Below are 52572 nucleotides of genomic sequence, written 5' to 3'. Positions count from 1 at the left end.
AACGCGAAGCGCAGCTGCGTTGAATTGCCCGTCACCCGCTCTCGCTCTCGCTCTCGTCCGCGCGAAAGAAGATCGCGTATGAATACAAAACAAATGCGTGCACTAAGCCACACGGAGAAACTATTTGACCTGACGTCCTTGCCAGAGCCATATATAGAGGACAGTTTGGCTAGTGTGTGATCTCGCCGCTTAGCACCGCCAATCACGTGATGACAATGTACGTTCTGATTCGACACGTCGTTGCCTAGCAACATGATGCAAGTGTCACTTCCGGTAACATCCGGGACGCTCCATGCGCGCCAAAACAAGCCGCCATTTTCAATCATTCCACCCAGCCCATACGTACCGCGCTGCAGCCGCGTTCAAGTTTTTCGGCGACGGCGGCGTTTGCTTGGTCTTTTTGCCATGAACGGAAATGCAATGGCCGGCTGCTGTGCTGTCGAGTACAGCAACAGCACTAAAAAAGGGTTCCGACTTTTCAAACTGCCAAGAGACAAAGCACGGCGGAAAATATGGCTGGCAAAAATGAAGAGGAACAAGTGGAAACCCTCTGAACGAACGGCACTGTGTGAGGTAAGTCGATTTTGTTATATTAAATATGTTCCCTATACTGACAGCGCGGAGTACGCCAGAACAGTGGTATATTTGAACTCGACTTAATTTGTAACTTGTTCCCGAGGTAGTAATAGCATGTAAACGAATCGCTGCTCCTTCGCGTACGTCTCACTCGTGCAAGTTAGTGTTTTAGTGTCAAAAGAAAAGTTGTCGAGCGAATTAAAGTCACGCTGCTCTTGGTCGCCATTTGTGGAAAGCCCATTCGAGAGAACCAGGTTACATACACCCTTGATCGATTAAAACCAATCGCAGTACAATACCCCCATTCTAGTCAAGAATCACGCGAGTGTCTAAACCGAATGTCGACAGCTTCGTCACTCAGCTGGCTTTGTTTTTCTTGTTTCCCCTTTGCCGCGCGCTCCTGCGACCTTGTGTCAATTGATGAAGGGTGGTCAAATACATATCCTGTTTGTCCAGTTTGCGTCGAAGTGCCAACTGCTAAGGCCTTCAGGAGTGTTTCTGATCAGTGAAGACAACCGAGCATGCCTAGATTAACTACTAGTTTTAATTTATGGGGACACTTTTAATAGGATCCCGTGGCTTTATCCAAAGTGTAAGAATGGGTGTGGCAAAAATCATTGTGATCAATGTCTGCCTTTGCAGTTGAGCAAAACTAGCTTGATAAACCTCAATGAATGTGTGAGACTACTTGAGAAATGAGAACTCAATTAGTTTTATGGAGGGAAAATGCAGTGTTACTAGACTACACTTTCAATCTCTGAAAATTCTCTGTAGCATGCCTCGCCCAGACCATCAAGCGATTTCGATGGAGCTCGGACCTTGCTGTTGCTCCAGGACTTTGACATTGCAGCTGACTCTGTGGTGAGATCATGAAACCTTATTCTTGCTTATTCAAGCTGACCAAATTTCCTCTTCCAACTTTGCCGTACTGATGCCAATTCCTCAAAATCAATCGCTGTAGCTAGAGCCCACACTGGTGTCAACTGCTTCAGGTTGCTCACCACTGCCCAACACAGTGCAGCAAGTTACAGGGAACACCTTTCAGTCTGTGTTTAAAGGGGCACTCAAGTGATTTTTGAGTTCGTGTTTTGATGATGACAGCTGAATTTAGACGCCCTAAGTATCCCCAAGAACCAAAAAGTATAGTCATACGGTGATTATTTCTTTAATAAAAATGTAACTGAAGGCCGTCAAACCTCGGATCCATTCGAAAACGAAACCACTCTCATTGGTCCTCGCACGCTTATCAAGAGGATCTCGGGCCAGTAGCGTTGGACGACGTTCCGTCGCGCAGTGATCCTGAGGTAGCCGCATCGGCCGAACATCTTCGTCATTCGAGCTTCGATAATGGCGGAGTTCTCTACGCTCGAGGACCTGACGCCGTTAGAAGTTGAAATTCTTCGGCGGACAGCCGACCTTGGGATGATTTCCTATAACGCCACTCCGACGTGCGATGTGGACGATAGCAGTGCTTCGGAGTCATGTTCGGGTTCCGAGGACGACGAAACGCAGACCTTTTCGGGCGTTCTTCGATTTGCGGTTGGGGCAAGTCGTAACCAAACCAACGTTTGACATCGCAGCGTTACCTCTGGTACGTAATGTCAAACGATGTCGCCACGTTGACTTTCGCCTCGGGAGGACGGGGGGGAAGGCTGGTTCAGACATGTGCAACGAGCGCGTACCTACGTCTGCGTCCGTTGCAACCGGAACGACCGCTCTGCGCCGCGCGTACACACACCTGCAACCACTACAACAAGCGCAGCGGGTCGTCAGCACGGCGACCGCTTCTATACGCCGCCGTCAGCTGTTTCAGTGGCCCCTCTAAAAAGGGGACGCACTGCTACTCAATACCGTAACAGAATATAGACAGACATTTTTTATAGCCTAAGGCTTTATTATTCTTTTTTCTTCATAGGCTTGCAGGGTACAGTGGATGAAAAAACGAAAATAAAAAGATGCAAACCGCCGTCTTGGACGATCACGACTCTAATACACGACATTGCAATAGTACAAATATGGCCACACGCCTTTTCTACGATTATAAAAGACAATATAATCTTAGCAGCGATATAGCAACGTTGAAATATGATTTCGTAATCAGCTATAGACGTTGCGGGCGTTCAGGATTGCTAACACTAATCACTTTTCTCCGGGGATGAAAACGCGTGAAAATTCGCAACCTTTATACGGTACGCGCCAGTAATACCTTGAACTTGAGCACACGCATGAAATGCGCCAAATAAGAAATCCGGGCGATGTTCGAGGACACAAATACTTAGAAAGCACCACTGTAGTCGAAGAAAACAAACACGACGGCACGGGCGTTTCTGCTGTCTTGAGAGTGCCGCCACGACATCGCCGCACGCGAAGGTGGATCTTCCCTTCTAGTGCGTGCTGGGTTATCATAGCGACACACGACGAAAATTCACAGTCAAGGATAGCGCTTTTACGCGGAACGATGAGCTTTCACCACGCCGTCCACGCCGACGATCACCACCGACGCCATCTTTGCGGATAGAAGGAGCTGGCCGGCCCGCGACCGGCCCGACCAGCCTGCAACGCGCGGAGATACGTGCGCTTCCGCGCATCCCTGGGGAACGGGAAATTCACCCCCCGCGGAGGAAGGCAAGGAGAAAACGTAGTCCCTTGTTTGTGGAACGATAATTGCAGTATCGCGTATTCTAAACTAGAAATATTTTACGTCTTGTGAAATTATCACGCACAACATATTTAAATGAACTGAAAATTGTTTCTTTAGCGAAACTTTACAAAGACCGCCAAAATTTTCAAACATACGATAATTTTATTGGTCCTCGCAAGTTCAGAAAAGAGTCCGCACGTATTTTATTCCTGCGTGATTAATAGGCGGTTCCGCCTTCTAAAACTGAAGATACTCATTCACATGCAATAATACATGCCAGGGGGTCTTGTCGACGATAAAAAAAGGTGAAGTGTGTGCAGAGAAGCGTTAGGTCACGGCAGGCTTGTGACATTGGTAGTCAACATATCATTACGTCTTGTTGAATGAGTATGTTGTGTCATCCTTCAAGGTGGATAGCAGCAAGGGAAACCCAACACTGGCGCTTGTATGTGTTAGGCTGCTCTTGCAAGAGGACAGCTGCAAACTGGGTTTGTTTTTACAGTCATTTTGCTAGTTAAAAAGTTGGCGCTTCGCTTTGCTTGCATTCGCAGGACTTCCATTGCCTTTCTTTGCAAAACTTTTGGTTGTTGTGTTCCACGTCTTGCGCTTTGGCTTGGCTTCTGTGTTGTGGCGTTTCTTTACTGTTATGCCCATGAAGAGACAGTGCTTACCAGCTCAGGTCTGTCTGGGTGAGTGGTTCTGATAGACGGAACAGGAAGTTCAGAGCAACAACTGGTATCTTAACAGTTGCGGTACACTGATCAGAGTGATGATAAAGTCTTCGGTTCCCCATCCCGGACCGGGATACCTTGTACACTGTGCGAGATATTTATGCGAGGTTCTACTCCGGAAGGATGCTGCTGTAGGAACAAGACTCGTGAAAAATTTCCCCAAGTTCCGACATAGCCTGGCATAATACAAGATATAATGAGGTATATATGCAGTGGTACAGTACAATGAAAGGCCAAATTACAAGGTGGATAACCACTAAGTGTGATGCAGTCGGTTGAAAGGAGGAATCCGTGGGAGTATGGTGCCCGTGGCATTGTTGACCTGTATATATTCATGTGGCGGTCGATATATGCTTGTGTTAACTGACTGCTCGACAAAACGAGTGTTGCTAATTGCGCAAACTGGTTTCGCTTTGCTTTCATTTATGGGACGATCCATTGCCTCGCAAAACTTTTGGCTGTCGTGTTCCACGTCTTGCACTTCGGCTTGGCTTTTGTGTCATTGCGTTTCTTTTCTGCTGTGCCCCTGAAGACGATACAGTGCCTACCAACCCGGCCCTATCCGGGCCAGCGATTTTGGTTGATATAACTAACGCGAGGTTCGCAGCACAACCTACCCACCGGGGGGGACGATGAAGCCTTCGGCTCCCCATCTCGAACCCTTGTACCTCGTACACTGCCGCAAGTCCCTCATGATATATATGCAAGGTTTGACTCTGGCTGGACATAGAGGAGCAAGACTTGTAAACTTGTCCAGAGTTGCAACTAGACGGGCCATGAATTGCGAGGTAATGAGGTACGCTTATAGCTGCATGGTATGCAAGGCCTGCCGAGAGGTGACTTAAATTTAAGAGTATCATTAATAAGCTGTTTATGGCTGCTTGTATTCAACTAGGAATATGGCATGAAAAGGCTGCTGTACCGCTTGCAGGCAAATATCAGAGTTGAGCAAAAGCTTAAAATAATGTGCACACGAAGTGATACAAGGATTGTGGTGTAAAAATTGCAAGAAAAGGCATTCGCTACTAGCGTAAGAATTAACCAGTCTATCGTGTTTTAGTCCAGCCCAACTAAAGTTTGGGAAAGAACTCTTATTCCCAAAGGAACCATTTTCTTATCACAGAACCAGCATGCATGCAGCTAACCCCCATGTCGTTGGCAGATCTCTGGAAGTATGTCCCAGAAAAATTGCAAATAGTTTGGGAGAGGCTCGACTTCTTAAGACTGCAGAAGGCCGAGCAACACAGTGAAGGGCGACTGAATCTGCAGTTCAAGATAGGAGATCAGGTGCCATGGTAAACATGTCTGCTGGGTGATATGGCTAGGGGCTTCGCATCCTTTCAATGTTGAATGGTGAGAACTTTGTAAGAAGGGTTTTCCAACCTCTTTCACATACAGGCTTTGCAGATCTGGTGAGGTGTGTAGGTCTTTTCATGTGACTGACTTAAAGCTCTTTTATGAACCTGAAGGAGTAGATGCACCACAGATTCCAGATGAAGACGACTTTGACCACCTCTTGGGTATTTCCACAGCATGTCCACCATGGTACAGCCTGCTATTTCAAAGAAGACAAACGCAAGGGGGTGTGCGAGCTCTTATCGAGCAGCATTCATGACTTCTTTTGTTCTTTGGGCAGGAAGGAGGGAGGAATTGTGCTTCCATTCATTTGCCTTTGTGGGCGACTCGCTGCCACTGCAGTTGAGTTGGCACCATTTTAAAGCGCAGCCACAAATTGACCAGAAGGGCAGCAACAGTCTCTTTCTAGAACCCACCGCAGCCGCATAAATCCTGGCCGGGAATGCAGTCATTGGTCCAAAGAGTGGACACGACGATCCAGTCTCCCCTGGGCATCAACATGGGCAAAAACCTGGCCGTTGAAGACACCGAGGAAAGAATAACCCCAAGGCATCTTGAGCTGTCCCCTATTCATTTTGCTTGGAGAGGGAAGAAATCGGGGCACCCTGGAAGCACAGAACTGTAGCCCAGGTTGCCTGTATGTTAATCATTCTTAATGATATCCCCCGTAAGGTGGCAAGGTGCAGTCGTCTAACACCAGTGGTGCTGTGCCGCACACAAGAACGGAAGCTGTCTTAATGTATGCACAGGGTTGGGGGAGGGCGTTGCAGCTTGCGGCGGTAAGTGAATAAATTACTTTTGTTGAATTATTGCCTTGTGCCATTCTTCAAGGCTAGCAGCAGCAGGAAAAACCCAACAGTATCTGGTGAATTTTGTTCACTATAGTCAGATACAAGCAAGACTGAGCCAGAGGCTATGCCGCCAGTACGAGATTTCTACCTTCAATAGAACATTGACGTCTTGCGAGTCAAAACGTGACTAAACTCACCGAGCGCACAATGGAGGCGAAGCATTGGTGCATTTTTGGCTTGTATTGGGCTATAACAATCATATACCTAATATGGTATGATCAACGGGGAGACCTATGCAGTGGACATGTTAATTAAGCATCAAATTTTTAAAACTATCAGGAAACACAAACTGAAGACACAGGCACTTATACCAAAAGCTTTTCAGTGTTTACTTGTTTCATTCGGGGACCAGAGGCATCGACTCAAGTGACGCACTGCGAGACCAGCGACTGTGGCGTGCAGCATAAGCCAGACGTTGCCAGCAGGCATAGTGGTCCTGACCATAGGACAAACTTCTTTGCAGGCTATGACACCATTGCAAAGTCTGCCACTGCTCTTGAAGATCTATGCAGTGTGAGCCAAGTGGTCTTTGCTTTGCTTTTAAGCCTACTTCCTATTTCTTCCGAACGCAAGTGTGATGTTTCTATGGAGAACAGGCTACTTCTCTTCCTGATGAAACTGAAACTTGGAATTAGCTATTCATCTCTCGCCATTCTTTTCTCTATAAATGAAACTTCCGCATCGCGGCACTTCAAATGTGTGCTGAAGACCCTTGCCGTGGCAACGAAAAAATGGATTTTTCGTCCCCCAGCTAGAGTTATTCGGGCTACGATGCCAGACAGCTTTAAGCTGCACTATCCAGGCTGCACCATGATTATTGACTGTACAGAGATTCGCACTGAGCAGCCACCAACTGTGCAGCAACAACGAACGCTTTACTCCAACTACAAAGGGGGATATACATTGAAATGTTTAGTTGCTATAACACCAGGCGGCATAATTTGTTTTCACTCCGAGGCTTTTGGAGGTAGGCTATCTGATGCGCATGTCACTGTCAATTCTGTTTTTTTAAATCTGGTTCAGCCTGGAGATGTGATTCTTGCAGATAAAGGATTCCCTGGAATCCGAACAGTTTTAGAAAATGGAAACGCTGTGCTTGTTATGCCACCATTTCTTCATGGACCCCAATTTTACGGAGAAGAGGTTAGAGACACGTACAATGTTGCCCAAGTGCGAATACACGTGGAAAGAATGATTCAGAGAATCAAAGTGTATATCTTAAACAACCGCATTCCGATTGAGCTGATTCAAGGCATGACAAATGGCTTCCACATGTGCTGTATTCTTGCAAATCTTCAGCCACCAATTATTAGGCGTTAGTAACTTCTGCATTCATGTGTCAAACAGTTCACCAAGATATGAATCTGGCAGTGAGGATAGAATGTCGGCTTGAGAACATGGCGTGAATCGGGATGAAAAGGTAAAAGAAAAACAATTCTTTGATTCACTTGAGCACAATGTTTGCGCAATGAAAACTGCCATGTAGAGATTTATTATGGCATAAAAGCTTGTAAGGAAGACAGTTGTGTCTTTCTTCCTAATGAATTTCATTAATTGCAATAAAACCCAGAGGTGCCCACAATGCCATAAACGTCGGCTCATAGAATTTTTTTTTTTCATTTCGATTCAGGTAAGGTCACGTTCTCAACACTGGACCTTTTGTAGAAACATCGGTTCGAGAGTATATGGTTCCAGTACCCTCTCCCTCTTCCTTCTCGCTGAACAGAGACCGAAGATAGTTTCTTTGTGTTGACGGGGCAGAAGATAACGCAGGATGGGGACGATTGCGGATGCACTCCGTTTTTTGAACGATGCACGGTCATCAGTAAACAAAAAGATAAACTGACACGTGAGATTATAGAAGCCCGCGCCATTGGACAATGGGGCTCTGAGTGTGTTAGTGCCCCGTCACTTGCCTTGACGGAAAAGGAGTGTATTTTTCTACTCAGATCGGAGAGCAACGGCGCCTGCAGATGACTCTAGGAACACGTGTAGTCCTCCTCTTGTGTTTCTTTTCTTGGCTTTTGGGCCGGGCAAATTGTGTATTTATACAGGTCGTCAGTGCCAATAAAGCTCAGTTGTAAGTCAGCGCTGTGTGTGTCTACCGCCTTCTACTCTGTCCTTGTCCTTGCGCTGTTTGTTTTCCGCTAATATGAATGACCAACTAGCCCAATCGTCAACACTACTGACAAAGACGAGTTTGGGGGAGCCGTATCTAGGTCGCAGCGCCTCAATGGTGAACCGGATGTGGCCGACGCTTTAGGGGTCGAACGGGTGGGAGAGGCCGTGCACATGCATTGTTTTCTAGTCACTTAAGTCTCGAACCCAGTCGCGTGTCTAGGTGGCAGCACATATTCGCCAAAAGGTCCATTTAGCATCGTGTCCTCTCTGCTAGCGTCCTATCTTGGTGAATTTTTTGCTATGCATAGCTTATTTATTCAGGCCCAAAAACTGGGTGTTATTTTCATTTCTTCCGAGTGCAGATCATGTGCTGCCTTGTATTTTAGGGCACTAGACTAAGAATGTGTGCATTTGCTTGAGAGTGGAGAACCAGCAATACATAATCACGTTTCTCAAGTTTTTTCTTTTTTTTCTTTTTATTGTACTACGAAGATACCTTAACAGTTTTTGAGAAAATGTACATGCTTTTAAGAAGGAATAAAGACTAAAAATACAGTCACTGCCACTGTTAGAGAATACACATTTCACTTGCAGAAAAACAATTCACCCGTTCCCAAACTCACTGCTTAGCAAGGGCAGGTAGAAACCACTTAAAGTAGAAATCTTCCAAAGCAGGAACTGCTTGCTGAAGAAAGGCATATCATCTTTGGCCACTCGAACTGTGATGTCCTGCTTGCTAGAGTAAACGAGAAAAAAAAACACTCTCTCGCATTTAGCAGGTACAGCAGGATCTGAACCTGTGTGTAGTATCTGTGGGACTCTTTTAGCATTATCTTGTTATCAGCACACTGCAGATAGCGTACAATGCTTTGCCCTGAGGCATCAAGTATTTTTTTGTCCTTGCATTTATACGGGCATTTCACCTCGAGCAAGCATGTTTCATCGATGAACTTAAAAATGCCGTCGGGACTTCCGCAAAGCCATGGCTGATCCGGATGCAGGAGCAGGCCGACTTGAAAAGCTCACTGAATAACTAGTTAGAAGCAAACCACTTCATTTATGCCTCCTGCAGCAAAAAGCTTCAACACCGTGTGAACTGCAGGACATCTACAAAAGAGATACAGTGGACCACAGTGCTGCATCATGACCAAAGAGCGAAGATGAGGTACACAATGCATTATTAGAACCCGAGTAAGAAACTGTAGCCGTTGAAACATTGACTGTTATTCCTTCCTACTGCACTGCCATGGTTTAGTGCACATGTCTTTAAGAAAAACTGAAAATTTAAATGTGAGGGTTCACGTGCCAAACTAACTAGGGCCATCCCGCACACCCCAGTGAACAACTGAAGATTCGTTCTGTCCCCCTAGGGATTGTTTGATGTGCAGTCAAAATCTTGGTTACACGGCACCTTTCCCGCAAGAAGTCTCCGTCACATTGCGGGCACCTCGGCTGGGATTTGAACCTGTCAACAGGGCATCCGCTCTCTGATGCCTTGCCTCAGAGACACAGAGGTAGTTTAATAAAAAGACTATGCCACTTATTTATTTTTAATTAAAGCCCCCGTGCTATAATTATAAATATAAATTTATATTTTTATATAAGTTATATAAATATATATAATTTTATCAAAAATAACTATAAATTTGTCAATGCACCAATCATTAAAAAAAATTTTTTTTGCTCCTTTCTAATTTTAGGCGCAAACCATTTTTTGCTGACCTTAGTCACACAAGGATTAGAATTAAGAGTGTCATCTTACCTCTACGACTGCAACACCAAATTGCTGCTCGAAGTCCCTCCTGGCCAGAGGTTCTGTCCGCAGTCCGAAGAGTTATGAATGTTGGAACAAAGAATACTCTGGATATTACAAATACTGGACCCCATATTTTCACATTATTTTATATTGAAAATCTGTGTTTCCTGGGTTTTACTTGTAAGCTTCAAACCTTTTGACTTGCAGCATTCATTGAGGCTTAATGCTTTAATATTTCTCATTCACAATTATAAATAAAAAGCTTTACTGCTTGTTTAGTCATTCTACCAAATGCGTTTAAATGTGGTAGCTTTATAGGGCCATGGTTGGCAGAAAGGGTTTCTAAACAAAATAAAATTTTACGAAAATACTTTGAATGTTTTAGAAGTCTTTCAATATTACGTTGAAAAGTTGAAAGGCATTGAGCGTCAATGCTCAACGTTCCTTCGCATCGATGCACTTCGACGCGAAATACATTGCGTTGATGCTTAACGATCAACACAAAGAATGATTGAATCGTAAAGCGTCAAGCTCGGGCAACCTCCGCCCCTTGACCTCGACGCAGTTCTTCTGATTGCCGGGCCTGCTTGCGACGGTAAGTTGCCACATCCTGGGCTCGATGGCCTCCTGATGGCAGCTGGGCACGCTGCTGTTTCGCAGCCACTGCAGCGACACAACCTGCTGAGCCCATATACCAGCTCGCCATTCACGGGCTGCTTCTGTGCACCATAGTTCTGCTCCTTTCTTTCTTGCCCTTTCCACCCCTCTTCACTTCACGCGCTTTCTCACAACGCATGCTTCTGCTTGTCCTGTTCCTGCGTGCTGGGTCTATAGCTCAGTCAGCAGCACACTCAACTTCCATGCTAATGACTGAGGATCAACCCTCAGTCACTGGAAAAATGACTCTCTTCAAAATCATTTAGCGGTTACGGACTGACCTACAAATTTCGTGCTTATGTGACTTCCGAGGTTGGTTGGTCGTATAAAGCTAGCGTAGACACTACCCAAAGAAAACCATGTGGGAGGAAACGGACAGCCATTTTATCTGAGCAAGATTTACTTGAAATCCACAGGACCAAAAAGCATTGCCTCCTCCTTCCTGCAAGAAGCCCATATGATATAGTCTAAACTGAAAATGAAACAGCGGCAGCACAATCGCATGCATAAACTGGCTTTTGTCGGGACCCAGAAAATCGGTTGTCATGAATGGACCCAGACTATATGCCCCTTTTGTTAATTGTGCAAGGTTTAAAGAGAAACTATAGTGGCTTCTCCTCAGTGCAATCATTAACCTTGTGCAAGACATCTGTAAAATATCGCACAATATCCTTCTTTTTTTTTTCTATCACTACAGTTTTGGGAAGTGGAGTTTCACAGATAAACCGAAGATGAGGAAAGGTTTGCCGACAAGCCTTTTACCGCTTTACCCGAAAACATGGAACTCTAGACATACCATAGGACGTAGCCTTTGAGGAAAATTTCCTCGGTCTCAGGAGTGCTTCGGCAACCTCCCTTGGGCCTCTTCGGGCACTTAGGACTGTGTGGGCAGTTGTGCTGCTAATGCGTGTCTTGCGCTCTTTGTGCCATCTAGATGAAAGAACATAAACGTATGTAAGCAAAGGTACACAGTAGAACATAGGCTTTCAAAATGAGTCACTAGGAGTTTCTTTTAGCTCATCAATTCACTCAACCACACCTGCCTCCAAGTGAAGCATTTTTCCAGTTTCAGCATTATTTAGCAGATCTGAGCTACCCATTGATGCAGAACCCTGAGCCAAGCACTCCCTATTGTGTGCATTATTATTTGCAAGCCCTGCAGCCTTGTGCACTGCATCGATCAATAAACTGGGAGGGGTTCTTCGGCAATCAAGCGAGATGTGCGTGCCCCGAGATCAAAATGTATGAGAATCCCTCCCTGCAGTAGAATACCCTTTTCAATGCTATGCAACTCGGCCTAAGTAATCGCCATACCTTAAGCAGCTCGACTGCCCAATCGTCTCCACGCAGAGCTCGAGCAAGGACTCGCAGATGACATGATTGGCGTAAAATGCACTTTGCTTTGTTGTCAGCTGATGTTTTTTTGGTGTTACAAAGAGCATGGGGAAGTCCCCAGAAATCTCCAGTGCATGTAGTGGCTTCGCTCGTGGCCGAAGGAGCTCGCTGAGTTTGAGCAGCTGAGATGCTCTGATGACCTCTTCTTGTGCTTGGCGGGAAATTTCGGAGCAGATTATCTCTGCCTCATTTTTCGCCATTTCTTGTAGCACTTCGGTGAAAGGCGACACAATGCCCGTGAAATGGTCGAGCACATAAAATGGTGACAACTCGGCTGGCCTTTTGTTGCCTACAAATGCACTGTTGTTACCTGGAGGCAGGAGGACGATGATGACAATACAATATTAAACAATTATAAATAATAGAAGGAAATATTCAACTCGCATCTATTTGTTGGGTGGTATGTATAAAATGGCGACAACTCTACTGACTTTTTGTTGGCTACATGCGGATTGTTGTTGCCTGGGAGCAGAAGGGTGATGAGGACAATACAATATTAGAGAATTATAAATAAAAGAAAAAAATAACCAATTTACATCTATTTGTTTATTGGTGCATAACTTCAAAAACATTTACCATTAATAGAGCAATTATAGTTGAAAACGATTAGCATTTACGAAGTTGCTTGCAGTGTATCACTGAGTGCAGCAAATGTTTGCTATAAATTTTGAGTCTAGCATGAAGCCTGACACTAGGATATCATTGAGACGGTATTGGGAGGCCTGGAGTTAAAATCCCAGCTCCGCCACAGTTTACGGAGCTGCCAAAAGGGCGGCTCGGTAAACTTTTATTTATTTGGTCAAGTATGGTTCATTCATCTGCATATTTTTTTAATATTTCCTCTTTTGGGGACCGCATACGATGATGAAAGTACCCCTGAGATATACATATATATGGTTTAAGTACTGAAAATTAGAAACACAGTGAATGAACAAACCACAAGATAGCATTATGATTACAGTGAAAACACAGATGTGAGTGCTTAACATCAGTGGGTAACACATTGCATGCAGAGGGTGCATAGCAACTAAAAGCATCCTGAATGTGTGCGGCACAATGAGCGTAAACATGACAATCACTTTTTTTTCGTACACCAATGCATATTAGTACAAACACGAAATTTCGCCACCTTTGACGAGAGTTTCGGGCAGTCAAAGCAAAATGGGAAAATCCGGCGATCGCTTGTTCCAGCAGTGTCTCGCAAATGCAAAATCGCTAGTCGAAAAGCAAAAGCATAGTACCTCCAAAAAGCTCTTCAATTGAGGCTTTATCATTAAGCGCCGGTTTGCCCGCTGGCTTTCCCCATGCTTGCGCAACACTGGTACACGACGGGTGCTCATGCTCATTCACGAAGATAGCCACAGCCGCGCAGTGCTTGCAGTTGCCGAGACACCCGTAGCGACAACTGCACTTGCCGCTTTCTATTTCGCGAGGCTCAGCCATTAGCTGAAAATGAAAATAGGGGGTGCAACGGAAATTTTAGGCATGCATGATGGAACCAGGCGTGGAATCGCGAGGGCACTTTAAACCCTACGATTGACTAAAAATCAAAGCCACGGGCGCGGCCGTGCGGCCACGCGGCCCGTGGCTCCGGCCTTTAGTCCATCGTAGAATGTCGATTGAAAAGAGCCACCGACATCAAACATGCAAGCAAACAAGCATAAATACACTGAATTGTTAACTTACATGAAGTTCCACATCGTACACGTGCTTGCTTTGCTGCGAGAAACATCTTTGCCGTCGAAGTCACGAACCTGATAGACGTGGCTGTTCTCGTAAAGACGCCTTCCTTTGATGAGTGTGGGAGGTCTAAAATACCTATCAATGCTCCCGATGGTCTTAAATCCGCATAAAAGAACCAGAGACATGGTGCGCACGTGCACACGGGACTTCCGAAATCAGCATCGCCGACGCTCGCCACGGCCCGATCGCCCGATGGCCGTTAAATTGGCCGCCCCAGTAACAGAGACGCCTCCGCTTGTGGCGCTGAATGCAGTACTCTCGTGGCGCCTCCTGGCCATTGCCGGCTGCCTATAAGATAGCATAAATCTAATCTCAAATTCACCTACATATCTTTATTCTCCACAGAAAGTGGGAAATAGGAAATGCTCTGCAAGGTGCCGGACTTTTTTTACTACGGTTCTTGAGGTTAAAACGGGTATAGTGATTTTCGATTTTAAAAGGTAATTTCTCTAAATTAAATAATAAACTAAGTAGGCTGAACATCATTAATTTTTTTTTCAAATGAGCCCTTTAGCAGGGACGAATACTACCTGACCGCTTTTTCTGCGAGGTGCATACTTTTCGCAGGAACAATTTGGCTCGTATTTTGAGAAACACCCTGTATGCATCCTCAGCTCAGGGGATGTTTACCATTTTCTACAATCAGAAGAGTGAGCTTGCAAATGTTATTTTAAGATGTTTTCAAAAAGTTGGCTAATATTTAACAAATGAAACTAGCCTTTATATTCTAACAAATAAAATGACCAGAAGTACCTATCACAGGCATTGACTGGACAAGAATCGAAGGCCACCTACATGAAGCATGTAAGCTCCTTCTCGAGCTTGCTGCTTATCGCTCGGCACACTTAAAGGGGCAGTGCAGTGATTTTAACGATGAAAGAATTTGCACCTCGTATTTTCCCCACTGTTTTTGTTTTTGGCACAAGTGGGACACAATGCACCACTTTTCTCCTGAATAGTGTGATTCCACTGCGTAATCGCAAACGAAAAATCACATCATTTCCTGATGTGCAGCTGAAAATATCGATCACGAGAACCAAGGTGTTGCATCAGGAAAACAGAGGCGAAAGTGAACCAAACCGTCGCCTCTCTGCTGCTAGACCCCCCTCCCCACCCCCTCCCCCTTGTCATCCCCATGGCAAACTGTCTTTTGTCTCGATCGCTTGCCGTGATCTTTGGCGATGCTAATTCTTGAAGAGTGCATTATTTATTTATTTATTTATTTATACTACTGGTCCTTGTTCAGTACCCTTGTAGGAATGGTTGCATTCATGACATTACAAATTACACTAATAGGTCGCAAAAGGAAAAACATGCAAGCAAGTACAAACAACATCTTCACTCAACATTAAAATGGTTTCGTACAGAACCAAGAAATGAAATTAGGAAACTAGAGCTCGTCATTTCAGCGGGTAAGTTATTCCAATCTTTGAAAGTGTGAGGAAAATACGAGTATTTGAAAACATTATTTTGCGGCAATGGCTTAATGATATAATACGGATGTTGGTTATAATGTATTGGAACGTGCAGAAAATGAAATGTACTTGTCCCGATTGATGCTGATCATGCCATGAATTATCTGGAAGAGCAGTTTCTATCTGTTAATAGTATTTTTTCTGCTAAGGGTTGATAATTGTGCTTTATTTTAAGTAACTGCACAAAACGGGTTTCCACCCGTTTTGTGCAGGCTGAATTAGACTTGTGATAGAGGCAAAGATGGCATCACGGCACCAATCAAGCTCTACTGCTGGGCACTCTCTCCGTCGTCCCCATACAGCTGGTCATATGGCGTAATAATTCCTTATCCTCTGGGTGAGATATGTGCATAGATCAGCAAACGGTCCTAGGATACAAGACTCACACTTGAGGGGGACATCAGGAAAAACCTGCCTTTGGTTCCAATCCTGTCATTGACTGCAGCGAAATTATTTCCTCTAATTTTCATGCATGCGAACTAACCAAAATAGTGTATATGTGCTTGACAATGTTAGTGAAAATAATAAAAATTTTGTATTGCCATTTTCAGTGCTGTCATTTTTTCCTGGGATGTACTGACTAACCATGTCGTCCACGAGCAACCATCTTACACACAGATTTCAAACATGTGCACCGTGTAGCACTTCAGACTGCACACAACTCACTCCGGTCGCAACAGAAAATATAGCTGGATGCAACATCATAGGGATTGACAGTGAGCCAACTGGTAGACGTGGGTATGAAAAACCACCGCCACCCATCGTGTGGAGAACCCTGCCTGGTATATGAGGGTTGTAATACAGTCATGTCTCGCTAATATGGATGCCTCTGTTCCCCCAAAAGTTGTTTACAATGTGAGTTGTCAATAATAACAAGACAAGGAGGGATGTATTCACGCAGTCCGTCCCCAAACACTGTCTACACCAGGGTGTAAGATAGACAGGTGGGGAAACGGCCCATAGAAACCTACCGCAGCGCCGTGACCGGATTGTGTACTCGTCTGCTTGCGGGTGGCTTGCGGGTACCCCCGATTTGCGACAGATGGCGCTGCGGCGAGAAGAAAAAAATTGGAACCGAATTTGCATGGAACTTTATGGGAGAGTGCGCAGAATAAACTGAGAGCACGGCAGTCCTCCATTGAAAATCCACGAGAAACCTTCTCCGTCAGTTTAACCGGTCGCCAGCGTTCGCCCACCTGGAGTGAGAGTTCGCGGTGCTCCACATAGATGGCGCCACAGAAAAAGAGAAAACCGAGGGGGACACAATCCGGTCGCTCATTAGGCTCTCGTTTCACCACCTGTCTATCTTACACCATGGTCTACACTGTGGCGTGTCCATATTAACGACACATGACTATATTTTAAAGTGACACCATAGAAACGGAGCAAAGGAGATCATACAGAGTAGATATTTAAAGATGACAAGCATGGAGGGGGAGAAAGGGAGTAGCAGTAGTGCTCACAAGGCTGCTAGAAGGGAATGATTCAACAACCTATGACCAGTGATAGGTGGGACGTTTGTTCCGGTTTAACATGCGAACAGCACGAACGGGGGGTAACAGAACAAAACTGAACAGGTTCTCATTTTTGTTTGTCGGATGTCCTAAACTTGCTTTCCGTTCCAATCGTTTTATTTTTAAATAAAATAAAGTTAACCTATTATTTTTATAAGTATATCACAAGCATGTTAGTATGAGCTTCATTCCAAGATTTAGCGGAAATTATGCCAAGTATGAAAGGGAACGCAAGGAGCGGCATGGAAACCCAATCAAGGAGAGGGTGATATTAATTTGCAGAGCAAACCACAACCAGAGAATCAAATACTTTTGATTGATCTACATGCTGCATCCCCGTGTTTCCATTCATACACAAGACACGCACAGAGTACCTACAAAATGTCCTTGCATATCAACGTCCAGGTGGCTCATACGTACAGTAAAAAGATGCATCTGTGGTAACGCTGGCGATTATTGAAGAATGTCACCAGATTGGCCTGACCGTCGTAGCCATCACCACAGATATGGGATCCTGCAACCGCTGGATGTGGCTGCCGTTTGGCATCACCGCTGGAAGGCACAGTTTTGTGTCAAATGGCATTTGGCATCCTTGCATACCAGATCAGAGAATTGTGTTCTCAGCAGATGTTCCACACCTTATTAAGAACCTTAGTGGTCACCTGCTCCGTAACCAGACGATTACACTCTCAGAGGACACAATTAAAAAGAATCGGCTGGCCTCCGCAAAAGTGTCATTGACACCAGTGCGCAGGCCTGCAAAGTTCCAAGAGGAACAAACTTTTAAACCAACACCAAAACTGAGAAAGGAAGTACTTGAGCCCAACCATTTCGAAAAAAATGAAAGTGAGCACAGCCATGCACGTGATCAGCCACTCTACCGCTGCTGCCCTGCGATATATGTAGGGTTCCGCGTTTTCGGTTTCTATTTTTTCAAAATTCGGCGTAATTTTTTCGGTTTTTATTTTAAAAATAATTTTCGGTTTTTTTTCGGCGTATATTTATGCCCACAAAAGTTTATTGGCTTTTTTTCGGCGAATATAAAATAAACACCAACCGACACTGGATCAGATGATCCTTCTAGCTCTGATATTTGTGATCACTCAAAGAATAACGGCACCGATACACTGAAAAATATATGGAACCTTTATTTGCAAATGGTGTGCAACTGTAAAAGAAACACGAAAAAAACCCAAAAAACTCACAAGTACAAACAAGTCATATACAAAGGATATGCCCAAAAAACATAGAGCTTCACCTTCTGTGCATCAGAATTATGTGATCTTATTATAGTACACACACGTGTACTTTAGCTTTTTCAGGTTCCCCTCGTTGTTCCGGACTCTTGTTTGCTGTTAATATGACCCTGAGCTTTGAGAATGCCCACTTAACGCTAACACTGGACACTGGCAGGCTGATGAGATGAAGCACTGTTGCCTGAGCCAAAATCGGCCAATCAGCCAATTGCGACCGCCAAAAGAGACACGTTGCGACGTTTTGAAGCGGAACACAATAAGCCGAGCTTCCACGAAGTCAGTCTTCCTTACAACGAGTTCGAAAACACGCTGGTACATGGCGAAGTCATTACGCATTTCGGACTTCATGTTCCGATGGACGATGCGCACATGAAACCAAAACGTCGTGATGGCTTCCGTGTATCCGATACATTCGAACACGTTTCGGTAGACACTGTCGTTCAACTTCTTTTGCCACGGCTCTGCGGTACGACTGGAAGGTCAAAGTGACCTTTTCCGGTTAAAACTGAATCTTAGATAATGAATTCGACGTACTTTTATTGGTTTTTATCGGTTTAAGCCGAAAATCCCGAACCTAAAAACTGACCTTTTTCGGTTAAAACCGAATTTACGAAAATGGATTCGGCGTACTTTTATCGGTTTTTATCGGTTTAAACCGAAAACTCCGAACCCTAGATCATATATGGTTGATGTCCATGGGTGGGATCGCACTATCTTGGCCATGGCCTGGTCCCTGGAGCAGGCGAACCACTGGTTGGACCTCATGTCAAGTAGACATCCTGTCCTAGCATAGAGCACAAAGAATCCAGAAAACCATTGGAAGGCATTGTCTTTTTTGGAGGACTTCAGGAAGATGATTCTCAATGCGAGAATTGGCGATGGCACCTTCAAGCCCGTCCAAACAGGCATTCTCTTGTCGACAACCTCCATCCTTGAAAAGCAACAATTGCTGCTTCATGAGCAGAATTTTGAGTTTGTTCTCACTTCGAGGTTCACTCAAGACAGCCTAGAGAATTTCTTCTCGACCGATAGACTTCGTAACTCCATGCCAACACCCATGGAGTTCAAGATGGCATTAAAAATAATAACCCTCTCACGGTATTTTAGACCCGTGAATAACACATCCTACGAAAATGATTCAGAAGCATTTTTTAGTGCTGACCTCCAAAGCCTGAACGCCAAAAGTGCTGCAATACTAAGCGAGACCGAGACAGCCGAAGTCGAAGTGACAAAGATGATGCTAAGCGAGCAACATTCTTTTGAGTACTATGCCGGATATGTCGCTTCTCGAGTAGTAAAAAACAATGCCCTCTGTAACAACTGCATAAGAGCAGTCCGCAGTGACAGCACCACAGACCTTGATCCCTTAACAAATATGAAAAGATATAACGAGGGTGCACTAACACACATCACAGAAGCAGCTCGGAAGATTCTTTTTAGATGTGAGAATATTTTTAGGGCTGGTATAGGAGAGCGGGAGAGAGGGACAAAAATTGTCACACTGCTGTGTCGGGCAATGATGAAGGGCTGTGGCAATATTGAGCTGCCAGATTGCCACCAAGTGAAGGAGAAGTTGGTGAGGCACTTATGCCGTTCAAGAATTCAACTCTATCTAAAAGAGAAAGGAGTCAAGGTAGGAGTAAACAATATGACAGCTGCACAGGCAGGCTCCAGTAAAAGCATGGCTGCTCCTCGGAGGCGTTAAATATAGTAGCCTTGTTGGGTGGTAGGTACAGTCGCCATCAATTTAAGGGTGAGCATATTATTTCGCTGTCAGCACATCCAAGCGGACCCTCCTAAATAAAGCAGGCAAAAATGCAGAGAGGAGACAGTGCTGCGAAGGACATTTACTGTTGTGCCAATTCGCACGTGTTGTGAGAAAGCACTCTCAATACCAATCTAATGACACTATGTTCACCCTTACACTGAAAGCAACTGCATAGAAATGTATTCTTGTATATAGCAACACTTAATTAAATATTTCCTTACAATGTTGCACAATATGTTACATTCCTTCATCTTCTGCCTGAAACCAATGTCTTGTATTTCTTATAGTTCGACAACTGTTTTACAGCATAACAAATTTGTGAAGAGTACAAAATGGAACTTAGGTTTTGCGACCACCAAAATAAAACAAATTAAATAAAGCAAGTGCCTTTTTTGGATTATATCCGGACCATGTCTTTTACCCTTTAATCTTTGTTTGTATTGTGAATATGTGTAAAATAGACACGCATCAATGCCGTGCACCGAATATTTCTCACAAAATCTTAAATATATTTTGCTTGCATACACAAAGTATTGTGAAGACTTTTTAAAGAAAATCACAGAGAAAATGCCCTGTCGAAAATGAAATAGAGCAGTTCTACATTTACACCTTTGGTCCGTTGCGATAGCAAGAATCTGGCGACCCCCCTACAACTGTTTCCACAGATCAAAGATAACTTTAAATTACATTTACATTGTCAACAATATACAAAGAGAAGCTTCAGCCGGACGTCAGACAAAACATGAGCGTAAGGTGATCTTTCGCGGTAATAACTTTCCTATTAGGCTCGTCTCGGTGCGCTTCGATACGTCAAAGGGATTGCGGTTATGATGATAATGCAATTAAATGAGGTGCAAGCGGTATTGCGGTATCTGCTTGAGCATGTCGCTTTGAAAGACGCCGATACTGCTACTTTTCATTAAACCAGTGCTGGACATGCCAAGAAAGCTTTTCGAGCCGCGAAAGACCGAAACCGGATAGGTTAGGCTTTACAGGTCCAGCGCCTGTACAAGATTTATCACGACATGCACGCGCTTGTATTGCACTAGCACAGCAAGTTACTCGGAGCTTCACCCTAGGTTCCTGTCACGAGCGGATATCTCGAGCATCTCCAAGATACACGAAAGGACACTCGCTCAGATTTCATTCAACGTACGAGTCGAAGCGGAAGCACTGGTTAACGAAAACAGCCTTCTAGCAATTAGTTTAGCGCACCCCGTGCCCGTTCTCGCGCTAAAGCAAAAACCGCATGAAAGCACGAGACAAGCGACGGCTAGTTGGCTACCCGCTTCGCTGTCGCTCGGTCAGTCGCGCGACAAGGCAAACCGCATAAAAGCGACGGGAGCAAGTGACCAAGACGGTGAGCAACGTGACGGGTGACAGTGAGAAATCTCCGTCGCTCGTCGCCGACTCTCGTCGTTGTCGCCGTCGCTCGCTAAATCGCTTACATGCGGTTCGGCTTTAATTCATGCAGCAGGCGTGTCTGTTGAAACGCGTACGCACACTGACGCACCAGCTGCTGCGGTATCGGCGCAGAGAACTCCCTCAGATTTCACTAAACGTACTGGAAATGAACACTGCCGAAGCGGAAGCACTGCTTAACGCAAATATTGTTTTAGCAATTCCTGTACGTTCTCAGAGAAATCCGTGCGGCAGGCGTATCTGCTGAAACACGTACTACACGCGCACCAACGCAGTGTACAGCTGCTGACATAACTGACAAGAACATCGCTGCTATGGTGTCGGCGCTTGCCGCACGGCCATCGAAAGGCCGTGCGGCAAGCGCCGAACGCGAACACATGTACGCGTTCGGCGTACATGTGTTCGCAAAGTTCCAGTTGCAGGCACTTGCAGGCACTCGGGCCACTGGGGAATTTTCACACCCAAATACTTCGAACGGTAACCTTTCAGGCTCCCGCACAAAACGCAGCGAATCCCCGTTCAATGGCCGTGACACCACAACCACCACTGAAGTTGCGTAAATATGGTGGCAATGTCAATAAACCAGTGCCGACTTCCGGTTTCCGCCGCAGCGCCCTCTGCTGGCGACAGATGGAACGTTAAAGACACGCCTGCTGGCCAAACTCTCCCCCTATATATGGCTCTGGTCGGATGGATGGATGGATGAATACGGCTAAGCCCTTTGGATCGGGCGGTAGCTTACGCCACCTTGGTCCTTGCGGACAGAGGCCGCCATCTAGCGGGAGGAGAACAAAATCCAAAACACATCAAAATAGTTGAAACTTGAGGCCGAAAACTTGCTTTCGGAAATATCGCTGTAATACCAGTCGATTCCATAATAAATTTTAGAGGCACTAGTGCGAACACAAGTGTTTTTTTTTAAATTAGTAGAATATGTAAAACGTCGTTGAACCCAAAAGTGTCAAAACAGCCGTTTTCAGTCGATTTCAAGATTTAAAAAAAATACATGTACTAAATACTCAGAGATATGACTGCACTAATGCACCAATTGAGTATTAATCTCATTATCGTAAAAGTTTCAAGCAAATATAAAGAGCGGTTCTTATGTAGGAATTTTTCGAAAACGTCAAAAATCTACATGTATTCTCTATGACGTTTGGAGGTACTATGCCCTCTTAAGCAAAGATCTGACGAGCGCTTGCTTGCGTGATACCGTGATACTGCTCAGGCGTGAAAGAAACCGCGCGTCATCTCGTTTAATTTATTTTTCTTTATTATTTTATTTTTTGTTTACGTTTACTTCGTCACACCAAAAAAAGAAAAAAAAAATACGTCGACGCGACAAGCTGAATGCAACGATGCATAAAACTATATACCGCAGCCAATGCTACGAGCCATCAAAACCAATCCAGCGCTGTCACCCTGCCACGTGACATCGTGCTTCCACGTGCAGTTGTGCCGAACAGGAAGGCCACGTGACGCACTCTTAGCGATGGACTGGCAAAGACAGAGCCGTTTATTGGGAGAGTTTGGCCATACGTTGGTTTGAATAGGCGAGCATCTCAGAGCCAACCACAGGCCGCGAAACTGCCCCTAGCGGTGGTCGTGTGCTCTAAATTTGTGACACGACTAATTTAAGCCGTTTTAGCGTCGCTAGAATGAAAAGGTGTGACTCTCAGTGACTGAAAACTTGGCGCATGTGAGGTTGTCGTCACGCCCATATTCAACAGTAGAATAAACGAACATGCGTTTCAAACCAGGGCAAAGCGAACTGCGTGGTGCGGCCAGTGCGGCGAGATCGACTGGAGCCCGAGTGACGAAGAAAAAAAAAAAAAGTTGATAGCGGGCCTTGCGGCGCTCCCGCGCTCATTTGAAAAAATGGGCGGTTGCTGTGCGCTGGGGTGCGCGAACAGAAGTTCTGCGAGAGTTCGGCTGTTCAAGCTCCCGAAATCACCCAGGAGGAGGAAGCTGTGGCTGGATAGAATAGGACGCGGCGCAGGATGGAATCCCTCTGCCTGGACGTACGTTTGTCAGGTAAGGTATTGCTAATATTGTCACGCGAGAGCAGCGAAATAATCGCTCCGACATAGACCGTAAAGTATTTGTTTTGTAATACATTGTCTGGTGCATTGGAAGCGTCTGTGGACTTTCGCGGCACCACAGAAAGACGAGCGGTCCACCTGTGGCGTCGTACTTATCGGGCGTTACGGTGGAATTCTAAAGGCGCGTTCACACCGGCGATGCGATCGAGTCACGCGATAACTCATTGCAGAAACGACCATCGCGAAAAAAGAAAAAAAAAAAAAGCGACGCAGTTTGAGCAGTCGCTAGCTGACCACTTTTTGCGGTCCGATCTAGTCGCGGAGCGGCCTAGGCAATCATCGGCGTTCGGAGCAAATGTTTTCGACAAGCGACTCGCTCATCGAACTCGCCAGTGTGACCATTTTTGAGTGCGCGAGCCTCGTCAGCTAACTATACGTCGACTGGAGCTTCCGTATGCCCATGTTTGACGTCGCCCAAAACGTTATCCGCTGCAGGACCACTTCGAACCCTCGCAGTACCAGACAAGGCGTTTTGACGGCTGGAGGAAGCTGAAGGCAACAGCTGTTCCAACCATCTTTTCAGAGTCAAGAAGCCAAGTGAGTGCTTGTGGCAAGAACCCAACTTTTATTCCAGTTAATCTGCATTAACCTTCATCAGGTGTGGTTCATTAGTGTAAATGGTGATTGGGTATTGGATAATGAGAGTAACTTAAAGCAAGTAATTATAAGAGTAACTTTGAAATTAAATAATTCATCTTCTACTGATCTGGTTTTAAAGACAGGTGACCAACTACTGGGAATGAATACTGTGGCATTGATTGACATTGCAATCTAATAGAGACCCTTTTTGAATTCTGAGTGATGGTCGTGGAGGAGTGCATGATACAACATCAATCAGTTTTGCAGCCTAATGTAACTTAAACTACGGCGTGGAGACGACCAGTGGTTCAATGCAAATGAAAAGTTTTATTCTGTTGTTTTTGTTAGTGGCACACAAAAAGTTCTCTTCACACTCGGCTGCCTTGTGATGCAGCGACAGCCACTGCCAGCAGGTGCATGTCGACACGAAACAAAAGCGTTTGAACTTTTAGTTTAACTCCTTCTCAATTGTACCCTTCTTATTTTGACCATTCTCATCTGAACTCCGGCCATCTCAAAGTGCCCTTCACATTTCAAGCTTTCTTGTTTCAACACATTCTCGAGAGACTCCCTTTGTGTTAGAATCTTTCTTATTTAAACTCAATTTTTTCGTTTTGACCCTTACCGTTTCAACTTATTCTTAAAAACATTTTTGCATTTGAACCGGTCCTGTTTTAATCTCTCCACAAATGCTTCTTAAATATCAGCTTCGTTTACAGAAAGCTTTGTATCAATCAACTGTATCCCAACAGCTTTGCAGAGCACTACAGCCTTTCAAACCCCTTGACAAGATCATGAGGCATTAAAGGGGTATGGAAACAAAAATTGAAATATTCAAATTTCGTACGGAAATGAGTTAAGCATGACGGAAAATAATTGTATATGATAATCGCACGTTTGTATTTTGAACGACTGGCTATATTTGTCGTTCCAAACGGTGCACTCGAGCAAGCGCTCGAAAAGAAGCGAACGGAGAGCGCGATGCGTCATGGGATATCCGACGCAAACAAAAACAGAAAGAAGAGATTTCCTGCGTTCGTGGAGTAGCAAGGCAGGCGTGGTTATGAGCTTTGCCCTTGGTGGCGTCAGCGTTGTGGTGGTGTCAATAGCATCAGCGCGTTACAACCAAGTCGTTCGAAGTACCCGTGGGGTGACTATACTTCGTTTCAGCTTCGGTCCGAGCGCGGCCGATGTTATGAGCCGAAGGGCCAATCAAACAGCGAGAGAGGCACAACGTCATGGCGTGCTCTCTGCAGTTGATAGGACCAGCCGGTATTCGCCTTCTCTCTGTGCGCGCTCCTCTGCCGGCTAGTCCTATCAAGCGCAGAGAGCACGCCATGACGTTGTGCCTCTTTCGCTGTTTAATTGGCCCTTCAGCTCATAACATCGGCCGCGCTCGGACCGAAGCTGAAACGAAGTATAGCATGTGGCTGGCCCAAGGAGCACGTAGCTTAATTCCACAACACTGTCAGCTTAGGGCTGAACGGGGTGGGGAAAGCAACTTTTGTTCGAGTTTTGAGTGACGGGCTAATCTTCTAGGGGGAGAGTGGCTGTGTCCGGTTGCACGAATGAGGGTCCGAGAAAGAGGGCAGTCCTTCCTTTCTGTCTTCTTAGACCGTATGGTACAATGCGCGACTTGTGAGTTGAGGAGGAAAGCTAAGAGGGAAGATGTTGAAATGCCAAAGAGCGGCGCTGCTCCGAAGGAATCTGCTACGTCACGACTACGTAGCAGATTCCACAACGTTGCTAGACTACCTCCCAAATGGGTTCTGCAGCATCCACCAGGTGCACATTGAAAGATTGTTTATTTAGCTTTAAAATTAGTTTTCTTGTCCCTTTCAACGGAAGACTAGTGTTTTTGAGGTTAGGGTGCAACATGCAACACATTCAAGCTAGAAAATGAGCGCTGGAATTTTGTTTCCCTACCCCTTTAAGGTGCTTTTGTCATCATGCTGTACTTTTGTCCAATGCTGCGGCATGCTCGGTCAGCCTTTATTTTAAAGTTTCATTTCCCCTCACAACTTTTAGATAGAATGAACACAAAGGAGGTTAGAAACGGCGTCAAAAATACAAATAAACTGGCTAATATACTCTGTTTCAGTGTAACTTGACAAAGAATGAAGGCTGCTTCCCAGACGAGCCTATTTGATCGTTAAAGGGATACTTCAACGAAATTTGAAATATTCCCGTCGTTTTCAAAAATAGGTTGAATATGTTCCACAATATCCGTAAATGACAATCGCACATTTGTATGTTGAGCCTGGTGGCTGTATTTTTCGTTATAAACGGCCCACTCTGGCAAGCGCTCGGAGAAGGCCCAGCAAAGACCACGTGACATCCAACGCAATCGTGACGTAGGTCGTCTCAAGACGAGCAAAGCTACGGCGAAGCTGACGTCGAGAGGATGGCCTAGTCGTTCCAGCCACCGAAGCGGCTGCTTTTGTACAAATTTTGAGTGACGGGTTAATCTTCTATAATCTTGTAGGGGGACATTAGCGACTTCTGCGACACAAAAAAGGCATTCTCGGGAGGAGGGGAGTTCCTCCTGCCCCTCTTCTCTCGTCGTGGCCGGAGGCGAGACAACCTCCGTCACTAGCTGCCAAGGTTCCTAGACAGGCATTACAAGCGAGGCGTTAGCGACATCCACCAGGTGCTCTTTGCTAATCGTTTACTTCGTTTTAAAATTCTTTTTTGTGACTTTTTTAACAAGATATTGGTATGTTCGATTTGATGGTGCTTCTTTGAACACATATAGACCAAAAAATGAGCGCCGAAATTTCGTTGTAGTATCCCTTTAAGGCGAGCCACTGACATTCGCCGTCACTGAGCATTACCCCTGTGTGAAACAGTGCCCATGCTTCACTCCGTCGCACTGATTGGCTCACGTGGGCCGTAACCTTTGTTGTTCGCCGACTTATGGTGAGATGGAGCAGAGAGTTTGCCCTAGTCTTGTTTAGAAAATCACGCAAAGAAATTTGCGTCGCCAAGTGGCACAGTATGTCCGAGGCATTTCTGTTCTTCTTAGCCCACTTCTGGCCTCTGCCACACCTGGAACTTCCACTTGTTATACCTGCGCATAATCAGGGTGTTCCAGCTATGTCGAACCAAGCTTTCAAAAAAGGAGCGCTTTAAAACCAACTGTCTGTTGTTAGTTGTCACCTTTTCTATAAAGCAGTATTTTTCATTGATTCTAATTAAAGAATTAATGAGAAATTGACCTAACTTTAAAATATCGATAAAAGGGCATAAATGTCAATTGGAAGTGAGGTGTTTGTATCGTAGTGCACCTTGTGTGTGCCTTTTGTCCAGCCCTTACGAAATGACCGTCAAATATGGTACCACGAGACAACGTGCTATTTTCGAACACCCAATTATGGCGCAAAGGTGGGCCGTGAATAGGCATTCTTTGAAGGTTTGAATAAACAGCAGGCAAAGCATACCATATGTTAAAACACGTCGAGCGGGTGCTCTCTACAACTTGCAAATTTACACCTTTCCTTGAATCAACATTTTAAGGTCTTCTAATTTCTTTTAATGAATTAATTAGGCTAAATAAAAATATTGTGACTCTTTGCCAAGACACCTACTAAGAACATTAGTTCTGTTTGCAGAGAGCACTTAGTCATCTTATTAAAAATCTTGGTTCGAGATAACTGGGACACTCTATATAGATCCCGGTTGGGGCCTCACTTTTTCTGGTAAAAACAATGAAGGAAATAACCTAATATTTACCCTCTCGGGCATGACACTATTGTTGTCTCGTGATTTTCCCCGTTTGTTTGTCGGAGCACCCCTTTTTCCAGGATTCCAATTTTGAAGCACTTTCCTACTCGTAACCGTGGCTTCAAGGAAGACAAGTAGAGATATAATAATGTGGACAACAAGGGAGCCCTCATTTTGGTGTAAGTATGCCCAAGCATGCTAAGCATTGCTCAGAGGCATGAATGCCAATGCTACCAGTTTTCTACAAGTTCTCTGTACAGCAGTCCACATAATAAAAGTGAAAGCTGCTTACAACTCCCTGTAACGCCGAATTAGAGCGCAGCTCTTGAGGAGGAGGAGGGAAGGGCACTGGGGGGGGGTTAAACTAACCAGGGGGGGGGGGTCACGTGACCTTGGGGGGTCACGTGACCCCCAATGCCGATGATGTCATCACTGAGGTCACTGATGACGTCATCATTGACGATGACGATGCGGGTACCGATGACGTCATTAGTGACGTCACTGATGACTTCACCAGTGATGATGACGATGACGATGCGAATGTCGGTGACGTCATCAGTGACGTCGCTGATGACGTCATCAGTGATGATGACGATGACTATGCGGATGTCGGTAACGTCATCAGTGATGATGACGATGACGATGCGGATGCCGGTGACGTCATCAGTGATGATGACGATGCGGATGCCGGTGACGTCATCAGTGACGATGACGATGTGGATGCCGGTGACAACATCATTGACGTCACTGATGACGTCATCAGTGATGATGACGATGACGATGCGGATGTCGGTAACGTCATCAGTGATGATGACGATGACGATGCGGATGCCGGTGACGTCATCAGTGATGATGACGATGACGATGTGGATGCCGGTGACGTCATCAGTGATGATGACGATGACGATGTGGATGCTGGTGACGTCATCAGTGATGACGTCACCGGCATCCACATCGTCATCATGACGTCATCAGTGATGATGACGATGACGATGTGGATGCCGGTGACGTCATCAGTGACGATGACGTCATTGGGGGTCACGCGACATCGGCGGGGGTCACGTGACCTCAGGGGAGTCACGTGACTTCGGGGGGTCACGTGACCTCGGGGGGGTCACGTGCCCCCCACGAGGTCACGTGACCCCGGTGGGGGGCTCGCGCGGTGCATTACGGGACATTTCCCATGATGCACTGGGGTCACGTGACCTCGGGGGGGTCACGTGCCCCCCCCACGAGGTCACGTGACCCCGGTGGGGGGCTCGCGCGGTGCATTATGGGACATTTCCCATGATGCACCGCGCGGTTACGCCGACGCCGACGCCGACGGCGACGCCGACGGCGACGCCGACGCCGACGCCGACGCCGACGCCGCTCAAGCCGGAAACGGGCCCCTAAGAGCTGCGCTCTAAAATGAAAGTGGCACTCTCACTAGGCTGTCAATGGGAACTCTCGGTTGATTTAAGAGCATGCTCTTTATCGGTATGTGATATGTCAGTTTGCATGTACGATATCCTCAGGCAGTCTTCCCGCCAGAACAAACTACCCTGCTGACAAATGCGTGCCGTTCCTGTTTGCCTGAATAGTGAAATCCAGGTTACTAGCAGTATCAAAAGTTCCCATTCACAAAGATAAATTAATTAGTACGCTGAAATAAAAAAGTTGCTTCGAGAGTGGATAAACAGTGAAAGGTTCTTTTGAGAAGGGTCCGATCGCAAAAGTTTTTTTGAGGGCTGTAAAAATGAGTTTCATTGAGAAGGGATAAAATGATAGTTGTTTCAAGAAGAATCAAAATAAAATAGTTTTTCTGAAATCTGTAAAACTGAGATTGAGAGGGGATAAAATTAGAAAGTTTGTTTTGAGAAGAGTCGAAATGAGAAAAGGAGTTATTTTGAGAAGGTTAAAATGTGAAGGCACATACAAGAACAAAAAATGTGAATCGGTTAAAATGAGAACCACCTTCACTACCAGGTTATGTTCCATGGTTCTTGCACAGCTTGGAGTGATCTTGTGACGCGGAGCATCATTCTTTTCCCATGCTGGAATTGCAGGAACCAGCAGCCGGGGCCTCGATGGGAACCCTGCAGGCCTGTCTTCGGACAGCGCCTTCCACCGCAACCAGTGGGATATGCTACGCAAGTGTCTTCAAGGGACCTGTGTAGCCCTGAGGTAACACCACCGCACTCTTTACAGCAGGCAGCAGGGGCCATGCAGCATCTTCAGACCAGTGCAGAAGCATTCCTCGGCGGAGCCTCCAGCAGCGGGGTATGTCCCATGGTTCCTGCACAGCTTGGATGGATCTTGTGATGTGGAGTATTATTTTGTTCCCATGCCATGATTGTAGGGAGCAGCAGCCGGGACCTCGGAAACCCTGCAGGCCTGTCTTGGGACGACGCCCTTTACGGCAACCAGCGGGTTGTGCTACGTAAGTGTCTTCCTTCTAGAGGCCTGCGTAGCCCTGAGGTAACACCACCACATTCTTTACAGCAGGCAGCAGGTGCCGTGCAGCAGCTCCAGGCTGGTGCAGAAACATTCCTCGGCGGAGCCTCCAGCAGCGGGGTATGTCCCATGGTTCCTGCACAGCTGGGATGGATCTTGTGACGCGGAGCATCATTCTGTTCCCATGCCATGATTGCAGGGAGCAGCAGCCGAGACCTCGGAAACCCTGCAGGCCTGTCTTGGGACGACGCCCTTTACGGCAACCAGCGGGTTGTGCTACGTAAATGTCTTCAAGAGACCTGCGTAGCCCTGAGGTAACACCACCACACTCTTTACAGCTGGCAGCAGGGGCCATGCAGCATCTCCAGACCGGTGCAGAGCCATCTAGCGATGGAGCCTCCACCAACAAGGTATGTACTCCCATGGTGCCTACACAGCTTGAATTGATTTCGTGACGTGGAGAATCATTTGGTTCCCAAGCCGTGATTCCAGGAAGCAGCGGCCGGGACCTCAAGGGGAACCCTGCAGGCCTGTCTTCGGACAGCACCCTTCACCACAACCAGCGGGATATGCTACGTAAGTGTCTTCAAGGGACCTGTGTAGCCCTGAAGTAGCACCACCGTGCTCTTTACAGCAGGCAGCAGGGGCGCTGCAGCAGCTCCAGACTGGTGCAGAGACATTCCACGGCAGAGCCTCCAGCAGCGGGGTATGTCCCATGGTTCCTGCACAGCTTGGATGGATCTTGTGATGCGAAGCATCATTCTGTTCCCATGCCATGATTGCAGGAAGCAGCGGCCGGGACCTCAAGGGGAACCCTGCAGGCCTGTCTTCGGGCAGCGCCCTTCACCACAACCAGCGGGATATGCTACGTAAGTGTCTTCAAGGGACCTGTGTAGCCCTGAGGCAACACCACCGCACTCCTCACAGCAGGCAGCAGGGGCCATGCAGCAGCTCCAAACTGGTGCGGAAACATTCCTCGGCGGAGCCTCCAGCAGCGGGGTATGTCCCATGGTTTCTTCACAGCTTGGATGGATCTTGTGATGCGAAGCATCATTTTTTTCCCATGCCATGATTGCAGGAAGCAGCGGCCGGGACCTCATGAACCCTGCAGGCCTGTTTTGGGACAATGTCCTTTACAGCAACCAGCGGGTTGTGCTACGTAAGTGTCTTCCAGAGACCTGTCTAGCCCTGAAGTAGCAACACCGCACTCTTTACAGCAGGCAGCAGGGGCCATGCAGCAGCTCCAGACTGGTGCAGAAACATTCCTCGGCGGAGCTTCCAGCAGTGGGGTATGTCCCATGGTTCCTGCATAGCTTAAATAGATCTTGTGATGCGAAGCATTATTCTGTTCCCATGCCATGATTGCAGGAAGCAGCAGCCGGGACCTCGGGAACCCTGCAGGCCTGTCTTGGAACGACGCCCTTTATGGCAATCAGCGGGATGTGCTACGTAAGTGTCTTCAAGGGACCTGCGTAGCCCCGAGGCAACACCACCGCACTCTTTACAGCAGGCAGCAGGGGCCATGCAGCGTCTTCAGACCGGTGTGAAGGCATTTAGCGACGGAGCCTCCACCAGCGGGGTATGTCTCATGGTTCCTACACGGCTCGGATTGATCTTGTGACGCGGAGCATCATTCTGTTCCCATGCCGTGATTGCAGAGAGCAGCAGCCGGGACCTCGGGAAACCTGCAGGCCTGTCTTGGGACGACGCCCTTTACGGCAACCAGCGGGATGTGCTACGTAAGTGTCTTCAAGGGACCTGCGTAGCCCTGAGGCAACACCACCGCACTCTTTACAGCAGGCAGCAGGGGCCATGCAGCATCTCCAGACCGGTGCGGAGCCATCTAGCGATGGAGCCTCCACCAGCAGGGTATGTCCCATTGTTCTCGCACAGCTGGCATCGATCTTGTGACACAGAGCATCATTCGGTCCCCATGCCGTGGTTGCAGGAAGCAGCGGCCGGGACCTCAAGGGGAACCCTGCAGGCCTGTCTTCGGACAGCGCCCTTCACCACAACCAGCGGGATATGCTACGTAAGTGTCTTTAGGGGACCTGACTAGCCCTGAAGTAGCAACACCGCACTCTTTACAGCAGGCAGCAGGGGCCATGCAGCAGCTCCAGACTGGTGCAGAAACATTCCTCGGCGGAGCCTCCAGCAGTGGGGTATGTCCCATGGTTCCTGCACAGCTTGAATAGATGTTGTGATGCGAAGCATTATTCTGTTCCCATGCCATGATTGCAGGAAGCAGCAGCCGGGACCTCGGGAACCCTGCAGGCCTGTCTTGGAACGACGCCCTTTATGGCAATCAGCGGGATGTGCTACGTAAGTGTCTTCAAGGGACCTGCGTAGCCCCGAGGCAACACCACCGCACTCTTTACAGCAGGCAGCAGGGGCCATGCAGCGTCTTCAGACCGGTGTGAAGGCATTTAGCGACGGAGCCTCCACCAGCGGGGTATGTCTCATGGTTCCTACACGGCTCGGATTGATCTTGTGACGCGGAGCATCATTCTGTTCCCATGCCGTGATTGCAGAGAGCAGCAGCCGGGACCTCGGGAAACCTGCAGGCCTGTCTTGGGACGACGCCCTTTACGGCAACCAGCGGGATGTGCTACGTAAGTGTCTTCAAGGGACCTGCGTAGCCCTGAGGCAACACCACCGCACTCTTTACAGCAGGCAGCAGGGGCCATGCAGCATCTCCAGACCGGTGCGGAGCCATCTAGCGATGGAGCCTCCACCAGCAGGGTATGTCCCATTGTTCTCGCACAGCTGGCATCGATCTTGTGACACAGAGCATCATTCGGTCCCCATGCCGTGGTTGCAGGAAGCAGCGGCCGGGACCTCAAGGGGAACCCTGCAGGCCTGTCTTCGGACAGCGCCCTTCACCACAACCAGCGGGATATGCTACGTAAGTGTCTTTAGGGGACCTGACTAGCCCTGAAGTAGCAACACCGCACTCTTTACAGCAGGCAGCAGGGGCCATGCAGCAGCTCCAGACTGGTGCAGAAACATTCCTCGGCGGAGCCTCCAGCAGTGGGGTATGTCCCATGGTTCCTGCACAGCTTGAATAGATCTTGTGATGCGAAGCATTATTCTGTTCCCATGCCATGATTGCAGGAAGCAGCAGCCGGGACCTCGGGAACCCTGCAGGCCTCTCTTGGGACGACGCCCTTTATGGCAATTAGCGGGATGTGCTACGTAAGTGTCTTCAAGTGACCTGCGTAGCCCCGAGGGAGGCAACACCACCGCACTCTTTACAGCAGGCAGCAGGGGCCATGCAGCGTCTTCAGACCGGTGTGAAGGCATTGAGCGACGGAGCCTCCACCAGCGGGGTATGTCTCATGGTTCCTACACGGCTCGGATTGATCTTGTGACGCGGAGCATCATTCTGTTCCTATGCCATGATTGCAGAGAGCAGCAGCCGGGACCTCGGGAAACCTGCAGGCCTGTCTTGGGACGACGCCCTTTACGGCAACCAGCGGGATGTGCTACGTAAGTGTATTCAAGGGACCTGCGTAGCCCTGAGGCAACACCACCGCACTCTTTACAGCAGGCAGCAGGGGCTATGCAGCATCTCCAGACCGGTGCGGAGCCATCTAGCGATGGAGCCTCCACCAGCAGGGTATGTCCCATTGTTCTCGCACAGCTGGCATCGATCTTGTGACACAGAGCATCATTCGGTCCCCGTGCCGTGGTTGCAGGAAGCAGCGGCCGGGACCTCAAGGGGAACCCTGCAGGCCTGTCTTCGGACAGCGCCCTACACCACAACCAGCGGGATATGCTACGTAAGTGTCTTTAGGGGACCTGTCTAGCCCTGAAGTAGCAACACCGCACTCTTTACAGCAGGCAGCAGGGGCCATGCAGCAGCTCCAGGCTGATGCGGAAACATTCCACGGTGGGGCCTCCAGCAGTGGGGTATGTCCCATGGTTCCTGCACAGCTTGAATAGATCTTGTGATGCGAAGCATCATTCTGTTCCCATGCCATGATTGCAGGAAGCAGCAGCCAGGACCTCGGGAACCCTGCAGGCCTCTTTCGGGACGACGCCCTTTACGGCAACCAGCGGGTTGTGCTACGTAAGTGTCTTCAAGACACCTGCGTAATCCTGAGGTAACACCACCGCACTCTTTACAGCAGGCAGCAGGGGCCATGCAGCATCTCCAGACCGGTGCAGAGCCATCTAGCGATGGAGCCTCCACCAGCAGGGTATGTCCCATGATTCTCGCACAGCTGGCATCGATCTTGTGACACAGAGCATCATTCAGTCCCCATGCCGTGTTTGCAGGAGGCAGCGGCCGGGACCTCAAGGGGAACCCTGCAGGCCTGTCTTGGGACGACGCCCTTCACAGCAACCAGCGGGTTGTGCTACGTAAGTGTCTTTAAAAGACCTGCGTAGCTCTGAAATGACACCACCACACTTTTTACAGCAGGCAGCAGAGGCCATGCAGCATCTCCAGACCGGTGCGAAGGCATCTAGCGACGGAGCCTCCACCAGCAAGGTATGTACTCCCATGGTTCCTACGCAGCTTGGATTGATTTTGTGACGTGGAGAATCATTTGGTTCCCATGCCATGATTCCAGGAAGCAGTGGCCGGGACGTCGACAAGGACCCTGCACCCTGTATGTCCATCGCTCATTTCACCTAGACTCATCGAAGATGTAATTCTTCAGATGAGGAGGAGAATTAAGCACCTGGAGAATGAGAACCGCCGCTTGGTGAGGCAGGCTGCTTTGCAGAAGACTAGGGAAGCAACATTCCACACACTTGCGCAAGATCTTCACTGCGGATCAACTGTTAGCTTTGTCAAGAACTAGCAACAGGGGATCTAAGTGGTCTAACGAGACTGTTAAAAAGTCTTTGCAGATGCGATTTGCCTGTGGCAGCACGGGCTACGACCTGATGCTGGAGGGGGGCTTCCCATTGCCATCGTCCAGAACGCTGAGGCGGAGACTCGAAGGCAAGTTTGTTCTTGGGTTACTCATCTGCCTCAAAGCTCCCTGTTGGTTGTTAGCAGATGTAGTATCTTTGTAGTAACTCTACTATTTTGCAGTCTCCACAAACTTTCTGGATGTAATAAAGTGGTGTCGTGGTTTCTTTTTTATTTAGTTCCGTGTGATATAAAGGGGCAGATCAAACATATTGGGTTCGAATGCTTATCTCATTGCACGCATACTAGCACTAGTTTGTCCTCAGTATACTTCCATGTAGCACGATAAACCCAGAAGTTTCTGTTGGGAAATGAATTTAAGGTTAAAAGAAAGCCATGTTTTGCATTATTATTTTTTTCTCAGCTCACTGTTGTAACTGTGAAGATGATAGGAGGCATTCACTTGATCGAAAAATGTTTTAAGAAACGAAAACAAAACCACGACATTTCATTGAATGGCACTTCAGCTAATGGTGGCATTCATGTTAGCAAATGGCTCTATGGTTTGGTAGGTTAGCTTACTGAACCCTCTGCGGTAAACCCTAGGTCCGGGGTGGCCACACTGACAATGTCCAAGAGCCACAAGCAAAGTTGTTCATGTTTCGAGAGCTGCATCGGGGTGGGAGGGGGAGGGGAGGGGGATAAGAGTTGTATTTAGAGAGAGTTCGCCGTAAGGTAGGATGTATAGGACGTAAATGATGTGGCGTCATTGATCGAAAGCAGGCTTGGTGTGTTCCAGGTCACCTTCACAAATTCGAATGAGGCCAGCCAGAAGCCGCCAATCATACCCTGGTAGTCACTAGAAACAAAATAAATATGTGCGTCGGAGTAACTTTTGGTGGCTGAAAATATGCTACACATGATTTTTCGTTCATGGTCATGCAAAATAAAAACCTAGCAGAATGAATGACATAATCCACATGCCAGGGGCCGAGAGCCGGGAATCTGCCGTCTGAGCGGTCAGACTTTGTCCGAGCAAAACAGAGTTCAAGCGGCACATTCAATTCTTACATCTTTTTCCATGATCATAATTGAAACATCACGTGGACCATATTTTCAACTTTAAAGACTTACTACATTTAACTCTTATGCGCTTATTAAAACTGTTTCTAGCTACCACCGCTAGGGGTGTTTTTCGGTTTCTGATTGGGTGAGCATGTCAAGCCTCCTTTCTGCGTCTGGCGCACGCCCTGGCTCTGCCCGTTCCTTTTATTGACCAAACTCGCTCTATATATGGTTTGGGGGAGGGCGGGGCGGGGCGGGGCGGCGGCGTAGGTACATGATGGAAATATTGTTTCTTTCATGTGCTCTTGGCATTTTTTTATAAAGCCTTCTTCATCATACTTAAGGTTTGGTTAAAATGTTGAAATTATGTTTCGTAGTGCTTTGATTTCACGCTATAACCAAACGCTTTCATCAAGAGGATATATTAGATGACTCGGCTTAGTAGCTTTTACTGATTGTGTGCATACCCGGAACAGTGACCTCGTTTCTTCATTAGGCTGCTGCATTGCATCATTTGTAAAAGAACAATTTTAATACGCAAATGTAGGTCGATAAGTCATTTATATCAACGATCTTCCCTCTTCGATTACCTCAACTATCCGCCTATTCGTAGATGATTGTGTTATTTATAGAAAAATCTTAGACCCGACAGACCATAACGTCCTCCAAAATGACCTTGATGCTATATCTTCCTGGTGCTCAGAATGGCAGATGACTGTTAACCCCGGCAAATGTAAACAAATGACCGTTACTACGAATTCAAACAAATCATACGGCCAATATACATTACTCATGCAGCAACTTGAATGTGTTTCACTTTACAAATACTTAGGAGTAAACATCCCTGAAAGTCTCTCATGGAAACAACAGATCGATAACTTAGTCACCAACTCATTTAAATCTCTAGGTTTCTTAAGGCGCACCCTACACCTGGCCCCCACATAAACAGAACTGCTAGCATATAAAACAATTATTCTTCCTAAACTAGAATATGCAAGTATCATATGGCATCCGCATCAAAATTATCTTTCTTCCAAATTAGAATCTGTCCTAAGCAAAGCAGCCCGGTTCATATCAAACGACTTTTCGCCTCAAACTAGGTCTCAGCTTTAAAAATAAATTTGGGTCTGACTCCATTGTCTACCCGGCGCAATATTTACTGCATATGTTACTTTCATGACTTATACTACAGCAACTCGTGCTTTAAAAGCACCCATTGTCATTCCGCACATTATATTTCTCCTCGAACCGATAATTCCTGTAAGGTGCAGCAATACCAGTCACACACTAATTCCTTCCTGTTTTCACCCTTAATATTATTGATTACTGAATGGAATAACTTGCCAGACGAGATGGTTACTAACACAAATCCCGTTGAATTTAAATCAATGTGCGAGCGCCTGTGGCATGAATAGTACACGTACATGCTTGTTTGTTGTTTTCATACTCGCTTTCCGTTTTTTCATATTGAAATTGTTGTTTTATATATAGTTACGTCCAGTTCAAAATTGCAGTTGTGTACGTACGATGTGACTTCCCTTTTGTAAACTGTGCTGGACTGATTCCAATGATTTTGTTATACCAATGACTGTGTTTGAAAATTGTGTGACTATGTTGTTACAAATGCATGTACCACCTACCCCCCTCATGTAATGCGTCCTCAAAGACGCTCTTGAGGTAAATAAATGAAATGAAATGAACATGTAGGTCAATAAGCAAAGGTTGTAAACAATTTTGGGCAAAACGTCTCACACAAAGCTAATGCTGCCTCATCTTACCATGCGAGGATGTTGCAAAGAAGCTAGAAAATAAAAGCAATAGATTATGTTCTAGCTGATTTGCCTTCACCTGACCATTACAACTTAATGTAAAATTTATATTGATCTTTATTGGATCAGGAGGCCAATAAAGATGCGTATTGACAACGAAATCGCAACTTCAAACCAGGCTCGTAGCCAGGATTTTGACTCCCTCCCACTCATACAGGACAAACTCCTGTTTGAGGGGGAGAGAGGAGAGGAGGCCCCAGCAAAATTGAAGATTTCGGGGGGGGGGGGGGGGGGGGGGGGGCAACTCCATGGGTCCCTTTCCTGGCTACGTGCCTGCTTCAAACCCAGTATTATTAATGTCATGTTTTTCACCTGTTCCCCACTGTAACATTTTTACAAAGTTTCGTGTTTCAGCCAAACTATTTTAATTTGAGCCCCACGAGAGCCGCACTTCGGCCCGCAAAGAGCAGTTCAGTTATTCCTGCCCTAGGTGGTTCACGCTTGAGCTTGATTATCTCATTTCCCCCAAGCGACAGTAAAGGGTGAGTGCATGCAGCATGGTCTGCTGGAAGCCTACTTTGCCGAAGGCTATGAACAGCCTATTTGCTAAAACGTCATTTGCTATATAATATCGCCCCGAAGATAACTCTGGTTACAGTCAGGGGGAGCACCATGTGGTGCCAATAGCTAAAAGAGACGCCTGAGTTTTTGAGGAGAACTGCAGGAACGATCGAGCTGGGCTCTTGACAATCGGTGCATTTGGGTAGTGGCTCTTGGCTAACCTCTGCACAAGAATAGCCAACGTTGAAGGTCGTTTGGAGCTCACCACATGCTGCATGCTACATGCTTTACCATCCCCAGCCCATGGCTTTGATGAACGGCATATAAGTAATAGCAGATCGCATGGCAACTTGTACTGGCTGCAAGTTAAGTGGGAGAAGGCTGCTTGTTTTAGTCTTTTTTTTTTTTGCAACTACCATAGTGTGGAGAGAAAAATTGTGCTTTGTAGGTTAAGAGCATCAAGGATTATGTTTATGTAGAATTTATCATCTGCGAAAAAATTGTTGCATGGCATTATCCAGTTCCATTAAAATTATACTCTATGTAGTTTACTTGAAAATTAAAATACCGGAGAGAACAATTGTATATTTCTGGGATTGCTTTAGCTTCTATCTTGGTGTTTCACAGCTACCGTTTTTTTTTTTATTTTAACTTCAAATCAAGGTGGTTGGTTCTTATTATAATGTCACGAATGACAATTGATAAGGCGACGAAAACTGAAACAAACTAAATGTTTCATGGGGCGAACTTGTGCCCAAAACAAATATGAGAAAGCCTAGCGTTGATGGCAGCGTGACGGCAGGATCAAGCGTTGGGTCGAGACTGACTCCGGCTCACCCCGCAGAGCACATCTTGTACCCGCGTGAGTTTCTGGAACATTCTGCGTAGAACTTTCGTCTCGCAGAACGTCTGAAACTCAATCGGACGACAATGTTCTCGAACTTACAAGAACGCCAAGTTGAAAGAATAAACAAAAGAGCATTCAGCTCCCTCAAATTGAACCTGGAGCCTCTGTGTGACAGCCAAGTGCGGTAACCATTTGGCCACGCACGTCCTTGCTCGGCAACGCGCGTGGCATTACTGGCATGCTTGTCTGTTTGGGGTCGAGTTCAGTGCGTATAAAAGATAAAACTGCCTTTTGTGCCCTTGCCTTTGTCAGTTTAAGTGTTGAAATGTCGTAATGAAGATTATAATTCCGTTAAACAGATTGAAAGCTTGGTGAAATGAAGGACCGCCGTGTCTAGTCCTTCGAACTTCGTTGAATCCATTTTGAGCTCCCAAGATACTAGTATGAGTGGATGTAATAATCTGAATAAACTGCAAAATCTTGTATTTTAGGCATCCGTTTCGAGCCCGGGGTGCTGGGAGAAGTATTCCAGCTTCTAGAGAAGAAGGTGCCTCACCTCAAGCCACAGGAGCGCAAATGCGTACTGTTGCTGGACGAGATGGCCATCGTCGAGAAGTTTGAGTATGACCCCAGCACCAGCTCCATCCGTGGTCACGTGACTATGGGCGTGCCTGAAGCACCGACCACCGAGCCGCCAGCCGCAACCCATGCCCTCGTGTACATGATCGCTGGAGTATCTTCACGATGGAAGCAAGTCATCTGCTATCAGTACACCGGTAACTCCCCCATTGCTTATTCAGTGTACAAATAATTTTATACTTACCGCATGATATACATATATTTTAGCATACAACTATGGTGGTGCTAAGTATCAGAAGGAAAACATAATGAACATGGTAGGTCAGATTCAACAGACTGGTGTTCCAGCCTTTCAGAATGCTATAAAGGAATGGTAACCTGAGGTTTGTGTGACATGAACCCAATAGATGTTGCTCAGTGTAAACGGACTACGAAATATTGTTTCCTCATCGGATCGCACTTCCATTTTGTTCAGTGGCGTGGCTAAGGGGTGAATTTTATCAGTGAAAATATGATTTTATGAACTTACCTCAGTAAAAAAGAAAAAAAAGTCTGTCCATTAACAGAAAATTTTTGCCTACTTGGACGATGCAGCACGGCACCTTGATTGATCACGTCCCACATTGCAAATGGGTACAAAATACTAAAAAGCATACATTATAAAGACTCGCACTGTGCAGAGGGAAGGATCAGAAATTTTCGGGAAATTTCCTGCTATTGGCGGCTTATCGCAATGTTTCTCTCTAATGGTTTCTACTCATGACGTCAGAGTACTTAAAGGGTCCTTCTGAAAGCGTGACCACAAGATCACTGTGATACGTCAGTACACTGAAAGCGTTCATCATCAATATCAACGTCTTCGGCATTCCAGACACCCTTTATCTCTTAGTCTAGCTTATCTCCACAGATAAGCTTATCTCCACTTTTTTGCCACTAATATCATTTTTCAATGCCACCAGAGCCATCGCAAACTTTCACGTTCAGCCTGGCGCAACTGTTGATCAAGTGCGCCAGGCTGACGGCACTTTTATTAATTTTTCAGTACCCAGTGACTTTGGATTCAATTCAGAAATGGAGATTGTGGCTACTGGTCACCTATTGGGCACTACAAGCCTAATAGTGCATATGAAGAGTATGGTGGAAACTTGTAGTCATCAACTGCTCAATGCAACATGGTGCAATTTGACGGTCAGGCGCTACACTTATTATTTTCAATTAGATCCTACTAACGACATCGCAGTCAGCTCTCGACCAGTAATAGTGGGCCGATTGCAGCAAAGCTTTTGGGCGCACAAGTTGTCAATCCTTCGTCTCACCTTAGCATGAAATAATGTCGGCCGCATGTGCTAAAAGCAGGGCTAATTGCTTTGGATGATGCTTCGGCGGTTGCACGAGTGCTCGTACAGTGCAAGTGCCAGTCAGGTCAGTACCGTCTTGCGCTACCAGAGCCTATGCAGTTAGTCAATGCTAGGGTGAGTATAGAGCCCACACCCGCAGCCCTCTGTGGGAATGGAACCTCCATGCGCCCTGCACACCCTTAACATGATTGCCTCCTACATCTGTGTGCAGCACCTTCAATAAGGTGAGCACTGTCTGCTGACTGGCACTGTGCATTGCCAAAAGCAGGTTTGAAATGCAAAACATTTCTTGACGACCTTCCCCCCCCCCCCCCCCACCTCCGATTTTGTCAGTCAGGTGGATAGTTTGTACGGTTGGTTTGGCAGCATAGAAATTGACTATCTTTGGACAAAAATGGTGCCGAGGTAGGCTCGAAGCTTGACTAGACAGAGAGGCCGACTTGTGAGATCGACCATACATTCTCCTTGGCCATCACCATTAGCTTTTGAGAACAGTTTCAGTACACATGGACTTTCTTTGCCCATCTTACTTCTGCAAAAAAGCATCCCAACATTGTTTCATAGAAGGTAATAGATTATAGTTGGACATATCATACAGCTTGCACTATGTAACTGTCACAGGTGTAACAAGTGAACAATGAGACTGACAGACTCATGCAACATGCCCATCACAGTCGTAGATTTCAATATCAAGGAGCCGGAGAATGAACTACTGCCCAAATTCTTGAAGTAGGTGTTGCATATCTGCTTAGCCAGTGGCAGGGTGATCTTCACAACACGTCATGAAAGTGTCATAGTGTGTGCTGCCATGAGACAGATCAACAACCTTGCAGTTGGCAAGTTTGACAGCTATTTTAGCATCCATAGGCCTCTACTGTGTGTTGTTGCATTACAGAGTGTCTCAAAGAAAATCACCTAAAGTGCACCACACTGGGCATTATTTTTTATCCTTTGCAAAGTTTAAGAAGAGGAGGTGGTTGATATGTGGATGCAGTCTTCACAAGACATCTGTAGGGCTCTGCAAACATTAGGTGGGTGAATAAAGTATCCAGTGTGTTGACTAATCAACCAAAATCTGTTATTTAACTTTATTATTTAAAGGTTTAATGGGCCATGCCATATTTGCAGTTCTAAGGGAAGCCAATATTAAAGGGTAGTTCCAGAGCTTTTGAAGATGGCATATTTATGGCCGTAACTTACTCTGAGCATCCCAAAAATTAAACAGTTTCAATCTTGTGTGGCCCATTTCACTATCACAAATGTGATTAAAGATCACGAATCTCAGCCCTACAGATGGCGCCACCGAACCCAGCCGAATATTGTTGAACATCGAATGGCGCTCATCAGTCAATTGCGAGCGATGACTTCCTGTGTAGATGAGCAGGACTAGTCGACTGCTTGTTTGCGCAAGAAGCCATCATTTGCGATTGGCTGACGAGCGCAGTTCACCGTTTGACCATATTCGGCCGGGTTGAGTGGCACCATCTGTAGGTCCGAGATGAATGATCTTTGATCACATTTTTAGAAGTGAAGTAGACCGCACGTGATTGTAACTTTTGGATCTTTGGAATGCTTAGAGCAGGTAGATTGGGATACAGGCATAAAAAAGACATCATCTCTCAAAACTCCGGAGTGCTCCTTTAAAGGCGAATCCAATTGAGACAGTTTGTGAAAAAAAAAGTGAAAGCCGTTTACAACTCCCTGTAACACCGAGTTAGAGCGCAGCTCTTGAGGAGGAGGGGGGGGGGGTACTGAGGGGACGGGATGCCTTTCCTCCACATCCATACCCTCTCCTTCTCCCTCCTCATCTACACCTCCCATGCTCCTCGCCTCCTCCCACTCTTCCTTTTCCTCCTCCTCCTCCCTCCTCCTCCTCCCTCTCTCTGCTCCTCATCCTCTCTCCTCCTTCCCATCCTCCCCCTCCTCCCTCCTGCATGGTGCATTATGGGAAACATCCCATAATACAACGCGCGCGTCACCGCGGTGTATTGTGGGACGTTTCCCATCATGCACCATACAGTTATGCTAATGCCGACGCCGCTCAAGCCAGAAACGGGCGCCTAAAAGCTGCGCTCTAAAAACAACTTTTGAGATGTTCATCGTTACAATTTTGCCTTTCTTAGCTGAAGACGCGCCCGATTACGACGCGTAGAAGAGTGCCACAGGTGTTTCAAGCTCCTTGTCACTTTCTCGACAGCGTGTCTCTGGTGGCAACGCCAGTATCACACTTCCAAGTTAGTGATGGAGGGAGAGAAGCAACATTGGTCACTCTTCGACGCATCATTTCTTGCTCAGTCGCACTGTTCATTGCACGGTTTTGAATTGGGCTAGGGAAAGCAAAATTAAAACTGAATATCTCACAGCTTGTTGCCTTATTGCAAATTGCCTCACTTGGGTTAGGCTTTGAAACTGCAATTACCACAAGGCCAATCAAACCATTCCTTAAGAAAATGATCAACAGATTTTGCTTAATTAATGAATGTATTGCAACGGTTGCTCAGCCATGTAATGGCCGCCGAGCCCCGCAAATATGCAGTGAAGATGGCATCCATCTGGGTATCACCTCTTTTTTTTTTTCAAATATTCTATAAAGAATAAAAAAGACACCCTGTGTATAGCAGTTTCCTCATTGTCTCCCACAACATCTCATGAAAGTTTTAAAGAAAGCATTAAAGCAGTGCGTCCTTGGATGCACGGAGCTTCTTTCGGGTGGAGGCGCACACCTCTAAACACGCGTCACTTAATTTTGCCTGAGTATGGAGGTGCTGTCATTTGCAGATTAGAGTATGATAACGTTGGGTTTTCTTTGCGTTTGCTAGATGGCGAAATGATTTAATTTTTCTCTCGCAGAAACATCTCTGTTTTTGTTCTTGTTTTTTACCATGTATAAAGCTTTGACGGACAAACAAATTATGGCATTACTTGAGCAAGGTGACAAGAAAAATTCAGATCAGTACATGCTTGGCGAGAACGATAACCTCGTCGCTTGTTAATATTTAGAATGAAGTGGACCTCCCTGACGTGTCGATGCCAAATACGATATAGCTTCGCCAATACTGGAAACTCCTCCGAAAACCTTTGGGAGTGACGGCGAACGTGACAGTGGTGCCTCTAGCGGACTCGGAGTCTAAGGAGCAGACGGCGCAATGGAAACGTATAGGCTCCGCAACGTCCACGACCTTTGCGAGACCCGTTTTTTCACCCTACCAGCTGAAACAATTCATTTCGGTCAGTCCGTTTGCAAAGCGGAATCCACTGATCGCAACTGCTACGATAAACAAACAACAACGCGCGCATAAACGAAGATAGAGCAGTTTATTTAGAGGTCTCAAACGCCACTCAGGGGGATCACTCGCATTTGAAGTGCATCTGGGAAGCGGGAAAAAGGTGTTTTGCTACTTGAACTACGTCGTAAGAAGTTACTGTCTATCCGTTACAAACTGTGTTGTCAGATTGTCTTACCTGAATAGGTGATTATTAAAACGTGCACAAATAATATGTTAAAAGTACCAAAGCAAGCACACCATACTCTGCAGCATTACAAGAACAAAATGTAACGAGAAGAATGACCGTGCAAACACTTTCCGAACTTTGCAGAAAAGATGGGGTCCAAATCCCAGACGAAAATAAAAAGAAACGGGGAACAGTTGCGAACAGCGGCGAATGAAACAAAGAAGTTAGCAGACGATACAAACCTACAAATCACCCAGCAAAGACCTACCTCAACGACGACGATCGCATGGGGCGTAGGTAGGAGCATAGAAAATGAGCAGGTGGTGCTCGCTGTTGGTGTTCAGTCCACAGCAAACAAAGCGGAAGCAACACGAGAAAACTATTAAAAAAAAAGGGCTTCGCTTTTCTTTTGTTTTTTAGCTGCACGTTGCACGTTTGTTCATTTGCTTTTGCGGCGTTGGTAGGAACTAGCCGACTCTCATTAATTCAAACGTGCGGATAATTCAAACTAACATGCAGGTCCCATCCTATGCGTCTCTATGGGAGGAAACTTTTGGTAATTCAAACTTTGCTTTATTCAAACAAATTTTCGGTCCCCCTCGAGTTTAAATTAAAGAGATTCGACTGTAAGAACAAAAAAGAGGGAGAGGAATAACGTAGTCCAGCTCACACTGCCCGGTAAATAAGAATCAAACCGTGCAATCTGCTTCGTGCTAGTAGTGTATGTGTGACCTGTTTTTGCTTTCGCTTTTCTTTTCCCAGTTACTTTGGCAGGTTTTTTTTGCTCACTTGGCGCAACAGTTCAAAAGTATATTCTAGTACTTCTTGGCGTGCATGTCCAGGCAATCTTTGCACACCGTGTCTTTGTTTTGAGTGTCGATCAGTGGCCTCAAGTGCGTTTTCGGCTGAATTCTTGTTTGGTGAAATATGAGTCTGTTGAGGCGTTAGTGGCGATTTTGAAGCCGAACTTGGATAGCTCTTCCAGTTTAATTTAAAGTAACTTAATTACTCACACTGGTCGTTCTTTGGGAAGCAGAAGAAGGATTTTCCACCACATCACAAAAACTTGTTTTTGCAGCGCACATGGCATGTCTGCCAACTCCAAGTATGCGCTGGTGTATGCCCGAAGGCGGCCAGTTGATCAACCAACGATGACCCAAGCAGACGTGACCGCATACTCAAAAAAAAAAAAAAATCCGAATAGAAATGTATAACGAGCTTACACTTCTTAATGGACAACTCTGCTTCATTTTTGGTTTTGAAAAAACAATGCAGTCCTCTTCAGTATCGCCTAGGAAGACCACACGTGAAATGTTACGACGCAGTTCTGTCTAAATATTTCTTAAACGGTCCGGCAAACTTTGCAACTCGCCAAGTTGCCGAAATCGGCTGACTTGAGCGGGCAAATTCAGGCGCAACCAACAGCGCAGTCAAGGCTACGGCATGGGCGGAGCCAACATTGAGCTAAACGTCATTATCATGGCCCCCTTTTGCTTGTTTTCACTTCTCCGGGCGAGCGTAGCGCATGACGTCAGCAACGTTGCCTCTCGGCGCTCAGCGGTGTCCATGTGATTGGTGTAACGCGCCTGCGCAGCCCGTTTCTTGGGAGCCGTCCGGCCGCCCGCCGTGGTCCCGCCGTTACCGCCGTCTTCCGCGTCACAACCGCCGTCGTCGTCTCACCGATTGTGATTATTGTCTTTCGGAGTTTCGTCCACACTACGGACACCACGTGCGCAGACTTATGCCGCAGTTGTGCAGACGTCGTCGAATGCCGTAGACACCAAAACGTGGCGAAGAGTGCGGAGCAGACGACACTCGCGCCTGCCACACGCCCGCCCCAATCCCGCCCGTCGTTGGGCCGAGGATCACGTGACATCTCGTGATGGCCATGTACTTGGCGACCCGAGGCCAATGTTGCCGGGCGGAGCCGAAGTTTCGGTTTCGATTTCCGCTCGTGTTTAAAATTAGATTTAAAAATATATATCCCATTTTTCGCGAAGCAAACGACGTAGTGTGTTTTACTAGGGCTTTTTAATTCGAAATCAATCATTATCCTGAAATCTTCGGAATTGAGCGGAGTTGCCCTTTAATATATGTATTAAGTATCAAAAAGAACATATGAAGATTTCGCGTCAGAACCTCAATCGAAGGCGAACATAGGATGTTATCACAGACGACAGTGGAAAAACAACAACAACAAAGTTGCAGACGGCCCTCCAAATGTCCGGGCATAGCGTAGCAGACGAACCGGTGGTAGTAAGCGACAAAGCGAAGGAAAGAAAGTAAAAACTAAGCCAAACAAGACAAAGCAAAATACGTGATGGTTCGAACGTTACGCAAACACAAGAAAGAAAAAAATCAAACAAAAAAACATAAACGCAGGAGGAAGAAAGACCACAGTGGCGTAGCGTCGCCTCAAACATAAAAAGAAAGTAGACTTTAAAAAACTGAAGGAGGTGGGCGACCGTTCATCGGGTGTCCTTTTTGTAACTCCGCTTTTATTAGTTTCAGTAATAGCGTCAGATGTGCATATGAACAATCGTCTTCTTCTAGAGCATGCTTTGACTATTCCTGTGGGTACGTGGTGAGGACAGTCATTAAAAATAATGCTTTGTGTGACACCTGTGCTGCAGCTGTTCAAGAATGCACAGCACCTGCAAACAGCCTCATCAGGCTCAAAAATTATGTCCCAGACGCACTGACTTGTCCGTCTGAAGCTGCACGCACCCTCTTCACAATTTGTGAAAGAGTGTTTCGCAGCCTCATCCAAGATTGGATGAGTGCGCAGGGGATCTTGAACAGCCTGTCTGCAAGGATGGCCACAGAGAGCCAATGTGTTCAGCTGCCCGAGTGCCATGAGATAAAAACTAAGCTTATTAGGCGGTTCTGTCTCTCACGGCTGCAACTGTTCCTGCGAGAAAAGAGTCGCGGGTTGGCAGCTAGGGCAGCTGAACACAGGGACTTTGCCAGCAAGTCTATGGCTGTACCGCGTAGGAGGAATTAGTGTTTCGCTCCCCTCAAGTGAGGTGACTGCTGTCCCTGCTTTCATTATTGTTTTTTGCTTTGCTTTCTTTGTGTATAGTGCAGCTTCTGCTATTTGGTTTGCGCATTTCTTTTGTTCTAAGCTCTTGGCTGAACTTTTGTTTTTCCATGGCTCCATGGTTTGTGTGCTTCGCATGTGAGCTTATGTAAGCCTCTGCTGTCATGCGAATATCCTTCGTGTCTCGTTTTTTCTGTGCTTTGCCTCTTTTTCTTTCATTCTGTATGCTGTTCATGTTTTACATGCTCCTTTTGCTTGACTTTGACTTTTGTTCCTGCTTCCTTGCATGGAAGTCGATGCAGAGACTTGGCCATGTGAGCCTGTCTTTTTCCCTGTTCTTCAGTTTGCTTTCCTCTTGTAATTAGCACACTCTTTCTGTGTTCACATGTTTCTCATTTCTTTTGCACCCGCTTAAAACTTTTGCAGGCCGTTCTGTTGCTTTGCAAGCTCTGCATGTGAGCCTTCACCGTGCAAGACCCTTACACTTCGGCACCTGCACATTGCCTCCGACCCTTTCTTTTTATCCATTTACCTATTTGGATTTTCCAGTTTTGGTGTCTTCTCTTGCAGTGGCACGAGACCCACGTCACCTCCATGGTCATCGCTTGAAGCTTTAGGTCTGTCTCGTTACTTTTCATTGTGGTTGCCGACTTACTAATTGTCGAGCATTTTTGGGTTAGTTTGTTTGCAGTAGACTTAACTGCAGCCATTTCGTTTCTGGTAGTTAGTTTTCGTCTGGACGCTTGTACTTAGTCCAATAAGTGCGAGAGCTGTGTTAATGTTCTTATGCTCCAATGCTCCAGGATGTTGCAAGGAGGCTGGTGGCCAATCATGTGCATGCATCAAGTGCAATTGTGAGCCAGAAGCTCTTTTTCTTTATTGTTTTGCCTTTATCAACACCACGGTTCAAATATTGGTGGTTGTTAAATCTGTGTAGTGCAGGGAACATGCATATTGGTTTGTTATGGAAGAACTTACATGACTGCATCATACATGTCCGTTACATAGTCACAAGCAGGCTTCCAAAAAGAGAAAAAGCTACAGCTGTTGCATGGGAAAGTCTCCAGAAACACTGGCCTGCTGATGGCTGGATCCAACACTCCCCCATGCGAGCAAAAGGTTCATCTGGGTAGGTGCTCTCCATGCCCGAGCGGGGCATCCTTGCACCGCTTGTATTGATTGTTTCCTGGTCCATAGCCTAGTTATTTTGCTGGTTCACTGCCAAACAAGCAAGTGTCCAGTGGGGTCATTCATAACACATATCGCAATGAGTTAAGTTAGGGTGTCTTGGGCACAACTGATCCATGCTCCAGGCGACGCCTCATTGTGCCATGATGGATTTGTACCAAAGTTATGCGCTTTCTCAGAATCTGGGAGATCGTTCTGGCACCGAATGTTCTACAGCTCCGACGTTTCTTGCAAAGAGAAGATTGCTTTCCTTGAGGTTGCTGGTTCTTTCTACGTCTACCCTTGCTTTACTGAGTGATGAGGTTCTTGCAACAAACTTGAGACAAAAGTTGATCATCAGCTCTGCTGCAGATTGTCCTCCTGTGGCAGACAGTGTACCACGATACTAACTGCCCTCTCAGCGACTTCGTCCGACTGTGGACGCGAGGTGCAGTCCTTAGGTGTCTTAGATGGCGGATTTCATTCTGAGAAATGAACTGTGTAAACAGTTCATTTCTCTCATCATGCACCAGGCAAACAGGAGGTCTTACTGGGCAAAGGGCTTTTTCAGATAGTTAACTATCCACCACAGTTAGCACCATTTTCCCTTCTATAGGGCAGCACGGTCCAGATTAATTCATGTTCACGGAGCCATGATTTCTGGCCGAGCCTGTTGGCATACTGTGCAAGCTTGTAAAACGTCTTCAGTCGCCTTAGCAATACCTGGCCACCAGAGTATTGCCTGTGTATCAGTGGGTTCTTTGAGGAAGGTGTCTCACACTTTCTCGGCCATGATCACTCTCCTCTGTACGAGTGTGAAGACCATCTGAGGTAAATATGTCCCTCTGTTGGCAGAAGGGTTGCAGGACTGAATGTTTGAAGCTTTCTTGGCCAACCTTCCTTGATTGTCTCTCGAAGTGCTACTAGAGCAGGATTTTTTTGTAGTTAGATCTTCCAGCTGCTTTTGGGAAACTGGATTAAAATGTCCGAGGTCTGCACTCCATGCAATCTGCTGTTTTCTCCTGTTGCAGCTGAATGAGCGGATCTGCATCTTTGTTTGCTTGTCCAGGCTTATACTAAATGTTTAGCAGTACTTCACAACCACGAGTGCACAGCACTGTATTTTGGCAGCTGCAGTGGTTGGATTTGGTCTGCATACACTCTTCGAAAACTCCCATCAAGGGCTCATGATCAGTTTTGAGCATAAAAGTTCTGCCTAGTAGGCAGTCATGAGTCTTGGTTCCTCTGAAAATTAATACTTGGACCTCTTTCTCAAGTAGGGATTTGTTTTCTCTGCACTGATGAATGTTGTGGACCTGAATCACGTGCTTGTTGGCTACATTGATGGTATATATGTTATGTACTTCGGATACTTCGGGTTCCGTATAACAATAACACTTTATTAACACAAGCGGCCGGAATGGCAGCAGCCTTCCTGGGTGTGGTTCTTGAGTCGGCTCCGTCGTTGCAGAGCGGGTCGGTCCCGCCATCTAGTGAGGGCGTATACATCACTCGTCCCTTCTTAATGAAGACTGCCTTCTTATCGAAAGTTATGTAAATCTCAGGGGCTTGCGGACAGTTCGTGTCGGTCGTCTCATACCGGGCGTCCTTGCTTCGCTCGTTGCGTAGCCTTGGTCCTTGTTAGGTGGTAGTTGTTCCCCAGGACTTGATGCCAAAGTGGTCAAGTGCGGCTTTACTTGGTCGTTGTGGCGGCGCACTTGCCCTTGCGGAGTTGACACAGTAACAATAGATGTTCCACTGGTGTTTTCAACATCGCCCAACCACCATCGAGGTCCTTTACCGAAATTGCGAACTGCCACCTTGTTCCCTCTCTTGTGGCGTAGCCCCTTTTTCTTTTCTTCTTGCTCGGCCCGTTGCCTAGATTCTATCGGCAACTGCTCCAGAATTGCTTCTTCACCCCTCCTGGGAATACAGATGTCCAGTCTTGCTTTCATTGGATAAGCCAGCATCTGTTTTGCTGGAGACGTTCCGCTCGGACGGGGTGCTCGGCGATACATGAGCAACCATTGAGCAAGTCGGAGCTTGAGGTCTCTTCCCTCTGTTTTCTTGAGTCCATCCTTGACCGTGCGAACAGCTCGTTTTGCTAAGCCATTAGATGCTGGATGAAAAGGGGCAGTTCGGAGATGCTTGATCCCATTTCCTTGAACGAAGTCTTGGAAGGGCTGACCAGTGAATGGAGTTCCATTATCTGTTACAATACACCTTGGTAGTCCGAACCTTGCAAAAATGTTACGTAGGTGTTCTACGGTTTGCTCGGATGTGGCACTTGACACAATGATGACTTCAAGCCATTTTGACTTCGCATCTACCAACACCAGTAGCATCTTCCCCTCGAATGGTCCTGCATAGTCTAGATGCAGACGCTCCCGGCATTCCTTTGGTTCGGGCCAGGGTACCGGTTCTGCTTTTGGTGGCATTGGGGAGTTCTGGAGGCACTGTGAACATTGTCATGAACAGCGCTCTACTTCTGCGTCCATGTTCGGCCACCACACAAGAGATCTTGCCATGCCTTTCATGACCACCATCCCCTGGTGAGTTTCATGCAGCAGGTCTAAGATGTGTTGGCGAGCAGGGGTTGGCACAACCACTCGGTTTCCCCAGTACAGGAGATTCCGATGCACGCTTAGCTCATCGCGTCTGTTCCAAAATGGTTGTAGTGACTTGTCCGGGGGCTTTTGTGGCCATCCTTCCTCCACCCACTGTAGCACTTGGCTTAAGTCCTTGTAGCTGCTTGTGAATTGTTGCAGTTGCTTGACTGAAATCTCCAGCTTCTCCAAGCTCGAGATTGAGTTGACCAGTTCCGGAGGTTCCGGAGGATTGGTGTGTGCCGTCTTCAAGGGCAGCCTGCCCATGGCATCGGCGTTTCCGTTGAGACGTCCTGGTCGGTGCTAGATGCTGTACCTGTAGGCTCCAAGAGTAAGAGCCCAGCGTTGGATGCGCGAAGCTGTCATGGCTAGAATTGCCTTGTCTTCCCAAAAAATCCCCACAAGTGGCTTGTGGTCAGTGATGAGCACAAAACTTCGACACAGCAGGTAGTCTCTGAACCGTGTGACACCAAAAATAATGGCCAGTGCTTCCTTTTCCAACTGTGAGTAATTCCTCTCGGCCGATGTCAGAGTCCGGGATGCGAATGCAAGGGGCGACTCCACGCCATCCTTCCGATGCGAGAGCACAGCACCCACACCATACGGTGAGGCGTCGCATGAAAGAACAAGTTCTTTCGATGGGTCGTAGTGGGTCAGAACCCTTGCCTCCATGATGGCATTCTTGCTTTCGACAAAGGCTTTTCGTTCAGTGTCTGTCCATTGCCAGCGGGTGTTCTTGTGCAGTAGGGCAAACAAGGGCGCAAGCACAGTGGACAGATTCGGAATAAACTTGCCGTAGTACGAAAGAAGTCCAATATAGGATCTCAGTTCACTGACATCCCTGGGTTCAGGTGCTTCAAGGATAGCTTCTGCGTTTTTCTTTGAAGGCTTCAGCCCCTCTGCATTGATCTCGTGGCCCAGATAGCAGAGTGATTCTTTGAAGAACTCGCATTTCTCTCGCTTGAGCTTCAGTCCAGAGTCTGACTTTTTGGAGAACTTTCCTTAGGTTCTCTAGATGTTCTGCGTCGGTCTTTCCAGTCACCAGAACATCATCCAGGTAAACAAATGTTCCTGGAATTCCCTGCAGGGTCTCTTCCATTCTTCTTGGGAACAGTGCCGGAGCCGAGGACACGCCAAAAGCTAAACGGCTGTAAGCAAACA

General features: G+C 46.7%; 1 protein-coding gene, 2 long non-coding RNA genes and 1 pseudogene across 7 annotated transcripts; 3 read left to right on the top strand and 1 right to left on the bottom strand.

Annotated features, from left to right (window-relative positions):
- Window positions 1-420: 420 nt before the first annotated feature.
- Window positions 421-7475, top strand: LOC120846166. Its single transcript, XM_040217849.1, has 2 exons — window positions 421-573; window positions 6435-7475. The coding sequence occupies exons 1-2, from the start codon at window positions 421-423 to the stop codon at window positions 7473-7475; spliced, it is 1194 nt and encodes a 397-aa protein (XP_040073783.1).
- A 5824-nt stretch (window positions 7476-13299) lies between these two features.
- Window positions 13300-13952, bottom strand: LOC121047926 (annotated as a pseudogene).
- Window positions 13953-31536: 17584 nt separating this feature from the next.
- On the top strand, window positions 31537-32222 carry LOC121837592. 3 transcript variants are annotated; one of them, XR_006078236.1, is made up of 4 exons: window positions 31537-31551; window positions 31900-31971; window positions 32051-32134; window positions 32193-32219. It is a non-coding gene; the product is annotated as an uncharacterized LOC121837592 (long non-coding RNA). The 3 variants fall into 3 exon arrangements; XR_006078237.1 differs by lacking the exon at window positions 31537-31551 and adding an exon at window positions 31781-31841 and having other exon boundaries at window positions 32196-32222; XR_006078235.1 differs by lacking the exon at window positions 31537-31551 and adding an exon at window positions 31781-31841.
- Window positions 32223-32409: 187 nt separating this feature from the next.
- LOC120846176 lies at window positions 32410-33095 on the top strand. 3 transcript variants are annotated; one of them, XR_006078233.1, is made up of 4 exons: window positions 32410-32424; window positions 32773-32844; window positions 32924-33007; window positions 33066-33092. It is a non-coding gene; the product is annotated as an uncharacterized LOC120846176 (long non-coding RNA). The 3 variants fall into 3 exon arrangements; XR_006078234.1 differs by lacking the exon at window positions 32410-32424 and adding an exon at window positions 32654-32714 and having other exon boundaries at window positions 33069-33095; XR_006078232.1 differs by lacking the exon at window positions 32410-32424 and adding an exon at window positions 32654-32714.
- Window positions 33096-52572: the final 19477 nt, after the last annotated feature.

This window comes from Ixodes scapularis, unplaced genomic scaffold (genome assembly GCF_016920785.2).
Source record: "Ixodes scapularis isolate PalLabHiFi unplaced genomic scaffold, ASM1692078v2 PGA_scaffold4__175_contigs__length_147842914, whole genome shotgun sequence".
NCBI lineage: Eukaryota > Metazoa > Arthropoda > Arachnida > Ixodida > Ixodidae > Ixodes > Ixodes scapularis.
The sequence above is the reverse complement of the archived record's forward strand: the minus strand, read 5'-3'. Positions and strand labels throughout refer to the sequence as shown.

Coding starts and splice junctions, on each gene's coding strand:
- LOC120846166 (XM_040217849.1), top strand. CDS start 421: ATGGCCGGCTGCTGTGCTGTCGAGTACAGCAACAGCACTAAAAAAGGG. Junction 574..6,434: donor AACGAACGGCACTGTGTGAG/GTAAGTCGATTT, acceptor TAAAACTATCAG/GAAACACAAACTGAAGACAC.